The following is a 72,089-nucleotide window of genomic DNA, read 5'->3' as shown; positions in this document are numbered from 1 at the left end:
TGAGTTTGAAGCTCGTCACAGCCATCCCTTCCCAGATCCTACTCGGAATACCACAGACAAGGTTTAGACTTTCCGGATCTCAGGAATGGCCATCCATGGGTTCTAACTTATACCACGAAGACACTAATAACTCGGACTCGGTCCCCTGTATTAGATATCCAAGAGATGTCCATTCAATCTAAGGTAGAACGGAAGTGGTTGTCAGGCACGCATTCATAGGTTGAGAATAATGATGACTGTCACGATCATCACATCCATCATATTGAAGTGCGAATGAATATCTTAGAAGCGGAATAAGTTGAATTGAATAGAAAAACAATAGTACTTTGCATTAATCTTTGAGGAACAGCAGAGCTCCACACCTTAATCTATGGTATGTAGAAACTCTACCGTTGAAAAATACATAAGTGAAAGGTTCAGGCATGGCCGAGAGGCCAGCCCCCAAAACATGATCAAAGGATCAAAAGATAATCCAAAGATGTAAATACAATAGTAAAAAGTCCTATTTATACTAAACTAGTTACTAGGGTTTACAGAAATAAGTAAATGATGCAGAAATCCACTTCTAGGGCCCACTTGGTGTGTGCCGTGTTTTTGGCGTTGAACTCCACTTTGCAACCTGTTTCTGGCGTTTGACTCCAGAATGCAGCATGGAACTGGCGTTGAACGCCAGTTTATGTCATTTAAACTTGGGCAAAGTATGGACTATTATATATTTCTGGAAAGCCCTGGATGTCTACTTTTTAATGCAATTAAAAGCGCGCCATTTGGAGTTCTGTAGCTCCAGAAAATCTACTTTGAGTGTAGGGAGGTCAGAATCCAACAGCATCTGCAGTCCTTCTTCAACCTCTGAATCTAATTTTTGCTCAGGTCCCTCAATTTTAGCCAGAAAATACCTGAAATCACAAAAAAACACACAAACTCATACTAAAGTCCAGAAATGTGAATTTTAATTAAAAACTAATAAAAATATACTAAAAACTAACTAAATCATACTGAAAACTATGTAAAAATAATGCCAAAAAGCGTATAAATTATCCGCTCATCAGCAGGAACAGAAAGCTAAGATGAGAGAGCGCCGTAACAAGCGCCGATTCACATACCTCAAGGAGCTGATCATGGGAAAATTCAAGGACTCAGATACTCCGGACTCCACTTCCTTTACCAGCACAGGGAGCCATGATGGTCCCGACTGTGGAGATACTGCTACCAGCCCACCTTTGTTCTTGACAGATGGCACCAAGGACGGTGCAAAGCCTTAAGTGTGGGGAGGTCGATCAGTACCTGACTTCCGGAGGTAATTTCTCTTCCCTAGCACCAATAAATTAGGATATTTAGTTAGATTTTTTTTTTATAGAATAGGATAAATTGCATAGTAATAGATTAGTTGCATGCATGTTCTGCTTGATTGAAAAGACAATAGGTTTCTTCTAAGACCCTATCTTTGGAACAAAATTTCACTAATTTTAATTAAAACTTTTATGTTAAATTTGCTTGAAGTTGTATTTGGAACATGATTTTTGAGCTAAAGAACACACAACCTGTGAGATTTGAGCCTTTATGAATGGTTACATTATTTAACCATAATTATTTTATTATTGTGTGTTTACTTCTCTATGATTGTAATCTATATTTTGTTTCATCCTATATGTCCAATGTTTATTATATTTATATGTTTGCATATGATTGAGGTCATTATTTGTTTAGCTCACTTATCCAAATAAAGCCTACCCTTTCATTTACCTTTATTAGCCACTTTGAGCCTTTAAATCCCATTTGTTCTATATTTTACCACGTTACTAGCCTTAAGCGGAAAAATAATTATATATCCCAAATTGAATCTTTGGTTAGCTTAAGATAGAAATGTATGTGTTATTTAAGTATGGGAAATTGTGGGAACAAAGGATAATAAGGGAATGAGTCATGATAATATTATGGGAATTTGGATACCTACTCATGTGAAACTATAAGAATTAAAACTCTATGTGCATTGATAAGCTATGTTATTTTTATGTTTCTATGTTTATGAAAAAAAAAAATATATATATATATATATATATATATATATATATATATATATATAAATCCAAAAATACTCAATAAATAAATAAGGGGACAAAATTACCCCAATGCTAAGTCAAGCATTCAAAGATCAATGCATGTATGATAAAATCAAAATAAAAGGTTGATACATGAGTATGGATGTGAAAGAGATTTCTGGGTAGCTAGGTATGAATCTTAAAAGTTATATAGAATATATATAGGTTATGTTAAAGCTTGGGTTAATTAAAGATTTAATTTATAAGCTTACTTAGCCATATATGTATCCTTACCCTCACCTTGGCCCCATTACAACCTTGAAAAGACCTCATGATGTTTGCATTGGTATATTAAATATTGTTGATTGGTTAGGAGAAGAACAAAAATTAGAGAGCATGATTAGAGAAGGATAGAGTGATGATCCTATACACTAGAGAGACTAGAGTGTACATACATCATCAGTGAGGGTTCCATGCTTGAATTTCTATGTTCCCTGCTTTCATGAGCTATCTTCTTGCATTTTTATCTGTTCTTACTGTATAAGAATTGAGTTAGTGGAATTTGATGTGTAATTGTTTTGAAGAGCTTATTTACTTTAGATCAAGTGGACAAAAATCATATAGTTGCATTCATATATATAGGTTGCATTGCATTTCATAGGTTTTACATGTTCTTACTCATTCATTTTATCTCCTTCAACTAACCATGAGGACATGCTAATGTTTAAGTGTGGGGAGGTTGATAAACCACTATTTTATGGTTTATATTGTGTTTATTTATGTGGTTTTATCATGATCTTTACCCACTTATTCATTAAATAAGCATGCATTTATAATTCCTTCCTAAAGTTATTGCATGATTGAAAACTTGCTTACTAGAGACTTTTAATTATGTATTTTATTTCTCCTTTATTCCATTCGATGCCGTGATCTGTGTGTTAAGTGTTTCAGGCTTTATAGAGCATGAATGAGTTGGAGATTTGAGAGGAAGCTTGCAAAAATGGAAGGAACACAAGGAATTGAAGAGATGACCAGCGAGAAGTGATGCGGCCGCATGGATGACGCGACCGCGCGAAAGAAAGGAAATCGCAGTGACACGGCCGCATGGATGACGCGACCGCGTGACATGCGCGATCTGCATAATCTGCAGAATCGCTGGGGGCGATTTCGGGCCTTATTTTGACCCAGTTTTCGGCCCAGAAAAGCAGACTAGAGCCAGAGAACATGCAGAAACCAACAACAACATTCATTCCGCATACTTTTAGTTTTTAGATCTAGTTTTCCTCTCCTCTAGATTTTCTCTCTACACACATTCATAGTTTTTAGGATTTGTTATGTTCATTATTTTTGCGTTGGGATATTGAGAAGAGTTATTGCCTCATCAAGACTTCGACATTCTAGTTCGTTCTCTTTACTTGTCTCTTACTCTTCCATGTTCCTTAATTTACTTAATTTTACCATTGGATTATTTTAGCATTTATTAATATAAGAATTACTTTTATTTTTAATTAATCTTTTGATCATTATTTATCATGTCTTTCTTTAATTCCCTTTCTTATGTTATGAATTCTTCATTTACAATGAGCGAGTAGTTCCTTAACTTGATGGGGAGTTGATTGAAAGAAACCCTTGAGTTGGGATGCTCAAGAGAAAGATTGTAATTGGGTTTATTGTTGGATTGCTCTCTAGTCACTCACACCAATCCTCCCAAGAGCGGATTGGAACTTGTGGATAGAACAGCATTCCAACTTGTTTAACTTTCCCTTACTTAGTAAGGGACAACTAAACAGAATAATCTCTAATTATCAATTAGTCTTGAGAGTACTGCAACAAGAATAGGGCTTCCAGCTAATCAACTCCCAGTCAAGGCTTTTATTTAAATTTATATAAATTCTCTAATTTAATTTTCTACCATTCAACTCAACCCTTTTTGAAAACATCTGATTAATAAAATAGCATACTTTTCTGCAACTCGTTGGGAAACGACCTGGGACTCATACTCCCAGTATTTTTATTTTAATTTCTGTGACACCCTTCTAAATTGATGAGCGGATTTCTGGTTGGTTGAGAACTATACTTGCAACGCATATTTTATAATCATTCTTAACTCGCCAATTTTCGCTCGCATCAATAACCATAGCTTTCTTCAAGCCGACAATCTCCGTGGGATTGACCCTTACTCACGTAAGGTATTACTTGGACGACCCAGTGCACTTGCTGGTTAGTTGTGCGGAGTTTCAAAAGTATGATTGTAATTTCGTGCACCAAGTTTTTGGCGCTGTTGTCGGGGATTGTTCAAGTTTGGACAACTGACAGTTTATCTTGTTGCTTAGATTAGAAATATTTTATTTTTGTTGGTTTAGAGTCTTTTATTTGAGTTTAGTTTCATATGTTAAGTTTGGTGTCAATTGCATGCTTTTATTTTCTTTTAAATTTTCGAATTTGCATGTACTTAGTTCTTTCTTTATCTTTAAAAATTCTAAGTTTGGTGTCTTCTTTGTGTTTTCCTTTAATTTTTCGAAAATTTGTGTTTGATTTTCTAAAAATTTTAAGTTTGGTGTGTTTTTGTGCTTTTATTTACTTAAAAATTTTTCAAAAATTTGTTCTTGGTGTTCATCTTGATCTTCAAAGTGTTCTTGGTGTTCATCTTGACATTCAAAGTTTTCTTGTTTGTTCTCTTTGTTTTGATCTAAAATTTCTAAGTTTAGTGTCGTTTTGTTGTTTTTCTCTTTCCTCATTAGAAATTAAAAATCAAAAAAATATCTTTTCCTTATTCTACTCATAATTTTCGAAATTTAATATTAAAGTAGTCAAAGATTTTCAAAATCATATCTCTTCTTTTTAATCAAGTCAAAATTCTAATTTCAAAAATTGATCTTTTCAAATCTTTTTCAAAAAAATCAAATCTTTTTAATTTCTTCAATCATATCTTTTTTAATAAATTGCAATCATATCTTCTCAATCATATCTTTTTCAAAATAATTTTCAATCATATCTTTTTGATTGCTAATTCCAAAATCTTTCTAATTAATTAATTAATTTAGTTTTCAATTTGCTTTTATTTCATTTTCTTCTTATTTTCGAAAACCATATCCAAAATTTTTCAAATCTTTTTAATTAATTATCCATTTTAGCATTCAAATTATTTATTTATCTTTTCACTTTTTCTTAATTTTTCGAAACTTTTATTTTATTTTTTATTTATTTTGTTTTATTTCATTCGGTTAATTTTAATTAAAATAAAATAAAAACAAAAATATATTTTATTTGCAAATCCACATCATCTCCCTTTCTCCATCATGGACCTAAGTGGAAATGAATAATCCAGAAGGACTCTGGGGTCATATGCTAACCCCATTACAGCTGCATATGGGAGTAGCATCTGTATACCTCCCATCAAAGCAAGCAGTTTTGAGCTAAATCCTCAGCTCATTATCATGGTGCAGCAAAATTGCTAGTATTCCAGTCTTCCACAGGAAGAACCTACGAGTTTCTGGCACAATTCTTACAAATTGCTGACACAGTACGTGATAAAGAAGTGGATCAGGATGTCTACAGATTATTACTGTTTCCATTTGCTGTAAAAGATCAAGCTAAGAGGTGGTTAAATAACCAACCCACAGCAAGCATAAAAATATGGAGACAGTTATCAGACAAATTTCTGAATCAATTTTACCCTCCAAAAAGGATGACACAGCTAAGGCTGGACATCCAAGGCTTTAAACAAGAGGATCATGAATCCCTTTTATAATGCCTGGGAGAGGTATAGAGGGATGCTAAGGAAATGCCCCTCTGAAATGTTTTCTGAGTGGGTACAGTTAGACATCTTCTACTATGGGCTTACAGAAAGAGCTCAAATGTCACTAGACCACTCAGCTGATGGATCTATACACATGAGAAAGACAATTGAAGAGGCTCAAGAACTCATAGATACAGTTGCTAGAAATCAACATCTGTACTCAAGCAATGAGCCCTCCAAAGAAAAAGAAGCTATGGTAGCAACTACTGATCATAATCCTCAAGAACAGATTGTTGAACTAAATCAGCAATTACTTCTAATGATAAAACAATTAGCAGAATTCAAGGAGATGCTCCAAGACACAAAAAATGCTAACAAGAATATAGAAGCACAATTAAATCAGACAAGATAGCAGCTATCTAAACAGATAACAGAAGAATGCCAAGCTGTTCAACTAAGGAGCGGGAAGACATTGAATAATTCAGTTCAAAGTAGCAAAAAGTCAAGAAAGGAACAAATGACAGAGGATGATCAAACCATTGCCCAAAATCCCTCTGAGGACAGCAAGAGCCCAAAGAGGAATGATTATGGCGTGCAAACGCCAGAAAAGGGAGAAAAGTTGGCGTTAAACGCCCATTCCTTGCCCAGTTCTGGCATTCAAACGCCAGAAAAGGGTGGGAAGCTAGCGTTAAACACCCATCCTGCACCCAATCCTGGCGTTCAAACGCCAATGAGGGATCAGACACCTGCAAGTGCTGATAGTAACCCCTCTAAGAAGGCTTCTCCAACCACTTCTATAGGGAATAAACCTGCAGCAACTAAGGTTGAAGAATATAAAGCCAAGATGCCTTATCCTCAGAAACTCCGCCAAGTGGAACAGGATAAACAATTTGCCCGCTTTGTAGACTATCTCAGGACTCTTGAGATAAAGATCCCGTTTACAGAGGCACTTGAGCAAATACCTTCTTATGCTAAGTTCTTGAAAGAGATCTTAAGTCATAAAAAGGATTGGAGAGAAACTGAAAAAGTGTTTCTCACTGAAGAATGCAGTGCAGTCATTCTGAAAAGCTTACCAGAAAAGCTTCAAGATCCAGGAAGCTTTATGATACCATGCACATTAGAGGGTGCTTGTACTAAGACAGCTCTATGTGACCTTGGAGCAAGTATCAACCTAATATCTGCATCTACTATTAGAAAGCTTGGGTTGACTGAAGAAGTCAAACCAACCCGGATATGTCTTCAACTTGCTGATGGCTCCATTAAATATCCATCAGGCATAATTAAGGACATGATTGTCAAGGTTGGGCCATTTGCCTTTCCCACTGACTTTGTAGTACTGGAAATGGAGGAGCACAAGAGTGCAACTCTCATTCTAGGAAGACATTTCCTAGCAACTGGACGAACTCTTATTGATGTACAAAAAGGGGAAGTGACCCTGAGAGTCAATGAGGATGAGTTCAAGTTAAATGCTGTCAAAGCTATGCAGCATCCAGACACATTAAATGACTGCATGAACACTGATATTGTTGACTCTTTGGTGGAAGAGATCAATATGACTGAGAGTCTTGAATCAGAGCTAGAGGACATCTTTAAAGATGTTTAGCCTGATCTGGAGGAACCAAAGGAAATTAAAGAACCTCTAAAAATCCCTTAGAAAGAGGAGAAACCTCCTAAACCCGAGCTCAAACCACTACCACCATCCCTGAAATATGCATTTCTGGGAGAGGATGACACTTTTCCAGTGATCATAAGCTCTGCTTTAAATCCACAAGAAGAGAAAGCACTAATTCAAGTGCTACGGACACATAAGACAGCTCTTGGGTGGTTCATAAGTGATCTTAAGGGCATTAGCCCAACAAAATGCATGCACAAGATCCTATTAGAGGATGATGCTAAGCCAGTGGTTCAACCACAGAGGCGGCTAAATCCAGCCATGAAGGAGGTAGTGCAGAAAGAGGTCACTAAGTTACTAGAGGCTGGGATTATTTATCCTATTTCTGATAGCCCCTGGGTGAGCCCTGTCCAAGTTGTCCCCAAGAAAGGAGGCATAATAGTAGTTCATAATGAAAAGAATGAACTGGTTCCCACAAGAACAGTTACAGGGTGGCGCATGTGTATTGACTACAGAAGGCTCAATACAGCCACCAGAAAGGATCATTTTCCTTTACCATTCATAGACCAGATGCTAGAGAGACTAGCAGGCCATGAATACTACTGCTTTTTGGATGGCTATTCAGGCTACAACCAAATTGCAGTGGATCCTCAAAACCAAGAGAAAACAGCATTCACATGTCCATCTGGAGTATTTGCTTACAGAAGGATGTCTTTTGGTCTGTGCAATGCACCTGCAACCTTTCAGAGGTGCATGCTCTCTATCTTCTCTGATATGGTAGAGAAGTTTCTGGAAGTCTTCATGGATGACTTCTCAGTGTTTGGAGACTCATTCAGCTCCTGTCTTGATCATCTAGCACTTGTCCTGAAAAGGTGTCAAGAGACTAACCTGGTCTTAAACTGGGAAAAATATCACTTTATGGTGACTGAAGGAATTGTCCTTGGGCACAAAATTTCAAGCAAGGGAATAGAGGTGGATCAAGCCAAGGTAGAAGTGATTGAAAAATTACCACCACCTGCCAATGTTAAGGCAATCAGAAGCTTTCTGGGGCATGCAGGATTCTATAGGAGGTTCATAAAGGATTTTTCAAAAATTGCAAAACCTCTAAGAAACCTGCTAGCTGCTGACACGCTATTTGTGTTTGACACAGAGTGTCTGCAAGTGTTTGAAACCCTGAAAGCTAACCTGGTCACAGCACCAGTCATCTCTGCACCAGACTGGACATTACCATTCGAACTAATGTGTGATGCCAGTGACCATACCATTGGTGCAGTGTTGGGACAAAGGCATAACAAGCTTTCGCACGTCATTTACTATGCCAGTCATGTTCTAAATGATGCACAGAAGAATTACACAACCACAGAAAAGGAGCTGCTAGCAGTGGTTTATGCCATTGACAAGTTTAGATCTTATTTAGTCAGATCAAAAGTAATTGTGTACACTGATCATGCTGCTCTTAAATATTTACTCACAAAGCAAGATTCAAAACCCAGGCTCATAAGATGGGTGTTGCTTCTGCAAGATTTTGATATAGAAATAAGAGACAGAAAAGGGACAGAGAACCAAGTAGCTGATCACCTGTCCCAGATAGAACCAGTAGCTAGGGCGTCCCTCCCTTCTACTGAGATCTCTGAGACCTTTCCAGATGAGCAATTCTTTGCCATTCAGGAAGCACCATGGTTTGCAGATATTACAAATTATAAAGCTGTGAGGTTCATACCCCAGGAGTACAGCAGGGTGCAAAAGAAAAAACTAATTTCTGATGCAAAGTACTACTTGTGGGATGAACCATATCTCTTTAAGAGATGTGCAGACGGAATGATCCGCAGATGCATCCCTAGAGAGGAGGCACAGAAGATCCTGTGGCATTGCCATGGATCACAGTATGGAGGATATTTCGGAAGTGAGCACACAGCCACTAAAGTCCTCCAATGTGGCTTCTACTGGCCTACTCTCTATAGAGATGCCTGAGAGTTTGTGCGTAACTGTGATAGTTGCCAAAGAGCTGGCAACTTACCTCATGGTTACGCCATGCTTCAACAAGGGATCCTAGAGATTGAGTTGTTTGATGTATGGGATATTGACTTCATGGGTCCTTTCCCACCATCATACTCAAACACTTACATTCTGGTGGCAGTAGACTACGTATCTAAATGGGTGGAGGCAATTGCCACACCCACTAATGATACCAAGACTGTGCCGAAGTTCCTTCAGAAATATATTTTCAGCAGATTTGGTGTTCCCAGAGTACTAATCAGTGATGGGGCACCCATTTCTGCAATAAACAGCTTTACTCTGCTATGGTCCGATATGGAATTAGCCACAAAGTAGCAACTCCGTATCATCCATAGACAAATGGGTAGGCTGAAGTCTCTAATAGAGAGCTAAAACGAATCCTGGAATGGACTGTAATTGCCCATAGAAAGGATTGGGCAAAGAGGTTGGATGATGCTCTGTGGGCATATAGAACAGCATTCAAGACTCCTATAGGAACCTCTTCATACCAGCTTGTGTATGGCAAGGCCTGTCATCTGCCCGTGGAACTGGAACATAAAGCCTACTAGGCAACCAGATTCCTAAACCTGGATGCTAAGTTAGTTGGTGAGAAAAGATTGCTCCAGCTAAATGAGCTAGAGGAGTTCAGACTCAATGCTTTTGAAAATACAAAAATTTATAAGGAAAAAGCAAAAAAGTGGCATGACAAGAAATTGTCATCCAGAGTCTTTGAGCCAGGACAAAAAGTTCTACTGTTCAACTCTAGGCTCAGATTATTCCCCGGGAAATTAAAATCCCGGTGGAGGGGACCATATGTGATTACAGGAGTGACACCATATGGATATTTGAGCATCAAGATATTGATTCTGACAAAAAGTTCATTGTTAATGGACAGAGAATCAAACATTATCTTGAAAGCAATTTTGAGCAAGAATGCTCAAAACTGAGGCTTGAATGAAGCTCAGTAAAGGTCCAGTTAAAGACAATAAAGAAGTGCTTGCTGGGAGGCAACCCAGCCATTAGCAGGTTATTTGTTTTAAATAATACTTGTAGAAATTTGATATACATTTTCTTCAAAGGTTAATCATCAAAATTGATAGAATTCACAGAGTTACAGAAGGATTCAGTGCAAAAAGCAGAGAAAAGGAGCTTGCTGACAAGAAAATGCTAGTAAAGGGCATTTTGGGCATTAAACGCCAGAATGGTATTCTGGGCGTTCAGCAAAACGCCTAGTGATAAAGGGGTTTCTGGCGTTTAACGCCAGCCAGGGTACCTGGCTGGGCGTTAAACGCCCATAATGGCCAACAATTGGGCGTTAAACGTCAGAATGGATACCATTTTGGGCGTTTAACGCCAGAAAGGCAGGGGGAGGAGATTTTCTTTCCAAATTCAAATTTTTTCAAATTTTCATGTTTTAACTCATAATTTTCTACATAAACATGTTTCAAACTTTCATTATTCACCCTCAATTTTCAAAAATTCAACAATTCTCTAAATCTCTTTTCAATTTTCTTTCAAATCCTTCCCAAATCTTCTTCAAAAACTCAAGTATCTTTTGAATTTCTTTTCAAATCTTTTCAAACCCATCATATCATCTCTTATTTCTTAGATGCATAACCAAATTATCAGATTTAACCTCTTTATATCTTTTTCAATTGAAAATCTCATCTTTTTCATATCATGATTTTATTTTCTTCCACCAATCATATCTCTATGGCATATCTCTTTCAAAATTTTCGAAATTCCTCCCCTCCTCTTATAAATACACATTCGGCCATCCCCTCCTCTCCACCATTCGAATTTGTCTCTTCTCCTCTTTTCTCCCCATTCCTTTCTTTTGCTTAAGGGCAAGCAAACCTCTAAGTTTGGTGTGTTTTTCCGTGATCACTGAGCCATGACTCATCAAGATCATGGCACCTAAGGGAAAGCAAACCAAATCAAGAGGCAAGAAAGAGAATACTCCAAAGAGTCTTTGGAATCAAGAGAGGTTCCTAACAAAAGAACATGCAGACCATTACCACAAAATAATGGGTCTGAGGTCAGTGATCCCGGAAGTTAAATTCAATCTGAAAGAAGATGAATATCCGGAGATCCAAGAGCAAATTCAAAACAGAGGATGAGAAATTCTAGCTAATCCTGAAAAAAAGGTTGGAAGAAACATGGTTCAGGAATTCTACTCAAATTTGTGGCTAACAGATAAGTGATGCGTGAGCATCTTGTCTATCTTTTCTTAGTGAATTTACATCTAAATTGTTGAATTTAATTAAGAATTAATTATATTTTAGCCACTATGGATGCTATTTTGAGTTTTGTACAATACTGTTTATTTTAGGTAGCATTTGGCGGAATTTGATGGAGTATCTGCAGAGAAAGAGAAGAAGCCAAGGAGATGACCAGCGAATACCGACGCGGACGCATGGCTCACGCGACCGCGCGGAATGGAGGAAATCGCAATGATGCGATCGCGTGCCTGACGCGAACGCGTGGACTGGAATCTGCACAAATGACGCGAACGCATGGATGATGCGGACGCGTCACCTGCGCCACGTGCAGAAAATGTAGAAAAACGCTGGGGGCGATTTCTGGGCTGTTTTGACCCAGTTCTTAGCCCATAAATCACATATTAGAAGCTGCAGAATGGACAAATCAAGTGGTCCCACCCATCAGCTGAAGACTTGTTAATTAATTCGAATTTAAATTCAAATCTTATTTTAGGAAAAGATATTATTTTAATTTTAATTTTAGAAATTTGTTTTCTAAATTATTAGGATTAGTTATAAAAGGAATCCCAATAGGGTGGTTCCAGAATGACAGATTCCACAACATTATTCCACACAAATTTACATTTTCATATTCCATGAGCAACTAATCCTCCATTGTTAAGGCTAGGAGCTCTGTCTATTGTATGGATTGATAATATTATTTTTCTATTTTAATTCATATTTTGATTTATATTTCAATAATTGTTTTCGTTCTTTATTTTATGAATTTGGGTGGAACGGAAGTATGACCCATGTTCTATTTGAGTTCTTGTAAAACTTGGAAAAGCTCTTTACTTGAACAATAGCTTGAAAACATATTATCCTGAATTTCTAATTGTTTGTATTTAACGGGATACGTGACATATAATCCATTTATTTTTGGATAATTAGGATTCTTGTGGCATATAAACTAGAATTTGATCATCACCCTCTAATTGGAATTAATTGACCAAGGAATTGGCAGTTGATGAATTTTAGAGGAGACTAGGAAGGTCTAAGGAATTAGGGTCTAGCACAAATAGTTTGCCATGAATTAAATCTTGCATGATTAAAATAGTTAATAAGAAAAGTCAATTCAGAAAATAGATAACTCTGAAACCTTAACTGCCTTCTCCTTATATTATTCCCAACTTAATTACTCACCCTTCTTTAATATTTTTTGATATTGTTTAATGTCTTTTATATTGCATCTCAACACCAATTTCAGTTTGTCTAACTAATCCTATCAAACGCTATTGTTGCTTAATCCATCAATCCTCGTGGGATCGACCCTTACTCATGTAAGGTATTACTTGGTACGACCCGGTGCACTTGCCGGTTAGTAAGTGTGGTTGTAAAATACCGCAACAAGTTTTTGGCGCCGTTGTCGGGGATTGATTGTGATTAACAACTACTCGTTGTTTGATTGCTTAGATTAGATAATTTTTTTTTATTATTATTATTAATTTTTATATTTTTTATTTTGCATTTTTTTCTTACGATTATTTTTTTTCTTTTTTTTCTTCTCTTTACGTTTATTTTTTTTATTTTTTATTTTCCCTTTCGTTTACGTTATCCCCCCTTTCCCGTACCTTTTTCCTTTTATTAAAAAAAATTATATTTAAATAAATAAAATAGCAAAAAAAAAATTTATTTCTGGATTTAAGTTTAGTGTTACCCAGTTAATTTTATTTTTCTGTTTATTTTTTCTTTTAAATTTTCAAATTTATTTATTTATTTATTTAGTATTTTTATTTTATTATTTTACACAGGTTACCTCACAGGGACTTCTCTGCACTCTGACGTAGAGAGTCCCATTTTTTCTTATTTTCTGCTTGTGTATCCGCAGGAACAGAGACAAAGAACATCTTTTAGACTTTGATCCTGAACCTGAAAAAACTTTCAGGCGACGTTTACAACAAGCAAGACTTTGCAAGATTGCAGAATCCACTATGGCAAATAATAATGCTAATGCCAATATGGTAAATCCGAATGGGGATGATCAACAGAGGAGAGTGCTTGGCTCTTATTCTGCCCCTACTGCAGATCTTTATGGAAAAAGTATTGTGGTGCCTCCTATAACTGCAAACAACTTTGAGTTGAAGCCACAATTGGTCACCCTGGTGCAACAAAATTTCCAGTATCATGGTCTTCCTCATGAAGACCCAAATCAATTTATATCTGATTTTCTGCAGATATGTGATACTGTGAAAACAAATGGAGTAAACCCAGAGGTGTACAAACTAATGCTTTTCCCGTTTGCTCTGAGGGATAAAGCAAAGCTATGGCTAGATTCCCAACCAAAGGAGAGTCTGAATACATGGGAAAAGGTTGTCACGGAATTTCTCACTAAATTTTTCCCACCAAAGAAGCTGACTAAGCTTAGGTTGGAGGTTCAGACTTTCAAGCAAAAGGAGGGTGAAACTCTTTATGAAGCTTGGGAAAGGTACAAGCTGCTGACTAGGCAATGCATTCCGGACATGTTCTCCAAGTGGACTCAACTGGATATCTTTTATGAAGGCTTAGGAGAGATGTCAAAGATGAGCCTAGACACTTCTGCAGGCGGTTCATTGCACAAGAAGAAGACACCAGAGGAGACTATTGAGCTGATTGAATTGGTTGCAAGCAACCAATATCTGTACTCATCTAACAGGAATCCTGTGAACTCTGAGACCTCTCAGAAGAGAGGCGTGTTGGAAGTAGAAGCTATTAATGCTCTTCTTGCTCAGAACAAGCTTATGTCTCAGCAGATAAATCTACTTACTCAACAGATGAGTGGCATGCAAGTCTCAGCTATCAACACTCAAAATCCACTCCAAGAGACCTCTTATGACATGACAGGTAACTTTATGCAAAATGATAATTATGATTATGCTCGACCTTCTTATGAACAGGTGAATTACATGGGGAGTGGTCCTAGGAATCCCAACAATGATCCATATTCTAAGACATACAACCCGGGATGGAGAAACCACCCAAACTTTGGGTGGAGGGACCAACCTCAGAGACCTCAGAACTTCAACAATAGTTCTCAAGGTGGTTTCCAGCAGAACAATGATTTGGAAGCAATATTGATAGGTTTTAGACAGGAAACCAGAGCATCCATCAAGAACCTGGAAATTCAAATGGGTCAATTAGCCACAAAGGTCAATGAAATTGATCAGAGGACCACTAATAGCCTTCCTGGTAACACAATTCCAAATCCAAGAGAGGAATGCAAGGCTATCACCATAATAAGTGAACAAGTGGCAAGTGCGGAAGCACAATTTATGCAGGAAACCAAGGCCTCCATTAGAAACTTAGAGGTGCTAGTGGGCCAACTGAGCAAGCAAATACTTGAGAGGTCTGCAAGTACAGTTCAAGGTGATACAGTGGTGAACCCAGGAGAATATTGCAAGGGTATTCAATTAAGAAGTGGTAAAGTAGCTGGCTCTGAGACCAAGGCCAATGAAGAGCTAGTTGAAAAGGAAGCTCCAGAGGAGAAGAAGGAAGAAGTAGAACACGCCCCTCCAAAGCGTGCGGACAACCCATTCCCAGACTCTCTTGACACTTATCCTACTTTGCCAAAGGCTCCTGAATACAAGCCTAAAATGCCATATCCTCAGAGACTTCAAAAGGAGACCAAGGATAAACAGTTCTCTAAGTTCTTGGAAATCTTTAGAAAGTTACAAATCAATATTCCTTTTGCTGAGGTTTTGGAGCAAATGCCTATCTATGTCAATTTCATGAAGGAGTTGTTGTCAAAGAAAAAGCGTTTAAAGGGAGATGAAACAGTAGTCCTGACTAAGGAATGTAGTGCTGTAATTCAGAATAACTTGCCAAGAAAGATGCCAGATCCAGGGAGCTTTCAAATTCCATGCACTATTGGGAGCACAACCTTTGAGAAAGCTTTATGTGATCTGGGAGCAAGCATCAATTTAATGCCCTTGTCTGTGATGAAGAAGCTGCAGATCTAAGAGGCACAACCCACAAAGATAGCATTACAGATGGCGGACAAATCTATGAAGCCGGCATACGGATTAGTGGAGAATATCTTGGTCAAAGTGGGCAAGTTCTTCCACCCAGCAAATTTTGTGATTCTTGATACAGGGGAGGATGAGAATGCCTCTATAATTCTAGGAAGACCATTCTTAGCCACTGGAAGAGCTCTGATTGATGTAGAAGTGGGTGAATTAGTGCTTAGAGTGCATAATGAGCAACTGGTCTTTCATGTCTTCAAAGATGTACATTAAATAGGTGAAGAAGAGAGGTGCATGCAGGCTGAGCTTATTGATCCAAACCTTCAAGAACCCCCTGATGATGCACAGCAGAATTTGCAACTCAAACCTCCTGTGGTGACAACCGATAAAATTCCGCCTGACATCAAATCTAAGTTTGGTGTTGAAACTGCATCATCCACCAAAGAGGAGGTCCCCAAAAAGAAAAAAATACCCAGAGGATGGAGAAACAAAAAGATCCCCACTGAAGGTTTCTCCCCAGGAATGAAGGTGGTGTTGACCAGCAATCCAGCATGGGTTTATACAGTAATCAGAATCCTCTCTCTGGAGCATATTGAGCTACATTATGGAGACACAGGAAAGAAGTTCAAAGTAAGGGGTGAAGAGCTGAGCCCCTATGATCCTCCTCCTTAGAGGAGCTGACCGTCAAGCTAGTGACGATAAAGAAGCGCTTGTCGGGAGGTAACCCGATAAATTCGTATCCTTAGCTATTTTTCGTAGTAGTAGTTTTCTTAGTTTTTTTTTTTTTTTTTGAGTTCTTACTAATTTTATGATCATGCAGCTTTGTTTTTCCAGGAACCGAATTCCTCAAGCTATAATTTAAAAAAAAAAAAAAGCACCCGACGCGCCAGCGTCGCTGACGCGAACGCGTCATCTAGGGGTGCAAGAAAAAATAAAAAGTTACAGAGAGTTGCATGGGAGTGGCGCCAGAATGGAGCCTTTCGCACAAACGATCCCACGCGATCGCGTACCTCAAGCGTTCACGTCGTTTGTGATTTTCGTCATTCACACAATCGCGTCACCGACGCGATCGCGTGACTTGCAAATTCGACGTAAAAGAGCGTTTGGGCAGAGAGTTGTGCCAGCTTGGGGCAAGAAGTGTGCTAAAAGCACAAATTTGGTCACGTGGACGCGTGACTGACGCGTTCGCGTCAGTTGCATATATGGCCATCCACGCGAACGCGTGCCTGACGCTATCGCGTCATTATGAAGAATGCGCGACGTAGCACGCGATCGCGTCACTTGCGCCACCCAGTTTTCTTTCTCTCTCTCTCCCAATCCTAATTCTCTCTTATTTTCTTATCATTTTATTTTTTCTTTCATTTTAATATTTGTCTCTTCTATTTTCAGTTCTTATTTGCTTGAGGACAAGCAAACCTTTATGTTTGGTGTTGACGCTGTGCTTATAGGTTTTCTAGTACAAAAGGGAGGTGAATCATCTTCGCAAAGGAGCACAACCTGAAGAATAAAGCGACCGCTAGGATAATTAAGGTGGTTGAGTTCCTTTCTTTTTTTATTCCTCCCCTCTTTTTCTATGTTATGTTCCGGTTTCCTGTTATTTTGCTTTGTTTGTTGCATGATCCTTTATTAGTTAGAATCCTAGGACTAGTTTAGTTTTTCTCTTGCTTTAATTCTGAAAAGATGTCTCATGTATTACTCACTGAGCTTAAATAAAAAAAATATAGGAGTGATATATTGCATGAGAAAGTGGGTCTATATTGAATAATAGTCTTATTTACTTAAATGTGGTGGTATTTTCTGTGATTCTGAATGCATGACATGAACAGTGCATATTTGTTGATAGTGAAGTTTATGAATGTTAAAATTGTTGGCTCTTGAAAGAATAATGACAAAGAGAAATGTTATTGATAATCTGAAAAATCATAAAATTTATTCTCGAAGCAAGAAAAAGCAGTGAAAAACACAAAGCTTGCGAAAAAAAAAAACTTTGGCAAAAATATTACAAAAATGAGAAAAAGAAAAAGCAAGCAGAAAAAGCCAATAGCCCTTTAAACTAAAAGGCAAAGGGTAAAAAGGATCCAAGACTTTGAGCATTAATGGATAGGAGGGCCCTAAGGAATAAAATCTTGGCCTAAGCGGCTAAATCAAGCTGTCCCTAACCATGTGCTTGTGGCGTGAAGGTGTCAAGTGAAAAGCTTGAGACTGAGCGGTTAAAGTCGTGGTCCAAAGCAAAAAGAGTGTGCTTAAGAACTCTGGGCACCTCTAACTGGGGACTCTAGCAAAGCTGAGTCACAATCTGAAAAGGTTCACTCAGTTATGTGTCTGTGGCATTTATGTATCCGGTGGTAATACTGGAAAACAAAATGCTTAGGGTCACAGCCAAGACTCATAAAGTAGCTATGTTCAAGAATCAACATACTGAACTAGGAGAATCAATAACACTATCTGAATTCTGAGTTCCTATGGATGCCAATCATTCTGAACTTCAAAGGATAAAGTGAGATGCCAAAACTGTTCAGGATTGCAGTTATAAACCCCACTACAAGAGAAGACATGGGCTTAATCAAACTCTCATTCTCATGCAAATTCACATCCTAAGCTTATATTAGTTTTGGTTGCTTGAGGACAAGCAACAGTTTATGTTTGGTGTTGTGATGCGTGAGCATCTTGTCTATCTTTTCTTAGTGAATTTACATCTAAATTGTTGAATTTAATTAAGAATTAATTATATTTTAGCCACTATGGATGCTATTTTGAGTTTTGTACAATACTGTTTATTTTAGGTAGCATTTGGCGGAATTTGATGGAGTTTCTGCAGAGAAAGAGAAGAAGCCAAGGAGATGACCAGCGAATACCGACGCGGACGCATGGCTCACGCGACCGCGTGGAATGGAGGAAATCGCAATGATGCGATCGCGTGCCTGACGCGAACGCGTGGACTGGAATCTGCACAAATGACGCGAACGCGTGGACGACGCGGACGCGTCACCTGCGCCACGTGCAGAAAATGTAGAAAAATGCTGGGGGCGATTTCTGGGCTGTTTTGACCCAGTTCTTAGCCCATAAATCACAGATTAGAAGCTGCAGAATGGACAAATCAAGTGGTCCCACCCATCAGCTGAAGACTTGTTAATTAATTCGAATTTAAATTCAAATCTTATTTTAGGAAAAGATATTATTTTAATTTTAATTTTAGAAATTTGATTTTTAAATTATTAGGATTAGTTATAAAAGGAATCCCAATAGGGTGGTTCCAGAACGACAGATTCCCCAACATTATTCCACACAAATTTACATTTTCATATTCCATGAGCAACTAATCCTCCATTGTTAAGGTTAGGAGCTCTGTCTATTGTATGGATTGATAATATTATTTTTTTATTTTAATTCATGTTTTGATTTATATTTCAATAATTGTTTTCGTTCTTTATTTTATGAATTTGGGTGGAACGGAAGTATGACCCATGTTCTATTTGAGTTCTTGTAAAACTTGAAAAAGCACTTTACTTGAACAATAGCTTGAAAACATATTATCCTGAATTTCTAATTGTTTGTATTTAACGGGATACGTGACATATAATCCATTTATTTTTGGATAATTAGGATTCTTGTGGCATATAAACTAGAATTTGATCATCACCCTCTAATTGGAATTAATTGACCAAGGAATTGGAAATTGATGAATTTTAGAGGAGACTAGGAAGGTCTAAGGAATTAGGGTCTAGCACAAATAGTTTGCCATGAATTAAATCTTGCATGATTAAAATAGTTAATAAGAAAAGTCAATTCAGAAAATAGATAACTCTGAAACCTTAACTGCCTTCTCCATATATTATTCCCAACTTAATTACTCACCCTTCTTTAATATTTTTGATATTGTTTAATGTCTTTTATATTGCATCTCAACACCAATTTCAGTTTGTCTAACTAATCCTATCAAACGCTATTGTTGCTTAATCCATCAATCCTCGTGGGATCGACCCTTACTCACGTAAGGTATTACTTGGTACGACCCGGTGCACTTGCCGGTTAGTAAGTGTGGTTGTAAAATACCGCACCAATAAGCAGAGAATAACTAGAACTGCCTTTCATACCTACCGAACCATGGTCAGAGGGAGGCTTATTTACTTCCATATGGACAAAATAAGAGAGGTCTTCAAACTGACTCAACTACAAGATGATCCAGATTCCTTTAATAGGAGAATAGTGAGAGTAGATAAAGGGTTGGATCAAGTTCTAGAGGACATATGCCTCCCTGGAACTAAGTGGACAACCAATTCAAAAGGCATCCCAAACCAACTCAAGAGGGGAGATCTCAAACCAGTTGCAAGAGGCTGGTTGGACTTCATTGGGCGTTCTATATTGCCCACTAGCAACCGCTCTGAGGTCACTGTCAAAAGAGCGGTGATGATTCATTGTATTATGCTTAGAAAGGAAGTGGAGATTCATCATCTGATTTCTTGTGAGATTTACACAATTGCAAATAAGAACTCCACTGAAGCCAAACTGGCCTACCCAAGCTTAATTTCTCTGCTATGTAAAGATGCTGGGGTGAGGATGAGAGTAGATGAATTCATCCCAATCGAACACCCAATCACCAAGAAGTCAATGGAAGGACAAGTGCAAGACAACTCCATAAAAAGGAGGGCGCAGGAGTTCCTCCCAGAAATTCCTAAAATTGACTACTGGACCCGCCTAGAAGCATTTGTTACCAAGCTGTAAGAAGCTATGGAACAACTTAAGGAAGAACAACAGAATCAAAACTGCATGCTCTGCAAACTGCTGAAGGAACAGGAGAAGCAGGGGCGTGAGCTACAGGAGCTGAAGCGCCAGAAGCTCTCCCTTGAAGGACCAAGCACCCCACAGATTGAAGGAGCATCCACTTCTCAAGATCAAGGTTGTTGAGTGCTAACTCTGTGATAACCTTTATTATTAAGAGTCTATTTTAAGAGTCATTTACTTTTCTGTTTTTTTACTTTTCTGTCTTCTATTATTATTAGTTTGCTCTTATATTTATTTTTGAGTCTTATTGTCATTCCATGATTAATAAAATTTAAAGTTTATGTCTTAAAGCTATGAATGTCCTATGACTCCATCACCTTTCTTAAATAAAAAGTGTTTTTAATTGAAAAAGAAAAAGAAGTACATGAATTTCAAATTTTAAAACAGTTTAATTATTTTGATGTGGTGGTAATACTCTTGTTTTCTGAATGAATGCTTGAACAGTGCATATGTTTGAATTTGTTGTTTAAGAATGTTAAAATTGTTGGCTCTTAAAAGAATGATGGAAAAAGAGAAGTGTTATTGATAATCTGAAAAATCAAAAAATTGATTCTTAAAGCAAGAAAAAGCAGTGAATAGAAAAAAAAAGAGAGAGGATGATATGCGAAAAACAAAAAAACAAAAAAAAAAGAGAAAAAGAAAGAAAAAGCAAGCAGAATAAGCCAATAACCCTTTAAACCAAAAGGTAAGGGTAATAAAAAGGATCCAAGGCTTTGAACATCAGTGGATAGGAGGGCCCTCAGGAATAAAATCTTGGCCTAAGCGGCTAAACCAAGCTGTCCCTAACCATGTGCTTGTGGCATGAAGGTGTCAAGTGAAAACTTGAGACTGAGCGGTTAAAGTCATGGTCCAAAGCAAAAAGAGTGTGCTTAAGAGCTCTGGACACCTCTAATTGGGGACTCTAGTAAAGCTGAGTCACAATCTGAAAAGGTTCACCCAATTATGTGTCTGTGGCATTTATGTATCCGGTGGTAATACTGGAAAACAAAATGCTTAGGGTCACGGCCAAGACTCATAAAGTAGTTGTGTTCAAGAATCGACATACTTAACTAGGAGAATCAATAACACTATCAGGATTCTGAGCTCCTATAGAAGCCAATCATTCTGAACTTCAAGGAATAAAGTGAGATGCCAAAACTGTTCAGAGGCAAAAAGCTAAAAGCCCCGCTCATCAAATTAATACTGATCTTCATAGATGTTTTTGGAATTCATTGTATATTCTCTTCTTTTTATCCTATTTGATTTTTAGTTGCTTGGGGACAAGCAACAATTTAAGTTTGGTGTTGTGATGAGCGGATAATTTATACGCTTTTTGGCATTGTTTTGAGTATGGTTTTAGTATATTTTAGTTAGTTTTTATTATATTTTTATTAGTTTTTATTTAAAATTCACTTTTCTGGACTTTACTATGAGTTTGCATATTTTTCTGTGATTTCAGGTATTTTCTGGCTCAAATTGAGGGACCTGAGCAAAAATCTGATTCAGAGGCTGAAAAAGGACTGCAGATGTTGTTGGATTCTGACCTCCCTGCACTCGAAGTGGATTTTCTGGAGCTACAGAAGCCCAATTGGTGCGCTCTCAATTGCGTTCGAAATTAGACATCCTGGGCTTTCCAGCAATATATAATACTTTATATTTTGCCCAAGATTTGATGGCCCAAACCGGAATTCCAAGTTAGCTTAAGAATTCTAGCGTTTAACGCCAGAACTGGCATAAAAGCTGGAGTTAAATGCCCAAACTGGCACAAAAGCTGGTGTTTAACTCCAAGAAAAGTCTCTACACATGAAAGCTTCAATGCTCAGCCCAAGCACACACCAAGTGGGCCCCGAAATTGGATTTTTACACTAAACACCCTAGCTTACTCATTTTCTGTAACCCTAGGTCACTAGTTTACTATAAAAACTACTTTTAGTAATTCATCTTGTACCTCATGACACTCTACACATTTTATATTGTATCTTCTATGGCATGAGTCTCTAAACCCCATTGTTGGGGGTGAGGAGCTCTGCTGTTCTTCATGAATTAATGCAATTACTACTGTTTTCCATTCTATCACGCTTGCTTCTATTCTAAGATATTCATTCGCACTTCAACCTGATGAATGTGATGATCCGTGACAATCATCATCATTCTCACCTATGAACGCGTACCTGACAACCACCTCCGTTCTACATGCAATCAAGCTTGAATGTGTATCTCTTGGGTTTCTAATCTAAGATTGGAACCTTCGTGGTATAGGCTAGAATTACTAGCGGCCATTCCTGAGATCCGAAAAGTCTAAACCTTGTCTGTGGTATTCTGAGTAGGATATGGGAAGGGATGACCGTGACGAGCTTCAAACTCGCGAGTGTTGGGCGTGTGACAGACGCAAAAATATCAATGGATCCTATTCCAACATGATCGAGAACCAACAGCTGATTAGCCGTGCGGTGACAGCGCATTTGGAACATTTTCACTGAGAGGACGGGAAGTAGCCATTGACAATGATGATGCCCAACATAAAGCTTGCCACAGAAGGAGCCTTGCGTGTATGAAGAAGAAGATAGTAGGAAAGCAGAGATTCAGAAGACAAAGCATCTCCAAAACCCCAACATGTTCTTCATCACTGCATAACAAGTATTTATTTCATGTTCTTTTACTTTTTACAATTAAATCTGAGAATTATTGATATCCTGACTAAGAGTTACAAGATAACCATAGCTTGCTTCAAGCCGACAATCTCCGTGGGATCGACCCTTACTCACGTAAGGTATTACTTGGACGACCCAGTGCACTTGCTGGTTAGTTGTGCGGAGTTGCAAAAGTGTGATTGTAATTTTGTGCACCAGCTCACACTGAGACCATAGAGATTCCATTGAATTTACTTTTGCCATTCATGAGCTCTGATGAGTATTCTTCCTCTGAAGAGGATGAAGATGGTACTGAAGAACAAGTTGCTAAGTACCTTGGAGCAATCATGAAGCAAAATGCCAAGCTATTTAGTAATGAGACTTGGGAGGATGAACCCCCCTTGCTCCCCAAAGAACTGGATGACTTGACTAGGCAGAAATTACCTCTAAAGAGACAAGATCCTGGAAAGTTCTCAATACCTTGTACCATAGGCACCATGACCTTTAAGAAGGCTCTGTGTGACCTAGGGTCAAGCATAAACCTCATGCCTCTCTCTGTAATGGAGAAGCTAGGAATCCTTGAGGTACAAGCTGCAAGAATCTCACTAGAGATGGCAGACAATTCAAGAAAATAGGCTTATGGACTTGTAGAGGATGTCTTGGTAAAGGTTGAAAACCACTACATCCCTGCTGATTTCATAATCCTAGACACTGGGAAGTGTATGGATGGATCCATCATCCTTGGCAGACCCTTCCTAGCCACAGCAAAGGCTGTGATTGATGTTGACAGAGGAGAATTGGTCCTTCAAGTGAATGAGGACTCCCTTGTGTTTAAAGCTCAAGGATCTCCCTCTGTAACCATAGAGAGGAAGCATGAAATGCTTCTCTCAATGCAGAGTCAAACAAAATCCCCACATTCAAACTCTAAGTTTGGTGTTGGGAGGTCACAACCAAACTCTAAGTTTGGTGTTGAGAGGCCATCATCATGCTCTGAGTATCTGTGAGGCTCCATGAGAGCCCACTGTCAAGCTATTGACATTAAAGAAGCGCTTGTTGGGAGGCAACCCAATTTTACTTATCTATGTTAAATTTCTATTTTCCATTGTTATTTTATATTTTCTGTAGGTTGATGATCATGTGAAGACACAAAAACAATTGAAAAAGCAAAAACAAATTGAAAAACATAATGAAAAATAGAACACCCTGGAGGAGAAGCCTACTGGCGTTTAAACGCCAGTAAGGGCAGCAGAATGGGTGTTAAACGCCCAGTCTGGCACCATTCTGGGCGTTTAACGTTAGAAATGGGCACCAGACTAGCGTTTAACGCCAAAAAAGGGCAAGAAGCTGGCGTTAATCGCCAAAAATGGGCAGTAACCTGGCATTTAACGCCAGGATTGGCAGCAAAGGGCGTTTTGCAAGCCTAATTAGTGCAGGGATGAGAAATCCTTGACACCTCAGGATCTGTGGACCCCACAGGATCCCCACCAACCTCAACTCACTCTCTCTCTTCTTCACACCTTTTCATAATACTCTTCACCAATCACCTCAATACCTCTTCCCCAAAAACCCCTCACCTATCAAATCCTACCCTCTTCTCCATAAACCCTTCACCAATCCACATCTATCCATCATAAAACCCTACCTACCTCACCATTCAAATTCTAACCACTTTCCCACCCAATCCCACCCATACATGGCAGAACCTTACCCTCTCCCCACTCCTATATAAACCACTCTTCACCCCTTCATTTTCACACATCTTAAACATTACTTCTCCCCCTTGGCCGAAATATTAACCCCCCTCCATCTCCTCTATTTCTTCTTTACTCTCTCTCTTCTTTCTTCTTTTGCTCGAGGGCGAGCAAAACTTTTAAGTTTGGTATGGTAAAAGTGCTACTTTTTATTTTTTCATAACCATTTATGGCACCAAAGGCCGGAAAAACCGCAACAAAGAGGAAAGGGAAGGCAAAAGCTTCCACCTTCGAGTCATGGGAGATGGAGAAATTCATCTCAAAGGTCCATCAAGACTACTTCTTTGAAGTTGTGGCCAAGAAGAAGGTGATCCCCGAGGTCCCTTTCAAGCTCAAAAAGAGTGAATATCCAGAGATCCGACATGAGATTCGAAGAAGAGGTTGGGAAGTTCTCACCAACCCCATTCAACAAGTCGGGATCTTAATGGTTCAAGAGTTCTATGCCAATGCATGAATCACCAAGAACCATGATCAAAAGGTGAACCTGGACCCAAAGAATTGGCTTACAATGGTTCGGGGGAAATGCTTAGATTTCAGTCTGGAAAATGTAAGGTTGGCATTCAACTTGCCCATTATGCAAGAAGATCCACACCCATACACTAGAAGGGTCAACTTTGATCAAAGGTTGGACCAAGCCCTCATAGACAATTGTGAAGAGGGCGCTCAATGGAAGAAAGATTCAAGAGGGAAGCCGGTTCAACTAAGAAGGCATGACCTCAAGCCTGTGGCTAGGGAACGGTTGGAATTCATCCAACGTTCAATTATTCCCACTAGCAACCGGTCTGAAGTTACTATAGACCGGACTATCATGATCTATAGCATCATGATTGGAGAGGAAGTAGAAGTTCATGAGGTTATATCCCTAGAACTCTACAAGGTGGCGGACAAGTCCTCTACTTTGTCAAGGTTAGCCTTCCCTCATCTTATTTGTCACCTTTACAATTCAGCTGGAATTGACATAGAGAAAGACATCCTCATTGATGAGGACAAGCCCATCACTAAGAAAATGATGGAGCAAACAAGAGATCCTACTCATGGACAAGAGCATGAGGAAATTCCTCATCATGAAATCCCTGAGATGCCTCAAGGGATGCATTTTCCTCCACAAAATTATTGGGAGCAAATCAACACCTCCCTAGGAGAATTAAGTTCCAATATGGGACAACTAAGGGTGGAGCACCAAGAGCATTCCATCCTCCTCCATGAAATTAGAGAAGACCAAAGAGTCATGAGGGAGGAGCAACAAAGGCAAGGAAGAGACATTGAGGAGCTCAAGCACTCCATAAGATCTTCAAGAGGAAGAACAAGCCGCCATCACTAAGGTGGACCCGTTCTTTAATTCCCTTGTTCTTTATTTTCTATTTTCCGAATTTTTATGCTTTATGTTTATTTATGTTTGTGTCTTATTACATGATCACTAGTGTCTAAGTGTCTATCCCTTAAAGCTATGAAAATGAATCCATCACCTTTCTTAAATAAAAAATTTTTTTAATTGAAAAAGAAAAAGAAGTGTATGAATTTCGAATTTTAAAACAGTTTAATTATTTTGATGTGGTGGCAATACTTTTGTTTTTCTGAATGAATGCTTGAACAGTGCATATTTTTGAAATTGTTGTTTATGAATGTTAAAATTGTTGTTTCTTAAAAGAATGATGGAAAAGGAGAAATGTTATTAATAATCTGAAAAATTATAGAAATGATTCTTGAAGCAAGAAAAAGCAGTGAAAAGCTTGTAGGAAAAAATATAAAAAAAAAGAAAAAAAAAGACAAAAGAGAAAAAGAAAAAGCAAGCAGAAAAAGCCAATAGCCCTTTAAACCAAAAGGCAAGGGTAAAATAAAAAGGATCCAAGGCTTTGAGCATCAGTGGATAGGAGGGCCCACAGGAATAAAATCCTTGCCTAAGCGGCTAAACCAAGCTGTCCCTAACCATGTGCTTGTGGCGTGAAGGTGTCAAGTGAAAACTTGAGACTGAGCGATTAAAGTCGTGGTCCAAAGCAAAAAGAGTGTGCTTAAGAGCTTTGGACACCTCTAATTGGGGACTCTAGCAAAGCTGAGTCACAATCTGAAAAGGTTCACCCAGTTATGTGTCTGTGGCATTTATGTATCCGGTGGTAATACTGGAAAACAAAATGTTTAGGGTCACGGCCAAGACTCATAAAGTAACTGTGTTCAAGAATCAACATACTGAACTAGGAGAATCAATAACACTATCTGAATTCTGAGTTCCTATAGAAGCCAATCATTCTGAACTTTAAGGGATAAAGTGAGATGCCAAAACTGTTCAGAAGCAAAAAGCAAATAGCCCCGCTCATCTATTTAAGACTGATCTTCATAGATATTTTTGGAATTCATTATATGTTCTCTTCTTTTTATCCTATTTGATTTTCAGTTGTTTTGGGACAAGCAACAATTTAAGTTTGGTGTTGTGATGAGCGGATAATTTATACGCTTTTTGGCATTATTTTTAGTATGTTTTTAGTATGTTTTAGTTAGTTTTTATTATATTTTTATTAGTTTTTCAATAAAAATCACATTTTTGGACTTTACTATGAGTTTGTGTGTTTTTCTGTGGTTTCAGGTATTTTCTGGCTGAAATTGAGGGACCTGAGCAAAAATCTGATTCAGAGGCTGAAAAAGGACTGCAAATGCTGTTGGATTCTGACCTCCCTGCACTCGAAGTGGATTTTCTGGAGCTACAAAAGTCTAATTGGCGCGCTCTCAATTGCATTGGAAAGTAGACATCCTGGGCTTTCCAGAAATATATAATAGTCTATACTTTGCCCAATATTTGATGGCCCAAACCGGCATTCCAAGTCAGCAAAGAAATTCTGGCGTCAAAACGCCAGAACTGGCACAAAAGCTGGAGTTAAACGCCCAAACTGGCACAAAAGCTGGCGTTTAACTCCAAGAAAAGCCTCTATACGTGAAAGATTCAATGCTCAGCCCAAGCACACACCAAGTGGGCCCGGAAGTGGATTTTGCATCATTTACTCATTTCTGTAAACCCTAGGTTACTAGTTTTCTATAAATAGGACCTTTTGCTATTGTATTTCATGGACTTTCATATACTTTTTACACACTTGATCATACTTTCATATACCTTTTCATCTTTGGGAGGCTGGCCATTCGGCCATGCCTAGACCCTTTTGTTCTTATGTATTTTCAACAGTGGAGTTTCTACACACCATAGATTAAGGTGTGGAGTTCTGCTGTTCCTCATGAATTAATGCAAAGTACTATTATTTTTCTATTCAATTCATGCTTACTTCTTCTCCAAGATATCCATTCGTTCTTCAACATGATGAATGTGATGATCCGTGACACTCATCACCATTCTCACCTATGAACGCGTGCCTGACAACCACTTTCGTTCTACATGCAATCAAGCTTGAATGTGTATCTCTTGGGTTTCTAATCTAAGATTAGAACCTTCATGGTATAGGCTAGAATTATTGGTGGCCATTCCTGAAATCCGAAAAGTCTAAACCTTGTCTGTGGTATTCCAAGTAGGATCTGGGAAGGGATGACTGTGACGAGCTTCAAACTCGTGAGTGTTGGGCGTAGTGACAGACGCAAAAGGATCAATGGATCCTATTCCAACATGATCGAGAACCGACAGATGATTAGCCGTGCGGTGACAGCGCATTTGGACCATTTTCACTGAGAGGACGGGAAGTAGCCATTGACAACGGTGATGCCCAACATAAAGCTTGCCATGGAAAGGAGTATGAATGATTGGAAGAAGGCAATAGGAAAGCAGAAGTTCAGGAGGAACAAAGCATCTTCATACGCTTATCTGAAATTCTCACTAATGAATTACATAAGTATCTCTATCCTATTTTATGTTTTATTCATATTTTAGTTATCAATTCTCCATAACCATTTGAATCCGCCTGACTGAGATTTACAAGGTGACCATAGCTTGCTTCAAGCCGACAATCTCCGTGGGATCGACCCTTACTCACGTAAGGTTTATTACTTGGACGACCCAGTGCACTTGCTGGTTAGTTGTGCGAAGTTGTGATAACGAGTTGAGATTACAATTGTGCATACCAAGTTTTTGGCGCCATTGATGATCACAATTTCGTGCACCACATCTCTAGTGAGATTCTTGCAGCTTGTACCTTAAAGATTCCCAATTTCTCCATTACAGAGAGGGGCATGAGGTTTATCCCTGACCCCAGGTCACATAGAGCCTTCTCAAAGGTCATGGTGCCTATGGTACAAGGTATGAATAATTTTCCGGGATCCGTTTTCTTCTGAGGTAATGTCTGCCTCATTAATGCATGCAGTTCATTGGTTAACAAGGGGGGTTCATCCTCCCAAGTCTCAGTACCAAATAACTTGGCATTCAGCTCCATGATTGCTCCTAGATATTTAGCAACTTTCTCTTCAGTGATGTTTTCATCCTCTTCGGAGGAAGAATATTCATCAGAGCTCATGAATGGAAGAAGAAAGTTTAATGGAATCTCTATGGTCTCTGTATGAGCCTCAGATTCCTTTGGTTCCTCAAAGGGAAACTCCTTTCTATCCAGAGGACGTCCCATGAGGCTTTTCTCACTGGGACTCACGTCCTCGTCACTCTATCCAGGTTCGGCCATGTTGGTCATGGTTATGGCCTTGCACTCTCTTTTGGGATTTTCTTCTGTATTGCTTGGGAGAGTACTGGGAAGAGTTTCAGTAATCTTCTTACTCAGCTGACCCACCTGTGCCTCCAAATTTCTAATGGAGGACCTTATTTCATTCATGAAACTTAGTGTGGTCTTGGATAGATCAGAGACTATGGTTGCCAGGCCAGAATGGCTCTATTTAGAATTCTCTGTCTGTTGCTGAGAAGATGAAGGAAAAGGCTTGCTATTGCTAAACCTATTCCTTCCACCATTATTATTGAAGCCTTGTTGAGGCTTCTGTTGGTCCTTCCATGAGAAAATTGGATGATTTCTCCATGAAGGATTGTAGGTGTTTCCATAGGGTTCTCCCATGTAATTCACCTCTGCCTTTGCAGGGTTCTCAGGATCATAAGCTTCTTCTTCAGAAGATGCTTCTTTAGTACTATTGGATGCAGCTTGCAATCCATTTAGACTCTGAGAAATCATATTGACTTACTGAGTCAATATTTTGTTCTGAGCTAATATGGCATTCAGAGTATCAATTTCAAGAACTCTCTTCTTCTGAGGCGTCCCATTGTTCACAGGATTCCTCTCAGAGGTGTACATGAACTGGTTATTTGCAACCATTTCAATGAGTTCCTGAGCTTCTGCAGGGGTTTTCACGTGAAGAGATCCTCCTGCAGAATGGTCCAATGAAATTTTTGACAACTCAGACAGACCATCATAGAATATACTTATGATGCTCCATTCTGGAAGCATGTCAGTAGGACACCTTTTGATCAGTTGCTTGTATCTTTCCCAAGCTTCATAGAGGGATTCTCTTTCCTTCTGTCTGAAGGTTTGGATTTCCACTCTAAGCTTGCTCATCTTTTGAGGTGGAAAGAATTTGGCCAGGAAGGCACTGACCAGTTTATCACAAGAGTTCAGGCTATCCTTAGGTTGTGAACCCAACCATGTTCTAGCTCTGTCTCTTACAGCAAAAGGGAAAAGCATAAGCCTGTAGACCTCGGGATCAACTCCATTGGTCTTGACAGTGTTACAGATTTGCAAGAATTCAGCTAAAAACTGATGAGAATCTTTCGTTGGAAGTCCATGAAACTTGCAGTTCTGTTGCATTAGAGAAACTAATTGAGGCTTAAGCTCAAAGTTGTTTGCTCCAATTGCAGGAAGTGAGATGCTTCTTCCATAGAAGTTAGAAGAGGGTGCAATAAAGTCACCAAGCATCTTCTTTGCATCTCCACCATTGTTATTAGGTTCGGCCATGTCTCCTCCTTTTTCAAAAATTTATGTCAGGTCCTCTCCAGAGAGTTGTGCCTTAGCTTCCCTTAGCTTTCTCTTCAGAGTCCTTTCAGGTTCAGGGTCAGCTTCAACAAGAATGTTCTTATCCTTGTTCCTGCTCATATGAAAAAGAAGAGAACAGAAAAAAATATGGAATCCTCTATGTCACAGTATAGAGATTCCTTATGTAAGTATAAGGAGAGAAGAATAGAAGAAGGAGAAGAGAAAAAATTTGAACACAGAAGAGAAGAGTGGGTTCGAATTATGAGTAGAAGAGGAATGTTAGTAAATAATTAAATAGAAGGAGGTGAGAGAGGGGGGAGAAAATTCGAATTTAATTTAAACTAAAAGGAAAAATATTTTTATTTTTATTTTAAAAAATGTAGTTAGAATTCGAAAATTAAGAGGAGTAAAATTAAAATTAAAAATTAAAACAATTAGTTAATGAAAAGAAATTTTGAAAAAGAGGTTAGTGATTTTCGAAAATTAGTGAGAGAAAAGTAGTTAGATGGTTTTGAAAAAGATAGGAATTTTAAAAAAAATCAATCAAAAAGTTAAGTGGTTAATTGAAAAAAATTTTTGAAAATCAATTTTAAAAAGATAAGAAGTTAGAAAAGATTTTGAAATTAAGTTTTGAAAAAGATATGATTGAAAGATATGATTGAAAATTTAATTTGAAAAAGATTTGAAAAGGAAATTAAAAAGATTTGATTTTGAACATTAAAGTTGATTACTTGACTAACAAGAAACAAAAAGATATGATTCTAAAATTTAAAGATTGAACCTTTCTTAATAGGTAAGTAACAATCTTTAAAATTTTTGAATCAATCACATTAATTGTTAGTAAAGATTTTGAAATTATGAAACAAAATAAGAAAAAGATTTTTGAAAATCAATTTGAACTTTTCGAAAATATGAAAGAAAAAATGAAAAAGATAGAATTTTTAAATTGAAAATTTGACTTGACTCATAAGAAACAATTAAATTTTAAAAACTTTTTTACTAAGTCAAACCAAATTTTCGAAAATTTACGAGAGAAAAAGGGAAAGATATTTTTTTTATTTTTGAATTTTTAATGAAGAAAGAGAAAAACAACAAAAATACTCAAAACATGAAAATTATGAATCAAAATACACAATGCGTGCAAGAACACTTTGAATGTCAAGATGAACACCAAGAACTTTATTTTTGAAAATTTTTAAGAAAAGAGAAACATGCAAGACACCAAACTTAGAAATTTTTAATGTTGAGACACTAACAAATTGAAAATGCATATGAGAAACAAGAAAAGATGCACAACAAGAAAATGCAAAGATCAAACAAGAAAAATCATCAAGAACAACTTGAAGATTATGATGAACACATGCGTGAATTTTCAAAAATTTAAAGAAAAATTAAAACACATGCAATTGACACCAAACTTAAAAACTGACACAAGACTCAAACAAGAAACATCAAATTTTTTATTTTTTTATGATTTTATTAATTTTTTTAGATTTTTTGAAAATTATTTTGAAAAAGAAAATAAGGATTTCAAAATTTTTAATAAGAATTCCAGGAATCGTGTAATGTTAGTCTAAAGCTCCGGTCCAGGAATTAGACATGGCTTACTAGCCAGCCAAGCTTTCAATAAAAGCTCCGGTCCAAAACACTAGACATGCCCAATGGCCAGCCAAGCTTCAGCATACAAATCAGGCATACAACAGCTGATCAGATGGGAGTCCAAGGACTCTTGTAATGATAAGTTGAAACCTCGGTCCAAAAGATTTAGACATGGCTTCACAGCCAGCCAGACTTCAACAAATCATCATGAAACTCTAGAATTCATTCTTAAAAATTCTGAAGAACAAAATAAAAAAAAATTTTGAAAATTTTTCGAAAATAAAAAGCTTTAAAAATAAAAACTTAAAATTAAAATAAAATTACCTAATCTGAGCAACAAGATGAACCGTCAGTTGTCCAAACTCGAACAATCCTCGGCAACGGCGCCAAAAACTTGGTGCACGAAATTGTGATCTCTAGCAACAGTGCCAAAAACTTGGTAAGAACGTTTATAATCTCAAATTCTTTTCACAACTCCACACAACTAACCAACAAGTGCATTGGGTCGTCCAAGTAATAAACCTTACGTGAGTAAGGGTCGATCCCACGGAGATTGTCGGCTTGAAGCAAGCTATGGTCACCTTGTAAATCTCAGTCAGGCGGATTCAAATGGTTATGGAGATTTGATAATTAAAATATAATTAAAATATAAAATAGGATAGAAATACTTATGTAATTCATTGGTGAGAGTTTCAGATAAGCCTATGGAGATGCTTTTGTTCCTTCTGACCCTCTGCTTTCCTACTGCTTTCATCCAATCATTCATACTCCTTTCCATGGCAAGCTGTATGTTGGGCATCACCGTTGTCAATGGCTACTTCCTGTCCTCTCAGTGAAAATGGTCCAAATGCGCTGTCACCGCATGGCTAATCATCTGTCGGTTCTCGATCATGTTGGAATAGGATCCATTGATCCTTTTGCGTCTGTCACACGCCCAACACTCGCGAGTTTGAAGCTCGTCACAGTCATCCCTTCCCAGATCCTACTCAGAATACCACAGACAAGGTTTAGACTTTCCGGATCTCAGGAATGGCCACCAATAATTCTAGTTTATACCACGAAGACTCCGATCTTTCGGAATGGAGGCTAAGAGATACACGCTCGATCTAAGGTAGAACGGAAATGGTTGTCAGGCACGCGTTCATAGGTTGAGAATAGTGATGAGTGTCACGGATCATCATATTCATCATATTGAAGTACAAGCGGATATCTTAGAATAGAAATAAGCTTGAATTGAATAAGAAAACAATAGTACTTTGCATTAATTCATGAGAAACAGCAGAGCTCCACACCTTGATCTATGGTGTGTAGAAACTCTACCGTTGAAAAATACATAAGTGATGAAGGTTCAAGCATGGCCGAACGGCCAGCCCCCTAAACGTGATCTTAGAACAGAAAATTAGTCAAAGACTAACCGGAGATGTGAAATAAATCACTAAAAGTAGTTTTTATACTAAACTAGTAGCTAGGGTTACATAAGATAAGTAAATGATGTAGAAATCCACTTCCGGGCCCACTTGGTGTGTGCTTGGGCTGAGTATTGAGCTTTCATGTGTAGAGACTCTTTTTGGAGTTAAACGCCAGGTTGTAGCCTGTTTCTGGCGTTTAACTCTGATTTGCAACCTGTTTCTGGTGTTTAACTCCAGAATAGGGCAGGGAGTTGGCGTTTAAACGCCAGTTTGCATCATCAAAACTCGTGCAAAGTATGAACTATTATATATTTCTGGAAAGCCCTGGATGTCCACTTTCCAACGCAATTGAGAGCGCGCCAATTAGATTTCTGTAGCTCCAGAAAATCTACTTCGAGTGCAGGGAGGTCAGAATCCAACAGCATCTGCAGTCCTTCTTCAGCCTCTGAATCAGATTTTTGCTCAAGTCCCTCAATTTCAGCCAAAAATTACCTGAAATCATAGAAAAACACACAAGCTCATAGTAAAGTCCAGAAATATAATTTTTATTTAAAAACAAATAAAAATATACTAAAAACTAACTAAATCATACTAAAAACTATGTAAAAATAATGCCAAAAAGCGTATAAATTATTCGCTCATCACCCACCGTCCGTCATTATCGTCTATTGGGTTGTCCCTAGAGCTTGTCTCGAAGCCTGAAACTTCTCGCCATTCGTGTCATCGTTGTGGAACCCTCAAGCCTCCCTGGATTCGCGAATCGCCAGCTTCGACGCGCCTGGTGTGCATTAGATTCGTCGAAATTAGAGAGAGAGGGAGGGAGAGAAATGGAAAACGAACCAGGTAGTGAAGAACTTGATGGATTGAGCAAAGGCAAAAGCAACGAATGCCGTAAGTTTCTTTTCTTGGTGTCGTACCCTCCATTGAGTATTCCAAGTAAGTTTCTTTTCTTGCTTTTTCTTTTGTTTTCTCACGCATCCACAACTTGTTTGATAATTTGACATATAAATATAAATCAAACCCACATCTCTCATCAACTGCTTTAATATCAAACCATTTCCCACATATAGATATAAATCAGATCATCCTGAACGCTCAACAATTCTCAATACAAACTGCACCAAAAAGAAACCAAAGGATGGCGCAGTAGCGGCTGCTCCGGTGACGACTTCCAAAGAGCAGAATCGTGACAGAGCTCTGACAGGGTGCTCATACCAGAAATAGAGGCAACCACCAGTAGCAGTGCTAGTAAGGAATGGCTCTGCTGGCGGCACACAACTCAGCGACGGCGGTCGCATGTAGTTCGACGACGGTGATAAAGCGTAAATGGCCACCCTCTAGTGTCAGCGACGGGATGCGAATGGCCTCCCTCTCTCTGTGAACTCTCTCCTCTCAACGACATAGTGGCGGCTATAAGGAGCACGGTTGCGCGAGCTCCCTCTCTCTCTCCCTCTTGCATTGCAACAGCAACTTCAACGATGGCTCCTAGCCCCGTCAGCATCATCCTTTTCCTCTCCTCCCTTTCTTCGCCTTCTTCTTTCCTTTCAGTTTCTCCCTCTCTTCTCTTCTCTTTTCTTTTTCTTTTGCGTGTGTGGGTACTGAGGGGTGAGGGGTGATAGCGATAAGGGAGTGTGTGTGAAATGAGAGTGTGTTGTGTTAGAGTTAGGGTTAGTGAGTGTAAATTAGGGTTTGTTTTGGGAATTTTGGGATTTAGTAGAGTAAGAATTTTAATAAAAATAAAAAGGTAGAATAATAATAATCTTAAACTAAATTTAACCCATCAATAATTATTTTTAAAAATATCATTTAATTATCAACTTGTAAAATATTTTCAAATAAATACTGATTCAATAGAATTTAGAGATAATCAAAATATTTTTTTTCTTTATTCATAAAATAAGGTTCAAAATCTCAATATTTAAATTAAACCATATAAAATTATCATTATTTTTAATTACTAAAGTTTCAAATTATAAATAAAAAATATCTAATTACTATAAAAATCATATAAGTTCTAATTAATTTTAAACTCAAAACCTTATATCTTTGCTTTAATTACCTTTCTATAAGATAATTTTCTAAAAATAAAGTCATAAATAAACATCATAAATCTCAAATAACTCCTAATTTAATTTTCCAAAAATCCGAGACTTTACAAGAACTAGAATAATAAGAAGTGAAATCAGAGATAATTGTAGAGATAAATGAATACTACTTCCTAATTTGTGATTTATAGGAGGTGCTCTCTGTTTAGGGTGGGGAGAAGTTCGCTTGGGCGAAGGGCGAACTTTAGTGATGTGGAAAAAAGTTTGCCTATATGTTGGATGAATTTCGGAAAAGTGGCACAAGATCGCCGATCCAATGGGCGAATTTGTTACAACCTAAAGAAAAAGATGGATCCCGAAAAGTAAAGCTCGAATCATATGTTATGGGAAATAATAATTTTTATTTTATTTAAAAAAAATTCGTAATTTTTATTTATGTTTTCTTATTCTAGTATTCTACTTTATTTAAAATCTTTTGCTATTTTCTTTATTTTGTTATTTTAATTTATAAACCTATGTTGAATTCTTGATTTCTAGTGATAAATATGATGTTTTATGTTATATTGTTGCTTATTTGAATTGTTATTGTTGAATTCTTATAGTAGATAATTCTAATTTTTACTAATTGTTACAATTTATAATGTTCTATATTCATGCCTTCAATGTGTTTGATAAAATATCTCAATTAAATATAGAATAGATTTTCATTCTTAGTTTAGGTTAAGAATTTGGCTAATCTCGAGTCACTAATGTTCCAATTGAATTGATAATTTAGAGTTGTTGATTAACCTTATTTTTACTAACGCTAATTTTTTATTAAATTTAATTAGTAAGTTAGTTATTATTTGTAAATTAGGGTTAATTATGTCAAATTGATTTTCTTCAATTTTAACTAATTAGGTTGACTCTTTATAATTATTATGTTTGTGATTAATGACAAGGATGATAATTCTTAATCCCTAACTCTTGTCAAGAATTTTTAGAGTTTAAATTCATTCTTTTTTTTTCTTTAGTTAATTATCTTAATTACTCTTAGTTCAATTTGGTTGTTTTTTAGTGTAGTTGTTATTTTTACTATTGCAATTTAATATTTGCTTGATATTCAGTTAGTTCCTTTGATTGCCCTTTACTCTACTTTCTTGTTATCTAGTCTTTAATTGTGCTTTTAATTTTCTATCATTTTAATTTCCGTTAATTACAATAATAACCAATGATTATGCATCATATTGTAATTTCAGAGAGTACGATGTGGGATTAAACTTCCAGTATTGTTTTTAATTGTGGTAATCTTTTGATCAAACTTTAATTTGATAGTATTAAATTTCAATTTAAAATTATCTACAACAAGATTTGAGCCTTTTAATCTCAAAATTTTTTAAATCGGTCTCTAAAATACTCATTAGTTGTTAGCAAGGTTGTCGATAAAAAAGTTACTTTTTTAGGGTGATATTCATCAATGGCCTAACTCTTGGTAAGCTTTAGCGTCAAATAGTGTTAGTGTTAATTGCATTTGCGATAGATATACGACAACTCCACGTCGTTAAATTTATAATTAAGTAAGAATAAATTACTATTTGTATCCATAAAAAATATAAACGCTGACAAATGTATTCATATAAAAATAAAACGATAATTATATTCACGGAAGATAGTTTTTGTATGCCAAGAATATTCTAACGGATCAATTGTGTAACCAACGTCTGGGTACTCTTGGCACACGAAAGCCATCTTCTGTAATTATAATTGTCGTTTTATTTTTATATGAGTATATTTATCAGTATCTATATCTTTTATGGGTACAAATGATAATTTATTATAAGAATCAAGACGAAAGTAAGATAAGATTGGAGTTTAAGGAGAACCTTATTCTACTTACTCGAACCTTGATTTATTAGTGTATATGTTATTAAAAATTATTATTAGCAAGTACTTGATGATGAATTAATAACTATATTATTTGTAATTTTAACATGTATTAATTATAATTTTATTGTTTTTAATTTTAACATAAATTTAATTTTGTATTTTTAATTTTATTAGTATGTTTATAAAATATTAAATAATTAAATATTATACTTGATTGAAAATAATTAATTTTCTACGAGTATAATAAATTTGAATTTTAAAAAATTTTAAACTTACAAATAAAATTAATGTAAAGTTAAATCTTATCCTAATTTATCTATTGTGAGCTCTACTTACAAAATTTACACTAGGTTATAGAATAAAAAAGTGTATAACAATATAACATACAGAGTATATACAAAAAGGAAAGAAAAAGAAAAAGAGGGACATACAAAAGCATAATTTACTCTCTTTTTTATATCTCTACACATTTTAAATATGCATGAGAGACTGAGAGTAAACACTTACTTACAAACCATTTTGAAAGCGAAACATACCTGTTGTCTTCTTTAAAATTTGTCTAATAATGTCTTGTTATTTGAAATTAGATTTATCATCATTAGTATGAGTACAATGCATTTGGCTTTATTACATAAATAAACGATAATGTATCTAGACAATAATTATAATTGCTAATTATAGATATAATTCATAGTTGATATCATCAACGATATTAAAATATGAATAATACTACACATTTAAGTGATTTTGTTAACCAAGTTAAATTAAATTAGTGTAACATAATAAAAATAATTTATAAGTAGCATTATTCTAAATCTTATTATTTAACTTGATTAAACTTAATTTATAAAAAGATTTAGATGTACAATATTACTCATTAAACATTATTTCATAACAAAACATATCAAGATTAACTATGACTACGATAATTATGAATTTACAATGGCTATAAAACTTTAAAAGTATTATTAAAATTAAAATCACATATTATTATCTTGCTAATTATGATTTTATTGAGATTATTTTATATATATATATATAATCAAATTTTGAATATTTTTAAATACAGAATATTTTTTATAATTGAATTTAATATAAGAGATTTTTGCAAGTTGAAAAGAAATACACTAGATTTGACCAAAATCTCCTCTCAGAATATTTTGCTAGTATGAATCTTTTCTATCTTTGTTCAACAAGGGAGATAATCGTTGTGAGAACGATTTGCGATTGTTGTTGCGCATATTAGTGACAGACTGTATGTGCTTTAGTGAAACTAGTTCATAGTGGCAATACATTTACACTTACCAACAAAATAACAACATTACTTGCTTCCAGAAAGATATATAACAAAGAAAAGTACTAAGTAAACAAGTTACTTTTGTAATCAAGTTCAACTAAATTGTTTTCCTTCTTCTTATGCTTCTTCTCTTTCTCCTCATTTTGCTTCGACAAAAAATTTTCGGTTATCAATTATTAAGCCACTAGACTAATTTAACTGAACGAAAAATATTAGAGATTTATCAGAATTTATTATTTTTAGTCATCACTTAATTATTAATTCAATTTTTTTAATCTAATTCTTTTAATATAGTAATCTAACAACATACTTGATCTTATACTTTTAAATATTGATCATTTACAAATGACCAAAAACAAAAAATTTTGATAGTCCTATAGTATTTTTCGTTTTTTCTTTTTAGAGTTATGTTATATAATTTGTTTAAGGCATAACAATATATTGGTTTATGACATATTTTACCTGAATGTTGGTACAACCCTTAGACCAAGCATAACATACAAAACAATATCCTACTAATTATTACTCATCTTGCCCCTAAATTGTTGCTACTTGCGGTTGCAAATGGACGGTGGAATATCACAGACCAAAAATCTAAACATACCATTAATAGACTACACTATTTGGCATCATTTCTTGAAATGATCTTCCTTGATTGCTTAATCAATTTCGATTCCAAACACCATACGCGGTGGCGCATGCAAGGCAGGGAGGGGTGTGCAGGCCCTTTGCTGCCTTAGCCACCATTACTGCTGCTGTCGTTGCCACCAAACACCTTATAATATATTGTTGAACCATATTTGTGGTTCAAGCACATTTTCTTTTCTTGACCTTCAAGAAAGGTAATAATTAAGGTCTTTTGTTCCTTGTGCATGGCTACTAACAACCAAGGGCAGGGACAACATGGCACGGTGTCATCATCGTCCTCATCTACATCATCGCCGTTGGATTCAGAGGACGAGTTGCAAAACATGTTGTTGGCACCAATGGCTTGGAAGAACCGAAAGTGCCTTTCCAAGCAGCTATCAATGGTTGAGACGCCCAGGGACATCGCCTGGGAAAGAAAGCGTCGGCTCGAGCGTATGAGGAGTTCTGTTCAAGATTCTGGCGATGATCTCATGGATGAAGACCTTTATGAGCTCAAAGGGTGCATAGAATTGGGGTTTGGATTCAATGAGGAAGATGGTCAAAGGCTTTGCAATACCTTGCCTGCACTTGACCTCTATTTCGCCGTGAATCGGAGGTTGTCGCCTAGTCCTGCTTCCACCCCGAGTAATGTTTCCACCCCTAGTACTAGCCGTTCTTCCCTCGGCGCTCGTTCTTCGTCATTCGATAGCCCAAAAAGTGATGACTCATGGAAGATTTGTAGCCCAGGTGAGAGAGAGAAATTTTAAAAGCATTGTTAATGGCAAGAGAAGAGAAAAGTTATTAGTATACATAATTATATGTACACCTTAATCAGCCTTTAGGAACATACATCATTATTTCCTTGCTTACGTACGTTTTCAATGCTACAAATTTGTTGCCAAGTTATTGAATATCCTATGCTACACAACTTTTTTTTAATGAGAGTATTTGTTTGTTGAATGCAGGGGATGACCCTGAATTGGTCAAGACTAAGTTAAGGCATTGGGCTCAAGCTGTTGCTTGTGCTGTAATGCAATCAGATGCTATGCATTAAGGGATATTACTAGAGATGCACCTACAAAGAAGAAGAAAGAGAGAAAAGTAAAGAAAGAAGATGAGGTTATCCACCCTATTTGGGTTTTTTATTGGAGCCTACCCATGTTTTATTGTTGGCTCCATTTCTAACTATGATTAGAACATATATTGATCTAATCATCACCACACTCCTCTCTCCCCTTTCAAATTTTTTCTTCCCTTAAATTACCTTTATCTCTTCATTTACTTTTGTTCTCAAAACTTCCTCTCACAGGTGTCAATTGAATTCGTATATAGAAAAATTCGGAGTCTTGCATTAAAATGCAAGTTATTTCAAGGCCACAAGACATCACCGATTACGAGTAGATAAGTTTCATCCATCTTTAGCTTAGGACTTGACTTTTACTTTCAATTACTTATGGTTGTAAAAGGTACAGAGAAGTATAAATCGCAAATTGTAATTGTTTATCGTCTCATTTAATTCTCTAAATACCCAAACCACTTACAGTAGCTGCTTTCTTTTTTTTTTTTTCCCTTGTGATTCTTATACGGTTGTTTTGGTAATTATAATAGAAAACGTTATTGAAATTATTTAGTAGCAAAAAAAAAAAAAAATTAGTCAAAAACTGTCCAAACGTTCTATTTTTTATTTTATTAATTTGATTCTGTGTCATTTATTTTTTTTCTCTCGTGCACATACCTTACCTATTCTTCGTAATTGTTCTTGATAATAACATTTAATATGAAAAACGTTCATAAGCTTTTAATATGTTGTTTTATTTATAAGATATATTATAATTTTAATAAAGACATATCTTATGATTTTTGCAATTTAACTGACTTCCTGTAAATACAAAAACTTATTAGTCATACCTTTAATGTAAGTTTTAGTACCCAGGAAGAAAACAACATATATTGTTAAATTGAAAAAAAAATTATCATCCATTTCAATTTCTATAAGTGTTAAATTTTTATTCTGGTATAATAATTTTTTTTATAAGCATTGTTTTTATTTTTTCATTTAATTGGTTATTATTTTTTTCAATCTTTGTTCTTTTATTATTTATTCATTTACAGTCATCCCTTTCAAGTATCAATTATTCTATTATTTTCTTTCATATTTCAATTTTCATTTTTTATTTTTTATTTTATAACGATTTGTATGTTAAACTATAAGTTGTATAGTGAAATTTATGAAAATATCTTTAACTTATTAACATTTATAATCTCACACAAATAACATTCATAATTTTATATTTAAATCTATAATTTTATATCCATAACATTCATAATTTGATAATTGTATACATATAATATCTATAATTAACTATTTTATGATAGATATTGCCTAATTTAATATTTTTTATTTGATATTTCTACGTATATTTATTTATTGATTTTAATATGATTGGTTAATAATTGCATTTAATTTTTTTTCATATTTCATTTTATATTTTTTATTTTATAATATTTTTTATAAAAAAAATATGAGTTGTATAATAGAAGTTGTTAAAATATTTATAATTTAACATGCATAATTTCATACATATAACCAAGGACGAAGCTAGACAATATTTAGTAAGGGGCCAATATTTTTTTTAGTTTTTTATTTTAATTAAAAATAACAACTTAGGCTTAGAATTAATTTTTTATAAGATCATTGAACATATCGTATATTAAAATAATTAAACATAAATATCTCAAAACTAATTTTAAATATTGTAAATATAGTTATATACTTGCTTTTAGAATCTTCAAATACTATTCTACTTCTTTTTAGACGTTTTCTACAAAATTATTAAAAAAATGTATTATGCTTCAGGTAAATAATTTAAATCACAACCATAACTTATGCAATGAAAAAATTAATAATAATAATATTATTAGAGCTGAAATAAGTTAAAATTTGTAATTTACATACACAATTGAGCTCGACATTTTTTCCTTGATTCAAAATCATTTATTATTGAGAATTTACATAGATAATAAGAAAAACTTTATGCAACTTAACTAAACTCAATTTATTTAATTTTTGTAAATCAATAATATCAATGTCACAAACAATTAATAATGAGAAATTAAAAATAATACAAAGATAGCATTATAATTACATGATCATCATCTTTAATTTTTTTAAAACCTAAATTAATATTATAAGATTATAAACTAGATAAATAAATAAATATATAAATTATTCAAAAAAAATAAATAAAAAATAACTTATAAAAAAAAGAAAAATGAGAGATGATAATGGAAGACCAAAGGCTATTTATTATTTTCTAAGTTGTAATAATAATAAAAATATCGAATGATGTTTTGTTTTCTAATTGAAAAAAGAGGAAAGAATGGAAGAAGTAATTTGTTGGCTTGTTGTTACTTCCCTTTCAAATTCTTTATTTCTAATATAAATTAAGATTTTTTTTAACTAAGTATATGACCCATAGCCTAAATAACACAACTTTTTAATTATTCTTTGCTGCATTGAATGAGAATTACGGATAACCATACATTTTTTAAAAGAGGAAAAGACTAGACATTATTTTAAGGGGTAAGAGGCATTCTTTTATTTTTTATTATATTTGTAAATAAATTTTTTTCTTTTGGGGGGCCACTGCCTCCCCTATTTTATACGTAGTTTCGTCCTTGCATATAACATCCAAATATCAAACATATAACATGTATAATCAACAAATTGAGACTGATTTATTATTTATTATTTTATTTTGTAAGTCATAAATTAACATTTTTTTTATCTTTTTTATTTTCAATAAATAAATATAGACCAATCGAATTTAAGATATTTGAATTTTTTTATAAAATGTGTTGTGGTGATTTGAGATAATTTTAGAGTTAATGATATAAGATTTTTTTATTTTCATTTGGAAGAGAAATCGTATAGTTGTAGATATAATAATTAAGAATACAGAGGGAGAGCTTTTTGGGATTTGATTTACATAAAATTTGAGATTGATTTTTTTTTTTGAAAGTAGAAAGGTAGTTATCATTCACATGGTTCTAAAAATTGGACTAAACTGATCGGTTCGATTGGATTAATTGAGAACCTTCTTTTGGCTAGTTTGGTTGATATATAAAACTGTTCTGTAAAAATTAGTAAAAAATTGGCCAAACCGATAGTTAACCAGTAAATTGATAGAATCAGCCTAATTTTTGCAGTTCCCGATTCGCTAGCCTAAACATCCAAACGGTGCCATTTGGATCTCAAAATAATAATAAAAAAAAGACAGAAACGCAATAGAACCCCTTACCCTTCTTTCTGTCACAAATCTAACCCTAAACATTATCAGAGAATTCAGAGCAGTATCACCCAAAACGCGTTTCATCAGCCCCATCCTTGCCTCTCACTCTTGTCTCCTCAATTGTCGAGCTACTCTTCGTCAACCAGAGGGTTTCTTCGCCGCTGGACTAGCCTCAACCAAGCCTCCCACTTCTCCCGTCGGCGTCACTCACGTGCACAGGACCTCTCTCTCTCTCTCTCTCTCTCTCTCTCTCTCTCTCTCTCTCTCTCTCTCTCTCTCTCTCTCTCTCTCTCTCTCTCTCTCTCTCTCTCTCTCTCTCTCTCTCTCTCTCTCTCTCTCTCTCTCTCTAAAGTCGCATACATTAAGGAATCAAAATCAGAGTTCATAGCTTTACCAAGTACCCACACTCACCCTCACCGCCTTTTTCGATGCTGAAAACTCACGTTGGCTTGGGCATTCACACAGTAGCGGTTCTCTTTTCGCGTCACTAACGTTTTCTTCCTTGATTAATGATTCTTGTTTACAGGGGAGGTGGTTTTTTTGAGTTAATTATTGACGATAATTGATAAATTTTTGAGTTAATTTTGTACAACCTCCAACTGTAGCTTTAACAACCTTAATTTTTGCAATAATACAAGATTTTTTAAAATAATATTTTTAAAGCGATTAGTTTATTTTGACGAGTCGTTTTTAAACTCAAAAATAAAATAAATAGTAATATATTTTTATTATTATGTTATTTATTGATTTTACTTGCTCTAATTATAATAGAGCTTGGATAATATTATTATCATTATTATCAAATTCGATATTTACTGATAAAGTAATTTATCGGTATTTTTTGATAAACTTAAATTTGCTAATACTCCATCAAAATAAAATTACTAATATTATTTATATTAGTAACTCATATATATATCCAGTTATCATAATTATCTAATTAAAATAATTATAACTTGAACTACTGACTCAATAGCACACGAGCGTGACACCCAACCCCTTAATTTAACAAAATTAAACTCCTTCTCTAATCACCATTCATTATAATCAGCTGAACCATTCCTTGGAAAAAGAAAAGAATTGAAACATGGAATCACATTAAAGAATGACATCTTATTAAACATAGCATCACCACTAATTATTATTATTCCTTTGATTTCATTCATTTTTGGCCGAAGCCAAGAGAGAACCGTAGATCATATTAAAACCCTGACACCTCATTTGGTTTCATTAAATAAGTGTCATGCAATTAGCATTCTTCCCCTTTAATTCAATGTGACTGAACCCTTTTGGAGAAAGAAAGAAAAGAGATATTTTGTCACATAACCATCTTATAACATCCTAACTTTTAGCACCTCATGATCATACTAAAATTTCAGGCGTTATTTATTTCTAAATTTTTTTATTTTATACTATCTTTATTTAATATTGAGTCTTCGCGAATACAAACCGAAATTTTAATCAAGAAAACGAAGAGTATGTACTTTCAATTATTTAATCACAAAGATATATCTATTCACATAGCATTATATACATAGTCTTATTCAAAGAATTTCAAATACAAGTGCTACTCCTCTAAAAACCAAAACAAAAAACGACGAGGAAAAAAATAAAACCTAAGACTGAACCAAATATAAAAAATATGAATACATATATACATAAAACTCTATAGTTCGGTCGCGACTCTGCGCCTAGGATTCTTGAACCTGCCGCTGAAAAAGATAACCTATAAGAGGTGAGAACATCGTCCTCGCAGGTTCTCAGTATGGACAATGAGTGTCGTGAGAGTAAAGAAATAAATTACAAATAATTACTTTATAAGTTTAAAATAATTACCTGTAGAATTCTTTAAAACTCACTTTAAAGACTTTAGTTAGTTCTCTGTAAATTAAATCATTTTAAGCAAATTCCAGTCACCTCATTCGGTTTTGAGTTCCAATGATCAGTTCTCAGTTATCTTAATGCCTGACATATACAGAAACCAACAAGCATAAGCACACACACAATACAAGTACACAACAAATTTACGCATAAATCAAATATAAGAAAATTCACAAATAATACAGCACAGCACATAGGAACTCATGCAATTCACACAATGCATATGATGAATGCCTTTCCTATGCAAGCCATGAGCTCGTGCATCGATTGTCTACCCACAACCCGACGTTACCCAGGACGAACCCCGAATATGGTTTTTCCACTATGTCAGTCAAGCACATTGGTATCATCATGGGCGAACCCATGTCAGTCAGGATACCTCGGCATCACGGGTTTACCCCTGTTTGTTAGGCCAAATCATAATCGTAATAATTTTTGCTAGCATCTCTAATGTGCATCACAGTGAGAAACAGGCTATCAGTCAAGCAGACATTTCCGCATTAGCAACCTTAATCAGTTAGAAGGGCGCTCCCGTATTAGCATTTAGCAGAAAGCCTAATCAAACAACCAATTCTCAATTATCTTTTTCATTCATAGTTTCTCATTCCTTTTCTTTTTGTCATGCCTCTGCATCACGAAATAATTAATCACACCTCCGCATTACCATATAATTATTCACACCTCTGTATCACCAGAAAGATTCACTTTTAGTCATTCATCAATCGTAACCTCAAAATGTTAGTTTATATGTATCCAAGCTTCTTTAACGTTTAGTCAAGAATAAAAAATTTCTTTTCTTAATAAACCGAATTCAAATCATAACTTAAAACAAAATCTTTTCTCAATAAACTAAACTTAAAACATAATACTTTTCTTAATAAATTAAAATCAAATAATATGATTCTTAAGTCAAATTTTCTTTTAAATAACGCATTACACAAAGCCTCGGAGTTCTATAAAAAATTTTGCAGCATTTTCTCTAAAATTTGGGCTTTGCCATCCTTCAAGGATCCTAACCAAACTGTTTTCAATTTTCAAAATCATTTTTAACTCTTAATTCATTACCAATAAATCAAACCCAAATTTTCACAAACTCTTTCCAACGGTTACAAATCCAAGTAACTCCTTAATATAAATGTATTTCTCAAACTTTCAATACAAAACCTTTTTCTGAATATGAGTAAATGTGCAAACCAGATCTTTTCCAACATAGAATCATTTTTCAAAATAAGCCTATAAATTTGATTTCTAATACAAAGATCGTTTCTTAATATATATATATATATATATATATATATCAGATTTCCAAAATAAAATCACTTTTTCGTATATTTTTACAAGAACTCGGACAGAACCTCCCTTACAATTTGACTTCACCACCCTTACGGGCTCCCTCACTTTCATAAATTTTCAATAGTTTACCAGCCTTTTATAAGCACTTATCAAACAAAAGGTTCTCAATAATCAACATATTTTATGACCATATGATTCAAATCATTGTAAAATCATTTATAGACCCTCAAAACTACTACTTTTAGTTAAGGAATCAATTTTAGGAACTCAATTTAGACATCCAAACTCAATCTATTTAATATTCATCGAACCTCCATTTCATAAAGTACTCATTATAATTTGATTCAGCAACCAATCACAATGCTATTAAGTAGAAATAAGAATTCCGACAAGCATTCAATCCCAAACAATCTTGCAAGAGGCACATAAGCACGAATTTCAATTCACATGTACTTAATCATCATCATACTAACACCAAAATCAATTACCATTTACTTCCACAACCAAAAATTCAATCACAATCATAGCCAATCATTCACAGCCAAAATTCTAAACTCAATAACATTATAATCATTAACATATTTACAATTATCTACTATACTTTTGGGCATTCTTAAATTGAAAACGGTTAATTTTAAATTAAAACCCCTACCTCGATGTTACAATCCAAGGAAATCAAATGCGCCGAACCCATTTTTATTTTTAACTCGCATCAGCAACAGTAGCTTCAACATCTTTGACAGCAGCAGCAGTGATGAGCAGATAATTTATACCTTTTTTGGCATTATTTTTACATAGTTTTTAGTATGTTTTTATTACTTTTTATTATATTTTTATTAGTTTTTATTCAAAAATCACATTTCTGGAATTTACTATGAGTTTGTGTATTTTTCTGTGACTTCAGGTATTTTCTGGTTGAAATTGAGGGACCTGAGCAAAAATCTGATTCAGAGTCTGAAAAAGGACTGCAGATGCTATTGGATTCTGATCTCCCTGCATTTGAAGTGGATTTTATGGAGCTACAGAAGCCCAATTGGCGCGCTCTCAATTGCGTTAGAAAGTAGAAATCCTGGGCTTTCCAGAAATATATAATAATCCATACTTTGCTCGAGATTTGATGGCCCAAACTGACGTTCAAAGTCAGCCTAAAATATCTTGGTGTAAAACGCCCGAACTGGCACCAGAATTGGAGTTAAACGCCCAAACTGGCACTAAAGCTGGCGTTTAACTCCAGGAACAGCCTATGCACGAAAAAGATTCAATGCTCAGCCCAAGCACACACCAAGTGGGCCCCGGAAGTGGATTTCTGCACTATCTGCACTTAGTTACTCATTTTTTGTAAACCCTAGGCTACTAGTTTAGTATAAAAAAATACTTTTAGAGATTTATTTTATCGTCTTTGGTCTTTTGACCACCTTTAGGTCTTTTGACCATCTTTGATCTTTGGGGGATCTTTGATAAGTTTTATGCTATCATACACCTTTGTACACGTTTGGGGGCTGGCCTCACGGCCATGCCTAGACCTTTCACTTATGTATTTTCAACGGTGGAGTTTTTACACCCCATAGATTAAGGTGTGGAGCTCTACTATTCTTCATGAATTAATGCAATTACTACTGTTTTTCTATCCAATTCAAGCCTACTTATTCTCCAAGATATACTCTCGTACTTAATTCAGTTAAGTCAGAATGAAGGGGTGACCCGTGACAATCACCCAATCTTCGTTACTCGCTTAGCCAAGGTCGCGTGCCTGACAACCACAAAGCGATCTACATGATATTCAATGTAGTCATTGGACGACAGCTGGAGTACGTTCTCTTGGGTTTCTAATCTAAGATTAGAACCTTCGTGGTATAGGCTAGAATTATTGGCAGCCATTCCTGGGATCTGAAAAGTCTAAATCTTGTCTGTGGTATTTCGAGTAGGATCTGGGAAGGGATGACTGTGACGAGCTTCAAACCTGCGAATGTGGGGCAAAAGTGACAGTGTGCAAAAGGACAATGGTCCTATTCCGACGCTAGCGGAAACTGACAGATGATTAGCCCTGCGGTGACAGTGCAGATGGATTTGTTTTCATCCGAGAGGATCATATAGCTTGCCATGGAAGGAGGTAACGCATGGTTGGAAGAAGGCAATAGGAAAGCAGAGGTTCTGAAGCAACAAAGCATCTCCAGACGCTTATCTGAAATTCCTACCTATGAATTACATAAGTATTTCTATTCTATTTTATATTTTATTTATATTTTAATTATCAAAACCTCATAACTATTTGAATCTTCCTGACTGAGATTTACAAGGATGACCATAGCTTGCTTCAAGCCTACAATCTCCGTGGGATCGACCCTTACTCACGTAAGGTTTATTACTTGGATGACTGATGAGCGGATAATTTATATGCTTTTTGGCACTGTTTTTAGTATATTTTTAGTATAATCTGGTTACTTTTAGGGATGTTTTCATTAGTTTTTATGTTAAATTCACATTTCTGGACTTTACTATGAGTTTGTGTGTTTTTCTGTGATTTCAGGTATTTTCTGGCTGAAATTGAGGGACTTGAGCAAAAATCAAATTCAGAGGTTGAAGAAGGACTGCTGATGCTGTTGGATTCTGACCTCCCTGCACTCAAAGTGAATTTTCTGGAGCTACAGAATTCAAAATGGCGCGCTTCCAATTGCGTTGGAAAGTAGACATCCAGGGCTTTCCATCAATATATAATAGTCCATACTTTGGCCGAGTTTAGACGACGTAAAAGGGCGTTGAACGCCAGTTCTATGCTGCTGTCTGGAGTTAAACGCCAGAAACACGTCACAAGCCAGAGTTGAACGCCAGAAATACGTTACAAACTGGCGTTCAACTCCAAGATTGACCTCTACACGTGTAACATTCAAGCTCAGCCCAAGCACACACCAAGTGGGCCCTGGAAGTGGATTTATGCATCAATTACTTACTTCTGTAAACCCTAGTAACTAGTTTATTATAAATAGAACTTTTTACTATTGTATTAGACATCTTTGATCAGTTTTATGCTATCTTAGACTTTCATGGGGGCTGGCCATTCGGCCATGCCTGAACCATTATCACTTATGTATTTTCATACAGTAGAGTTTCTGCACTCCATAGATTAAGGTGTGGAGCTCTGCTGTTCCTCAAAGATTAATGCAAAGTACTACTGTTTTTCTATTCAATTCAACTTATTCCACTTCTAAGATATTCATTCGCACTTCAACCTGAATGTGATGAACGTGACAATCATCATCATTCCCACACGAACGCGTGCCTGACAACCACTTCCGTTCCACCTTAGATTGAATGAGTATCTCTTGGATCTCTTAATCAGAATCTTCGTGGTATAAGCTAGATTGATGGCGGCATTCATGAGAGTCCGGAAAGTCTAAACCTTGTCTGTGGTATTCCGAGTAGGACTCTGGGATTGAATGACTGTGACGAACTTCAAACTCGCGAGTGCTGGGCATAGTGACAGACGCAAAAGGAGGGTGAATCCTATTCCAGTATGATCGAGAACCTCAGATGATTAGCCGTGCTGTGACAGAGCATTTGGACCATTTTCACAAGAGGATGGGATGTAGCCATTGACAAGGGTGATGCCTCCAGACGATTAGCCATGCAGTGACAGCGCATCGGACCATTTTCCAGAGAGGATAAAAAGTAGCCATTGACAACGGTGGTGTCCTTACATAAAGCCAGCCATGGAAAGGAGTAAGACTGATTGGATGAAGACAGCAGGAAAGCAGAGGTTCAGAGGAACGAAAGCATCTCTATACACTTATCTGAAATTCTCACCAATGATATACATAAGTGTTTCTATCCTTATTTTCTATCTATTTATTATTTATGTCGAAAACTCCATAACTATTTTATATCTGCCTGACTGAGATTTACAAGGTTACCATAGCTTGCTTCATACCAACGATCTCCATGGGATCGACCCTTACTCACATAAGATTTATTACTTGGACGACCCAGTGCACTTGCTGGTTAGTTGTGTCGAAGTTGTGAATGAAAAACGATTTATTAAGACGTGCGTACATAGTTTCTGGCGCTGTTGCCTGAGATCACAATTTCGTGCACCAAGTTTTTGGCGCCGTTGCTGGGGATTGTTTGAGTTTGAACAACTGACGGTTCATCTTGTTGCTCAGATTAGGTAATTTTTATTTTTGTTTTATTTTCAAAAATTTTTCAAAAACCTTTCAAAAATTTCTCATCTGTTTTCGAAAAAAAAAAAATAAATCTTTTCAAAAATATATTTTTCTTCAGAATTTTTAAGAATGAATTCTAGAGTTTCATGAAACATGTTGAAGCCTGGCTGGCTGTAAAGCCATGTCTAATTCTTTTGGATAGGGGCCTCCAACCATCAGCATGGAGGCAAGTTAATTGGAATGTCAGCCGTGGCATGTCTGAGTTACATACTAAAGCTTGGCTGGCTATTAAGCCATGCCTAACCCTCGGATTGGAGCTTTAGACTAAGAATACAAGATTCCTAGAATTCATATTAAAAAATTTTGAAATCCTTATTTTCTTTTTCCTATATGTTTTTTCGAAAAAAAATATACAAAAATCCAAAAAAAAAAATCATAAAAATAAAAAATATTTCATGTTTCTTGTTTGAGTCTTGAGTCAAGTTGAAAGTTTGGTGTCAATTGCATACTCATCTTGCATTTTTCGAAAAATTCATGCATTCATAGTGTTCTTCATGATCTTCAAGTTGTTCTTGGTAAGTCTTCTTGTTTGATCTTGATGTTTTCATGTTTTGTGTCTTTTCTTGTTTTTCATATGCATTCTTGCATTCATAGTGTCTATACATGAAAAATTTTTTAAGTATGGTGTCTTGCATGTTTTCTTTGCATTAAAACTTTTTCAAAAATAAGTTCTTGATGTTCATCTTGACATTCAAAGTGTTCTTGGTGTTCATCTTGACATTCATAGCATTCTTGCATGCATTCATTGTTTTGATCCAAAATTTTCATGCATTGAGTCTTTTTCATGTTTTTCCCTCTCATCATAAAAAATTCAAAAATCAAAAAAATATCTTTCCCTTTTTCACTCATAAATTTCGAAAATTTGAGTTGACTTTTTCAAAACTTTTTAAAATCTAGTTATTTTTATGAGTCAAATCAAATTTTCAATTTAAAAATCTTATCTTTTTCAAAATCTTTTTCAAAAATCAAATCTTTTTCACTTTTCTTATTTATTTTCGAAAATTTTTAAAATATTTTTCAAAAATCTTTTTCTTATCTTTATCTCCTAATTTTCGAAAATAACATCATCAATTAATGTTTTGATTCAAAAATTTCAAGTTTGTTACTTACTTGTTAAGAAAGATTCAAACTTTAAGTTCTAGAATCATATTTTGTGATTTCTTGTGAATCAAGGCATTAATTGTGATTTTAAAAAATCAAATCTTTTTCAAAACTAATTTCAATCATATCTTTTCAAAAATATCTTTCTATCTTATCTTTTTCAAAATCATATCTTTTTCAAAAATTTGATTTTAAAATATCTTTCCTAACTTCTTATCTTCTTATCTTTTCAAAATTGATTTCAAATTTGTTTCAACTAACTAACTAACTTTTTGTTTGTTTCTTATCTTTTTCAAAACTACCTAACTAACTCCCTCTCTCTCTAATTTTCGAAAATATCTTCCCTCTTTTTCAAAATTTCTTTTTAATTAACTAATTATTTTAATTTTTGATTTTAATTCTCAAAAATTACTAACCTTTTTCAAAAACTATTTTCGAAAATCACTAACTCTTTTTCAAAAATTATTTTCGAAAATTCTCTCTCTCTCTCTTATCTCCTTCTATTTATTTATTCATCTACTAACACTTCATCTCACCCAAATTCGAACCCCTCTTCCATCTGTGTTCGAATTTTTCGTCTTCTTTTCTTCTACTCACACAGGGACCTCTATACTATGGTAAAAAGGACCCCTATTATTATTATTATTATTATTATTATTATTATTATTATTATTATTATTATTATTATTATTATTATTATTATTATTTTGTCCTTCTTTTTCATATGAGCAGGAGCAAGGACAAGAACATTCTTGTTGAAGCAGATCCAGAACCTGAAAGGACTCTGAAGAGGAAACTAAGAGAAGCTAAATTACAACAATCCAGCAAGCACCTTTCAGAAAATTTCGAACAAGAAGAGGAGATGACAGCCAAAAATAATAATAATGCAAGGAGGATGCTTGGTGACTTTACTGCACCTAATTCCAATTTACATGGAAGAAGCATCTCCATTCCTGCCATTGGAGCAAACAATTTTGAGCTTAAACCTCAATTAGTTTCTCTGATGCAGCAGAACTGCAAGTTTCATGGACTTTCATCTGAAGATCCTTTTCAGTTCTTAACTGAATTCTTGCAGATATGTGATACTGTTAAGACTAATGGAGTAGATCCTGAAGTCTACAGGCTCATGCTTTTCCCTTTTGCTGTAAGAGACAAAGCTAGAGTATGGTTGGACTCTCAACCTAAGGATAGCCTGAACTCTTGGGATAAACTGGTCAAGGCTTTCTTAGCCAAGTTCTTTCCTCCTCAAAAGCTGAGTAAGCTTAAAGTGGATGTACATACCTTCAGACAGAAAGAAGGTGAATCCCTCTATGAAGCTTGGGAGAGATACAAAGGACTGACCAAAAAATGTCCTTCTGACATGCTTTCAGAATGGACCATCCTGGATATATTCTATGATGGTCTATCTGAATTGGCTAAAATGTCATTGGATACCTCTGCAGGTGGATCCATTCACCTAAAGAAAACGCCTGCAGAAGCTCAAGAACTCATTGACATGGTTGCTAATAACCAGTTCATGTACACTTCTGAGAGGAATCCTATGAGTAATGGGACGCCTATGAAGAAGGGAGTTCTTGAAATTGATACTTTGAATGTCATATTGGCTTAGAATAAAATATTGACTCAGCAAGTCAATATGATTTCTCAGAGTCTGAATGGAATGCAAGCTGCATCCAACAGTACTCAAGAGGCATCTTCTGAAGAAGAAGCTTATGATCCTGAAAACCCTGCAATAGCAGAGGTGAATTACATGGGTGAACCTTATGGAAACACCTATAACCCCTCATAGAGAAATCACCCAAATCTCTCATGGAAGGGTCAACAAAAGCCTCAACAAGGCTTTATTAATGGTGGAAGAAATAGGTTTAACAATAGTAAACCTTCTCCATCATCCACTCAGCAACAGATAGAGAACTCTGAACAAAATACCTCTAATTTAGCAAACTTAGTCTCTGATCTATCTAAGGCCACTGTAAGTTTCATGAATGAAACAAGGTCCTCCATTAGAAATTTGGAAGCACAAGTAGGCCAGCTGAGTAAAAGGATCACTGAAATCCCTCCCAGTACTCTCCCAAGCAATACAGAAGAAAATCCAAAAGGAGAGTGCAAGGCCATTGATATAGCAATCATGGCCGAACTCACAAGAGAGGAGGAGGACGTGAATCCCAAGAAGGAAGACCTCCTGGGACGTCCAGTGATCAATAAGGAGTTTCCCTTTGAGGAACCAAAGGAATCTGAGACTCATCTAGAGACCATAGAGATTCCATTGAACCTCCTTATGCCCTTCATGAGCTCTGACGAGTATTCATCTTCTGAAGAGAATGAGGATGTTACTGAAGAGCAAGTTACCAAGTACCTTGGTGCAATCATGAAGCTGAATGCCAAATTATTTGGTATTGAGACTTGGGAAGATGAACCTCCCTTGTTCACCAATGAACTAAGTGATCTGGATCAAGTGACATTGCCTCAGAAGAAACAGGATCCTGGAAAGTTCGTAATACCTTGTACCATAGGCAACATGATCTTTGAAAAGGCTCTGTGTGACCTTGGTTCAGGGATAAACCTCATGCCCCTCTCTGTAATAGAGAAACTGGGAATCTTTGGGGTGCAAGCTACTAAAATCTCATTAGAGATGGCAGACAATTCAAGAAAACAGGCTTATGGACAAGTAGAGGACGTGTTAGTAAAGGTTGAAGGCCTTTACATCCCTGCTGATTTCATAATCCTTGATACTGGGAAGGATGAGGATAAATCCATCATCCTTGGAAGACCTTTCCTAGCCACACAAGAGCTGTGATTGATGTTGACAGAGGTGAATTAGTCCATCAATTGAATGAGGACTCCCTTGTGTTTACAACTCAAGGTTACTGGTACGTGGAATCGTGATTACACTTTAATTATTTAAAATTCATTGCTCTTTCTTTCCCTGGAAATGGCGCCAAAAACATGATGCCAAGACCATGGTTCACAACTCCGTGTAACTAACCAGCAAGTGCACTGGGTCGTCCAAGTAATACTTTACGTGAGTAAGGGTCGAATCCCACGGAGAATGTTGGTATGAAGCAAGCTATGGTCACCTTGCAAATCTCAGTTAGGCGGATATAAATTGATAATGGTGTTTTCGAATTTAATATAATAAAATAGGGATAGAAATACTTATGTAATTCATTGGTAGGAATTTCAGATAAGCAAATGGAGATGCTTTCGTTCCTCTGAACCTCTGCTTTCCTGCTATCTTCATCCAATCAGTCTTACTCCTTTTCATGGCTGGCTTTATGTGATACATCACCACTGTCAATGGCTACTTTCGGTCATCTCTCGGGAAAATGATCCAATGCCCTATCACGGCACGGCTAATCGTCTGGAGGCATCACCCTTGTCAATGGCTTCATCTTATCCTCTCAGTGAAAATGGTCAACGCACCCTGTCACGGCACGGCTATTCATCTGTCGGTTCTCGATCATGCTGGAATAGGATTTACTATCCTTTTGCGTCTGTCACTAACGCCCTGCAATCGCGAGTTTGGAGCTCGTCACAGTCATTCATTCATTGAATCCTACTCGGAATACCACAGACAAGGTTTAGACTTTCCCGATTCTCTTGAATGCCGCCATCATTCTAGCTTACGCCACGAAGATTCTGGTTAGGAGATCTAAGAGATACTTATTCAGTCGAAGGTAGAACGGAAGTGGTTGTCAGGCACGCGTTCATAGGGAATGATGATGATTGTCACGTTCATCACATTCAGATTGAAGTACGAATGAATATCTTAGAAGCGAAACAAGATGAATTGAATAGAAAACAGTAGTACTTTGCATTAATCTTTGAGGAACAGCAGAGCTCCACACCTTAATCTATGGAGTATAGAAACTCTACCGTTGAAAATACATAAGTGAGAGTCCAGGCATGGCCGAGATGGCCAGCCCCTCTGATCTAAGAACTAGGCATCCAAAGATGTCTAATACAATAGTAAAAGGTCCTATTTATAATAAACTAGCTACTAGGGTTTACAGAAGTAAGTAATTGATGCATAAATCCACTTCCGGGGCCCACTTGGTGTGTGCTTGGGCTGAGCTTGAGTGTTGCACATGTAGAGGGCATTTGTGGAGTTGAACGCCAGGTTTTGATCCATTTCTGGTGTTCAACTCTGGTTTTGGATCCTTTTCTGGCGCTGGACGCCAGATTTGGTCAGAGTGCTGGCGTTGAACGCCAGTTTACGTCCTCTATTCTTGGTCAAAGTATAGAATATTATATATTGCTGGAAAGCCCTGGATGTCTAATTTCCAACGCAATTGGAAGCGCACCATTTCGAGTTCTGTAGCTCCAGAAAATCCACTTTGAGTGCAGGGAGGTCAGAATCCAACAGCATCAGCAGTCCTTCTTCAACCTCTGAATCTGATTTCTGCTCAAGTCCCTCAATTTCAGCCAGAAAATACCTGAAATCACAGAAAAACACACAAACTCATAGTAAAGTCCAGAAATGTGAATTTAACATAAAATCTATTAAAAACATCCCTAAAAGTAACTAGATTCTACTAAAAATATACTAAAAACAATGCCAAAAAGCGTATAAATTATCCGCTCATCACAACACCAAACTTAAATTGTTGCTTGTCCCCAAGCAACTGAAAATCAAATAGGATAAAAAGAAGAGAATATGCTATAAATTCCAAACTATCAATGAAACATAGCTTCAATCATATGAGCGGGACTTATAGCTTTTTGCCTCTTGAATAGTTTTGGCATCTCACTTTATCCATTGAAGTTCAGAATGATTGGCATCTATAGGAACTCAGAGTTCAGATAGTGTTATTGACTCTCCTAGTTCAGTATGATGATTCTTGAACACAGCTTCTTTATGAGTCTTGGCCGTGGCCCTAAGCACTTTGTTTTCCAGTATTACCACCGGATACATAAATGCCACAGACACATAATTGGGTGAACCTTTTCAGATTGTGACTCAGCTTTGTTAAAGTCCCCAATTAGAGGTGTCGAGGGTTCTTAAGCACACTCTTTTTTTGCTTTGGACCTTGACTTTAACCGCTCAGTCTCAAGTTTTCACTTGACACCTACACGCCACAAGCACATGGTTAGGGACAGCTTGGTTTAGCCGCTTAGACCAGGATTTTATTCCTTTTAGGCCCTCCTATCCACTGATGCTCAAAGCCTTGGGATCCTCTTTATTTACCCTTGCCTTTTGGTTTTAAGGGTTATTGGCTTTTTGCTCTTGCCTCTTGGTTTTAAGAGCCTTGGCTTTTTCTGCTTGCTTTTTCTTTTTTTTTTTTCGCCTATTTTTTTTTCTGCAAGCTTTGTTCTTTGCTGCTTTTTCTTGCTTCAAGAATCATTTTTATGATGTTTCAGATTATCAAATAACATGTCTCCTAGTCATCATTCTTTCAAGAGCCAACATATTTAACATTCTTAAACAACGACTTCAAAAGACATATGCACTGTTCAAGCATACATTCAGAAAACAAGAAGCATTGTCACCACATCAATATAATTAAGCTAAGTTCAAGGATAAATTCGAAACTCATGTACTTCTTATTCTTTTGAATTAAAACATTTTTCATTTAAGAGAGGTGATGGATTCATAGGACATTTATAACTTTAAGACAAAGTTACTATCTACTAATGATCATGTAATGAAGACACAAACACAGATAAGCACATAACATAGAAACGAAAAACAGAAGAAATAAGAACAAGGAATGAATCCACCTTAGTGATGGTTGTGTTTCCTTCTTGAGGAACCAATGATGTCCTTGAGCTCTTCTATGTCTCTTCCTTGTCTTTGTTGCTCCTCCTTCATTGCTTTTAGATCTTCTCTGATTTCATGGAGCATGATGGGGTGCTCTTGATGTTCCACCCTTAATTGTCCCATGTTGGAACTCAATTCTCCTAGGGAGGTGTTGATTTGCTCCCAATAGTTTTGTGGAGGAAAGTGCATTTGAGGCATCTCCGGTATCTCTTGGTGATGAGCTTCATACGCCTCTTGAGCTCCATGAATGGGCTCTCTTGCTTGCTCCATCTTCTTCTTAGTGATGGGCTTGTCCTCTTTAATGAGGATATCTCCCTCTATGTCAATCCCAGCCGAATTGCATAGGTGGCAGATGAGGTGAGGAAAGGCTAACCTTGCCATAGTGGAGGACTTGTCAACCACCTTGTAGAGTTCTTGAGGTATAATCTCATGAACTTCCACCTCTTCTCCAATCATGATGCTATGGATCATGATGGCCCGGTCTATAGTAACTTCAGACCGGTTGCTAGTGGGAATGATTGAGCATTGAATGAACTCCAACCATCCTCTAGCTACAAGCTTGAGGTCCAATCTTCTTAGTTGAACCGGCTTGCCTTTGGAGTCAATCTTCCATTGAGCTCCTTCTACACATATGGACTTGGTCCAACCTTTGATTAAAGTTGACCCTTCTAGTGTAGGGGCGTTCATCTCCTTGCATCATGGGCAAGTTAAACGCCAACCTCACATTCTTCGGACTAAAATCTAAGTATTTCCCCCGAACCATTGTAACATAGTTCTTTGGATCCGGGTTCTTACTTTGATCATGGTTCTTGGTGATCCATGCATTAGCATAGAACTCTTGAACCATTAGGATACCGACTTGTTGGATGGGATTTGTTAGAACTTCCCAACCTCTTCTTTGAATTTCATGTCGGATCTCCGGATACTCATTTCTTTTGAGTTTGAAAGGGACCTCAGGGATCACTTCTTCTTGGCCACAACATCATAGAAGTGGTCTTGATGGACTTTGGAGATGAACCTTTCCATCTCCCATGACTCGGATGTGGAAGCTTTTGTCTTCCCTTTCCCCTTTCTAGAGGATTCTCTGGTCTTAGGTGCCATCAATGGTAATGGAAAAACAAAAAGCGTATGCTTTTGCCACACCAAACTTAGAATATTGCTCGCCCTCGAGCAATAGAAGTAAGAATAGATGAAGAAGAAGAAGAAATGGAGGAGAGGGAGGAGGTGATGTGTTTCGGCCAAGAAGTGTGTAGAGGGGTGTGTTGTGTGAATTTGATGAAGAATGGAGGGCTTTATATAGGGAAGGGAGGGGGGGTTAAGGTTCGGCCATATGGGTGGGTTTGGGTGGGAAATTGGTTTTGAATTTTGAAGGTAGGTGGAGTTTATGAGGTAGGTTTATGGGGAAGAGTGGATGGATGTGAGTGGTGAAGAGGTGATGGGGAAGAGAGTTTGAGGTGATTGGTGAAGGGTTGTGTGAAAGAGAGTGGTGAGAAGAAGTATGTGGAGGTAGGTGGGGATCCTGTGGGGTCCACAGATCCTGAGGTGTTCAAGGATTTACATCCCTGCACCCATTAGGCATGTAAAAATGCCTTTGCACATAACTCTGGGCGTTCAGCGCCAGGTTGGTGGCCATTTTGGGCGTTCAACGCCCATTTGTGTGCCATTTCTGGCGTTGAATGCCAGAACCATGCCTGTTCTGGCGTTCAGTGCCCAGAAGCTGCCCATTTTGGGCGTTCAGCGCCAGAACCATGCTTTGTTCTGGCGCTGAACGCCAGACAGATGCTCCTCCAGGGTGTGATTTTTTCTTCTGCTATTTTTGATTCCGTTTTCAATTTTTATATTTATTTTGTGACTCCACATGATCATGAACCTACAAGGACATATAACTAAGAAAAATATAGTTAGATAAATAAAAATTGGGTTGCCTCCTAACAAGCGCTTCTTTAATGTCAATAGCTTGACAGTGGGCTCTCATGGAGCCTCACAGATGTGCAGAGCTTTGTTGAGACTCTCCAACACCAAACTTAGAGTTTGGATATGGGAGTTCAACACCAAACTTAGAGTTTGGTTGTGGCCTCCCAACACCAAACTTAAAGTTTGACTGTGGGGGCTTGGGTTGACTCTGCTTTGAGAGAAGCTTTTCATGCTTCCTCTCCATGGTTGCAGAGGAAGATCCTTGAGTTTTAAACACAAGGGCGTCCTCATTCCATTGAAGGACTATTTCACCTCTGTCAACATCAATCACAGCTCTTGCTGTGGCCAGGAAAGGTCTTCCTAGGATGATGGATTCATCCTCTTCCTTTCCAGTATCCAGGACTATGAAATCAGCAGGGATGTAAAGGCCTTCAACCTTTACTAACATGTCCTCTACTTGTCCATATGCCTGTTTTCTTGAATTGTCTGCCATCTCTAATGAGATTTTAGCAGCTTGCACCCCATAGATTCCCAGTTTCTCTATTACAGAGAGGGGCATGAGGTTTATTCCTGAACCAAGGTCACACAGGGCCTTGAAGATCATGGTGCCTATGGTACAGGGTATTATGAACTTTCCAGGATCCTGTCTCTTCTGAGGCAATGTCAGTTGATCCAGATCACTTAGTTCATTGATGAACAAGGGAGGTTCAACTTCCCAAGTATCAATGCCAAATAATTTGGTATTCAGCTTCATGATTGCACCAAGAAACTTGGCAGTTTGCTCTTCAGTAACATCCTCATTCTCTTCAGAAGAGAAATACTCATCAGAGCTCATGAAGGGCATAAGGAGGTTCAATGGAATCTCTATGGTCTCTAGATGAGCCTCAGAGTCCTTTGGTTCCTCAGAGGAAAGCTCCTTATTGATCACTGGACGTCCCAGGAGGTCTTCCTCCTTGGGATTCACGTCCTCCACTCCCCTTGTAGGTTCGGCCATGGTGCTTATGTCAATGGCCTTGCACTCTCCTTTTGGGTTCTCTTCTGTATTGCTTGGGAGAGTACTGGGAGTGATTTCAGTGATCCTTTTACTCAGCTGGCCCACTTGTGCTTCCAAATTTCTAATGGAAGATCTTGTTTCATTCATGAAACTTACAGTAGCCTTAGACAGATCAGAGACTAGATTTGTTAAATTAGAAGCATTTTGTTCAGAGTTTTCTGTCTGTTGCTGAGTGGATGATGGAAAAGGTTTATTATTGCTAAACCTGTTTCTTCCACCATTATTAAAGCCTTGTTGAGGCTTTTGATCCTTCCATGAGAAATTTGGATGATTTCTCCATGATGAGTTATAGGTGTTTCCATAAGGTTCACCTAAGTAATTTACCTCTGCTATTGTAGGGTTCTCAGGATCATAAGCTTCTTCTGCATAAGAAGCCTCTTGAGTACTGTTGGATGTAGCTTGCATTCCATGCAGACTCTGAGAGATCATATTGACTTGCTGAGTCAATATTTTGTTCTGAGCCAATATGGCATTCAGAGTATCAACTTCAAGAACTCCCTTCTTCATAGGCGTCCCATTACTCACAGGATTCCTTTCAGAAGTGTACATGAACTGGTTATTAGCAACCATGTCAATGAGTTCTTGAGCTTCTGCAGGCGTTTTCTTTAGGTGAATGGATCCACCTGCAGAAGTGTCCAGTGACATTTTTGATAGCTCAGATAAACCATCATAGAATATATCCAGGATGGTCCATTTTGAAAGCATGTCAGACGGACACTTTTTGGTCAACTGTTTGTATCTTTCCCAAGCTTTATAGAGGGATTCACCTTCTTTCTGTCTGAAGGTTTGAACATCAGCTCTAAGCTTGCTCAGCTTTTGAGGAGGAAAGTACTTGGCTAAGAAAGCCGTGACCAGCTTATCCCAAGAGTTCAGGCTGTCTTTGGGTTGAGAATCCAACCATAATCTAGCTCTGTCTCTTACAGCAAAAGGGAAAAGCATGAGCCTGTAGACTTCAGGATCTACTCCATTAGTCTTAACAGTATCACATATCTGCAAGAATTCAGTTAAGAACTGAAAAGGATCTTCAGATGGAAGTCCATGAAACTTGCAGTTCTGCTGCATCAGAGAAACTAATTGAGGTTTCAGCTCAAAGTTGTTTGCTCCAATGGCAGGAATGGAGATGCTTCTTCCATGTAAATTGGAATTAGGTGCAGTAAAGTCACCAAGCATCTTCCTTACATTATTATTGTTTTCGGCTGCCATCTCCTCTTCCTGTTCGAAAATTTCTGAAAGGTTATCTCTGGATTGTTGTAATTTAGCTTCTCTTAATTTTCTCTTCAGAGTCCTTTCAGGTTCTGGATTTGCTTCCACAAGAATGTTCTTATCCTTGCTCCTGCTCATATGACAAAGAAGAGGGCACAGAAAAAAAAAATAATAATAATATGGATCCTTTATACCACAGTATAGGGATTCCTGTGTGAGTAGAAGAAGAGGAGGAGACAAAGAATGTAATATAATGGAAGAAACACAAATGTGAGGAGGGTTGAGATGTGAGATGAGATGTTAGTAGATGAATAAATAAATAGAATAAGATGAGAGAGGGAGAATTTTCGAAAAATATTTTTGAAAAAGAGTTAGTGATTTTCGAAAATGGTTTTTGAAAAATGTTAGTATTTTTCGAAAATTTTTAAAATCAAAAATAAAAATAAGAATAATTAGTTAATTAAAAAGAAATTTTTGAAAAAGAGGGAAGATATTTTCGAAAATTAGAGAGAGAAAGTTAGTTAGGTAGTTTTGAAAAAGTTAAGAAATAAACAAAAAGTTAGTTAGTTAGTTGAAACAAATTTTGAAAAGATAAGAAGTTAGGAGGTTAGAAAAGATATTTTGAAACCAACTTTTTGAAAAAGGTAAGATAATAAGATATTTTAGAAATTAGTTTTGAAAAAGATTTGATTTTTAAAATCTCAATTAATGACTTGATTCATAAGAAATCACAAGATATGATTCTAGAACTTAAAGTTTGAATCTTTCTTAACAAGCAAGTAACAAACTTCAAATTTTTGAATCAAAACATTAATTGATTATGTTATTTTCGAAAATTTGATATAAAAATAAGAAAAAGATTTTTGAAAAATATTTTTGGAATTTTCGAAAATAACTAATAATTTTGAAAAAGATTTGATTTTTGAAAAAGATTTTGAAAAAGATTAGATTTTCAAATTGAAAATTTGATTTGACTCATGAGAAACAATTTGATTTTAAAAATTTTGAAAAAGTCAATCCAAATTTTCGAATTTGATGAGAGAAAATGGGAAAGATATTTTTTTGATTTTTTTTGAAATTTTTATGATGAGGGAGAAAAACACTAAAGAGATGCAATGCATGAAATTTTTAGATCAAAACATGTGATGCATGCAAGAATGCTATGAATGTCAAGATGAACACCAAGAACACTATGAATGTCAAGATGAACATCATAGACACAATTTTGAAAAATTTTTAATGCAAAGAAAACATGCAAGACACCAAACTTAGAGTTCTTTAATGCTTAGACACTAAGAATTCAAGAATGCATATGAAAAACAAGAAAAGACACAAAACATGCAAATGCAAAGATCAAACAAGAAGACTTACCAAGAACAACTTGAAGATCATGAAGAACACTATGAATGCATGAATTTTCGAAAAAAAAATGCAAGATGCACATGCAATTGACACCAAACTTATAACATGACTCATGACTCAAACAAGAAACAGAAAAATATTTTTGATTTTTATGATTTTCTAATTTTTTTGGATTTTTTCAAAAATTATATGAAAAAGAAAAAAATAAGGATTCCAAAATTTTTAACATGAATTCCAGGAATCTTGCATTCTTAGTCTAAAGCTTCAGTCCAGGAATTAGACATGGCTCATGAGCCAGCCAAGCTTTCAATGAAAGCTCCGGTCCAAAACACTAGACATGGCCAATGGCCAGCCAAGCTTCAGCATGTAATTCAGACATGACACGCCTGACATACTCATTCCCAAAGGAATTAGACATGGCTTTACAGCCAGCCAGGCTTCAACATGCTTCATGAAACACTAGAATTCATTCTTAAAAATTCTGAAGAAAAATATATTTTTTTTGAAAACATTTTTTTTTTCGAAAACAGATGAGAAATTTTTGAAAGATTTTTGAAAAATTTTTGAAAACAAAACAAAAAGAAACTTACCTAATCTGAGCAACAAGATGAGCCGTCAGTTGTCCAAACTCAAACAATCCCCGGCAACGGCGCCAAAAACTTGGTACGCGGAACCGTGATTACACTTTAATTATGTAAAATTCATTGCTCTTTCTTTCCCTGGAAATGGCGCCAAAAACATGATGCCAAGACCATGGTTCACAACTCCGTGTAACTAACCAGCAAGTGCACTGGGTCGTCCAAGTAATACCTTACGTGAGTAAGGGTCGAATCCCACGGAGATTGTTGGTATGAAGCAAGCTATGGTCACCTTGCAAATCTCAGTTAGGCGGATATAAATTGATAATGGTGTTTTCAAATTTAATATAATAAAATAGGGATAGAAATACTTATGTAATTCATTGGTAGGAATTTCAGATAAGCGAATGGAGATGCTTTCGTTCCTCTGAACCTCTGCTTTCCTGCTATCTTCATCCAATCAGTCTTACTCCTTTCCATGGCTGGCTTTATGTGATACATCACCACTGTCAATGGCTACTTTCGGTCATCTCTCGGGAAAATGATCCAATGCCCTATCACGGCACGACTAATCATCTGGAAGCATCACCCTTGTCAATGGCTTCATCTTATCCTCTCAGTGAAAATTGTCAACGCACCCTGTCACGGCACGGCTATTCATCTGTCGGTTCTCGATCATGCTGGAATAGGATTTACTATCCTTTTGCGTCTGTCACTAACGCCCTGCAATCGCGAGTTTAGAGCTTGTCACAGTCATTCATTCATTGAATCCTACTCGGAATACCACAGACAAGGTTTAGACTTTCCGGATTCTCTTGAATGCCGCCATCATTCTAGCTTACGCCACGAAGATTCTGGTTAGGAGATCTAAGAGATACTCATTCAGTCGAAGGTAGAACGGAAGTGGTTGTCAGGCACGCGTTCATAGGGAATGATGATGATTATCACGTTCATCACATTCAGATTGAAGTACGAATGAATATCTTAGAAGCGAAACAAGATGAATTGAATAGAAAACAGTAGTACTTTGCATTAATCTTTGAGGAACAGCAGAGCTCCACACCTTAATCTATGGAGTGTAGAAACTCTACCGTTGAAAATACATAAGTGAGAGTCCAGGCATGGCCGAGATGGCCAGCCCCTCTGATCTGAGAACTAGGCGTCCAAAGATGTCTAATACAACAGTAAAAGGTCCTATTTATAATAAACTAGCTACTAGGGTTTACAGAAGTAAGTAATTGATGCATAAATCCACTTCCGGGGCCCACTTGGTGTGTGCTTGGGCTGAGCTTGAGTGTTGCACGTGTAGAGGCCATTTGTGGAGTTGAACGCCAGGTTTTGATTCATTTTTGGCGTTCAACTCTGGTTTTGGATCCTTTTCTGGCGCTGGACACCAGATTTGGGCAGAGTGCTGGCGTTGAACGCCAGTTTACGTCGTCTATTCTTGGCCAAAGTATGGACTATTATATATTTCTGGAAAGTCCTGGATGTCTACTTTCCAACGCAATTAGAAGCGCGCCATTTCGAGTTCTGTAGCTCCAGAAAATCCACTTTGAGTGCAGGGAGGTCAGAATCCAACAGCATCAGCAGTCCTTCTTCAACCTCTGAATCTGATTTCTGCTCAAGTCCCTCAATTTCAGCCTGAAAATACCTGAAATCACAGAAAAACACACAAACTCATAGTAAAGTCCAGAAATATGAATTTAACATAAAATCTATTAAAAAAATCCCTAAAAGTAACTAGATTCTTATAAAAATATACTAAAAACAATGCCAAAAAGCATATAAATTATCCGCTCATCAGTTACCCTTCTGTAAACATGGAAAAGAGGCACATTAAGCTTCTATCAAAATAGAGTCAACCAGAGCCCCCACAGTCAAACTCTAAGTTTGGTGTTGGGAGGCCACAACCAAACTCTAAGTTTGGTGTTGAACTTCTATATCCAAACTCTAAGTTTGGTGTTGGGAAGTCTCAACAATGCTCTGAACATCTGTGAGGCTCCATGAGAGCCCACTGTCAAGCTATTGACATTAAAGAAGTGCTTGTTGGGAGGCAACCCAATTTTTATTTATCTAATTTTATTTTTCTTGTTCTTTCATGTTTTATTAGGTTCATGATCATGTGGAGTCACAAAATAAATATAAAAATTGAAAACGGAATCAAAAACAGCAGAAGAAAAATCACACCCTGGAGGAAGACCTTACTGGCGTTTAAACGCCAGTAAGAAGCATCTGGCTGGCTGGTGCACGAAATTGTGATGTCCAGGCTCGAACAATCCCTGGTAATGGCTCCAAAGCTTGGTGCTTTGATCTTAATTAACAATGGTCACAACTTCGATACAACTAACCAGCAAGTGCACTGGGTCGTCCAAGTAATACCTTACGTGAGTAAGGGTCGAATCCCACGGAGATTGTTGGTATGAAGCAAGCTATGGTCACCTTGCAAATCTCAGTTAGGCAGATATAAATTGATAATGGTGTTTTCGAATATTATATAATAAAAGAGGGATAGAGATACTTATGTAATTCATTGGTAGGAATTTCAGATAAGCGAATGGAGATGCTTTTCGTTCCTCTGAACCTCTGCTTTCCTGCTATCTTCATCCAATCCGTCTTACTCCTTTCCATGGCTGGCTTTATGTGATACATCACCACTGTCAATGGCTACTTTCGGTCATCTCTCGGGAAAATGATCCAATGCCCTGTCACGGCACGGCTAATCGTCTGGAGGCATCACCCTTGTCAATGGCTTCATCTTATCCTCTCAGTGAATAATATGCTCACGTACCCTGTCACGGCACGGCTATTCATCTGTCGGTTCTCGATCATGCCAGAATAGGATTTACTATCCTTTTGCGTCTGTCACTAACGCCCTGCAATCGCGAGTTAGGAGCTCGTCACAGTCATTCAATCATTGAATCCTACTCAGAATACCACAGACAAGGTTTAGACCTTCCGGATTCTCTTGAATGCCGCCATCATTCTAGCTTACGCCACGAAGATTCTGGTTAGGAGATCTAAGAGATACTCATTCTAGCTTAATTCATGTAGAACAGAAGTGTTTGTCAGGCACGCGTTCATAGGGGAGAAGGATGATGAGCGTCACACATAATCATCACCTTCATCACGTTCTTGGGTGCGAATGGATATCTTAGAAGAGAAATAAGAAGAATTGAATAGAAAACAGTAGTACTTTGCATTAATCTTTGAGGAACAGCAGAGCTCCACACCTTAATCTATGGAGTGTAGAAACTCTACCGTTGAAAATACATAAGTGAAAGGTCCAGGCATGGCCGAGATGGCCAGCCCCCTAAAACGTGATCAAAGGATCATAAGGTAATCCAAAGATGCCTAATACAATAGTAAGAGGTCCTATTTATAATAAACTAGTCACTAGGGTTTACATGAGTAAGTAATTGATGCATAAATCCACTTCCTGGGCCCACTTGGTGTGTGTTTGGGCTGAGCCTGAGTGTAGCACGTGCAGAGGCCATTTGTGGAGTTGAACGCCAGTTTCTGTGCCAGTTTGGGTGTTCAACTCTGGTTCTGGATCCTTTTCTGGCGCTGGACTCCAGATTTGGGCAGAAGGCTGGCGTTGAACGCCAGTTTACGTCGTCAATTCTTGGCCAAAGTATGGACTATTATATATTGCTGGAAAGCCCTGAATGTCTACGTTCCAACGCAATTGGAAGCGCGCCATTTCAAGTTCTGTAGCTCCAGAAAATCCACTTTGAGTGCAGGGAGGTCAGAATCCAACAGCATCAGCAGTCCTTTTTCAACCTCTGAATCTGATTTTTGCTCAAGTCCCTCAATTTCAGCCAGAAAATACCTGAAATCACAGAAAAACACACAAACTCATAGTAAAGTCCAGAAATGTGAATTTAACATAAAAACTAAGGAAAACATCCCTAAAAGTAACTAGATCTTACTAAAAACATACTAAAAACAATGCCAAAAAGCGTATAAATTATCCGCTCATCACAACACCAAACTTAAATTGTTGCTTGTCCCCAAGCAACTGAAAATCAAATAGGATAAAAAGAAGAGAATATACTATAAATTCCAAACTATCAATGAAACATAGCTCCAATCATATGAGCGGGACTTATAGCTTTTTGCCTCTTGAATAGTTTTGGCCTCTCACTTTATCCATTGAGGTTTAGAATGATTGGCATCTATAGGAACTCAGAGTTCAGATAGTGTTATTGATTCTCCTAGTTCAGTATGATGATTCTTGAACACAGCTTCTTTATGAGTCTTGGCCGTGGCCCTAAGCACTTTGTTTTCCAGTATTACCACCGGATACATAAATGCCACAGACACATAATTGGGTGAACCTTCTCAGATTGTGACTCAGCTTTGCTAAAGTCCCCAATTAGAGGTGTCCAGGGTTCTTAAGCACACTCTTATTTTGCTTTGGACCTTGACTTTAACCGCTCAGTCTCAAGTTTTCACTTGACACCTACACGCCACAAGCACATGGTTAGGGACAGCTTGGTTTAGCCGCTTAGACCAGGATTTTATTCCTTTAGGCCCTCCTATCCACTGATGCTCAAAGCCTTGGGATCCTTTTTATTTGCCCTTGCCTTTTGGTTTTAAGGGTTATTGGCTTTTTCTGCTTGCTTTTTCTTTTTTCTTCTAATTTTTTTTTTTGCCTATTTTTTTCTTCTTCTTTTTTTTTTCTGCAAGCTTTGTTCTTTGCTGCTTTTTCTTGCTTCAAGAATCATTTTTATGATTTTTGAGATTATCAAATAACATGTCTCCTAGTCATCATTCTTTCAAGAGCCAACATATTTAACATTCTTAAACAACAACTTCAAAAGACATATGCACTGTTCAAGCATACACTCAGAAAACAAGAAGCATTGTCACCACATCAATATAATTAGACTAGGTTCAAAGATAAATTCGAAACTCATGTACTTCTTGTTCTTTTGAATTAAAACATTTTTCATTTAAGAGAGGTGATGGATTCATAGGACATTCATATCTTTAAGACAAAGTTACTACTACTAATGATCATGTAATGAAGACACAAACACAGATAAGCACATAACATAGAAAACGAAAAACAGAGAAAGTAAGAACAAGGAATGAGTCCACCTTAGTGATGTCCTTGAGCTCTTCTATGTCTCTTCCTTGTCTTTGCTGCTCCTCCTTCATTGCTTTTAGATCTTCTTTGATTTCATGAAGGATGATGGAGTGCTCTTGATGTTCCACCCTTTAGTTGCTTCCAATAATTGTGTGGAAGAAAATGTATCCCCTAAGGTATCTCAGGAATCTCTTGATTTGTAGTCAAATGTTCTACCACTGAGCTATAGACCCTTGATGGAAGCTTTTGTCTTCCCTTTCCTCTTTCTAGAGGTTTCTCTAGCCTTCGGTGCCATCAATGGTTATGGAAAAAACAAAAAAAGCTATGCTTTTACCACACCAAACTTAGAATGTTGCTCGCCCTCGAGCAAAAGAAGAAAGAATGAAGAAGATATAGAGGAGATGGATGGGAGTGTGTATTCGGCCATATGGGTGGGATTGGGTGGGGGAGAGATGTTGAATTTTGAAGGTAGTGGGTGTATGGATGTGAGTGGTAAATGGATAACAGAAGGGATGATCATGAATGGAAAGAGAGATGATGTGGTAGGTGGGGATCCTGTGGGGTCCACAGATCCTGAGGTGTCAAGGCATTTACATCCCTGCACCAATTTAGGCATGTAAAATGCCCTTGCACACAACTCTGGGCGTTCAGCGCCAGGTTGGTGCCCATTTTGGGCGTTCAACGCCCCTTTGCTGCCATTTCTGGCGTTGAACGCCAGAACCATGCTTGTTCTGGGCGTTCAGCGCCAGGATGCTCCCATTCTGGGCGTTCAGCGCCAGAACTATGCTCTGTTCTGGCGTTTGAACGCCAGACAGATGCTCCTCCAGGGTGTGATTTTTCTTCTGCTGTTTTTTTGATTCCGTTTTTGATTTTTTTTTATTCTGTGACTCCACATGATCATGAACCTAAGAAAACATGAAAAATAATAAAAATAAGAATTAGATAAACATTGGGTTGCCTCCCAACAAGCGCTTCTTTAATGTCAATAGCTTGACAGTGGGCTCTCATGGAGCCTCACAGATGTGCAGAGCTTTGTTGAAACTCTCCAACACAAACTTAGAGTTTGGATATGGGAGTTCAACACCAAACTTAGAGTTTGGTTGTGGCCTCCCAACACCAAACTTAGAGTTTGACTGTGGGGGCTCTGGTTGACTCTGCTTGGAGAGAAGCTTTTGCTGCTTCCTCTCCATGGTTGCAGAGGGAGATCCTTGAGTTTTGAATATAAGGGAGTTCTCATTCCATTGAAGGACTATTTTACCTCTGTCAACATCAATCACAGCTCTTGCTGTGGCCAGGAAAGGTCTTCCTAGGATGATGGATTCATCCTCTTTCTTTCCAGTATCCAGGACTATGAAATCAGTAGGTATGTAAAGGCCCTCAACCTTTACTAATACATCTTCTACTTGTCCATAAGCCTGTTTTCTTGAGCTGTCTGCCATCTCTAGTGAGATTTTAGCAGCTTGCACCCCATAGATTTCCAGTTTCTCTATTACAGAGAGGGGCATGAGGTTTATTCCTGAACCAAGGTCACACAGAGCCTTAAAGATCATGGTGCCTATGGTACAGGATATTATGAACTTTCCAGGATCCTGTCTCTTCTGAGGCAATGTCAGTTGATCCAGATCACTTAGTTCATTGATGAACAAGGGAGGTTCAACTTCCCAAGCATCAATGCCAAACAATTTGGCATTCAGCTTCATGATTGCACCAAGAAACTTGGCAAATTGCTCTTCAGTAACATCCTCATTCTCTTCAGAAGAGGAATACTCATCAGAGCTCATGAAGGGCATAAGGAGGTTCAATGGGATCTCTATAGCCTCTAGATGAGCCTCAGAGTCCTTTGGTTCCCCAGAGGGAAGCTCCTTATTGATCACTGGACGTCCCAGGGGGTCTTCCTCCTTGGGATTCACGTCCTCTCCTCTCCTCAGAGGTTCGGCCATGGCGCTTATGTCAATGGCCTTGCACTCTCCTTTTGGATTCTCTTCTGTATTGCTTGGGAGAGTACTAGGAGGGATTTCAGTGATTCTTTTACTCAGCTGGCCCACTTGTGCTTCCAGATTTCTAATGGAAGACCTTGTTTCATTCATGAAACTTACAGTGGCCTTAGATAGATCAGAGACTAGATTTGCTAAATTAGAAGCATTTTGTTCAGAGTTCTCTGTCTGTTGCTGAGTTGATGATGGAAAAGGCTTGCTATTGCTAAACCTATTTCTTCCACCATTATTAAAGCCTTGTTGAGGCTTTTGATCCTTCCATGAGAAATTTGGATGATTTCTCCATGTTGAGTTATAGGTGTTTCCATAAGGTTCACCTAAGTAATTTACCTCTGCTATTGCAGGGTTCTCAGGATCATAAGCTTCTTCTTCAGAAGAAGCCTCTGGAGTACTGTTGGATGCAGCTTGCATTCCATGCAGACTCTGAGAGATCATATTGACTTGCTGAGTCAATATTTTATTCTGAGCCAATATGGCATTCAGAGTATCGACCTCAACAACTCCCTTCTTCATAGGCGTCCCATTGCTCACAGGATTCCTTTCAGAAGTGTACATGAACTGGTTATTAGCAACCATGTCAATGAGTTCTTGAGCTTCTGCAGGCGTTTTCTTTAGGTGAATGGATCCACCTGCAGAAGTATCCAATGACATCTTAGATAACTCAGACAGACCATCATAGAATATATCCAGGATGGTCCATTCTGAAAGCATGTCAGAAGGACACTTTTTGGTCAACTGTTTGTATCTTTCCCAAGCTTCATAGAGAGATTCACCTTCTTTCTGCCTGAAGGTTTGAACATCAGCTCTAAGCTTGCTCAGCTTTTGAGGAGGAAAGTACTTGGCTAAGAAAGCCGTGACCAGCTTATCCCAAGAGTTCAGGCTGTCTT

The 72,089-nt window shown here is 36.8% G+C and overlaps 1 protein-coding gene, 1 non-coding gene and 1 pseudogene across 3 annotated transcripts; 2 read left to right on the top strand and 1 right to left on the bottom strand.

Annotated features, from left to right (window-relative positions):
- The first annotated feature begins 14,750 nt into the window (after positions 1 to 14,750).
- LOC148545259 (uncharacterized) lies at positions 14,751 to 16,256 on the top strand (annotated as a pseudogene).
- Positions 16,257 to 39,491: 23,235 nt separating this feature from the next.
- LOC107617086 (1-phosphatidylinositol-4,5-bisphosphate phosphodiesterase epsilon-1, putative (DUF1685)) lies at positions 39,492 to 41,015 on the top strand. Of its 2 annotated transcripts, XR_002354396.2 has the most exons (3): positions 39,492 to 40,207; positions 40,426 to 40,579; positions 40,770 to 41,015. XR_002354396.2 is itself a non-coding variant. In XM_016318896.3 (2 exons), the coding sequence occupies exons 1-2, from the start codon at positions 39,706 to 39,708 to the stop codon at positions 40,512 to 40,514; spliced, it is 591 nt and encodes a 196-aa protein (XP_016174382.1). In that variant the 5' UTR covers positions 39,492 to 39,705; the 3' UTR covers positions 40,515 to 41,015. The 2 variants fall into 2 exon arrangements, 1 of the variants encoding a protein (XP_016174382.1); XM_016318896.3 differs by having other exon boundaries at positions 40,426 to 41,015.
- A 12,487-nt stretch (positions 41,016 to 53,502) lies between these two features.
- On the bottom strand, positions 53,503 to 53,610 carry LOC148545258 (small nucleolar RNA R71). The gene has a single exon (XR_015901936.1). It is a non-coding gene; the product is annotated as a small nucleolar RNA R71 (small nucleolar RNA).
- Positions 53,611 to 72,089: the final 18,479 nt, after the last annotated feature.

This window comes from Arachis ipaensis, chromosome B9 (assembly GCF_059453495.1).
Source record: "Arachis ipaensis isolate K30076 ecotype BB chromosome B9, ASM5945349v1, whole genome shotgun sequence".
NCBI lineage: Eukaryota > Viridiplantae > Streptophyta > Magnoliopsida > Fabales > Fabaceae > Arachis > Arachis ipaensis.
This window is presented reverse-complemented; position numbering and strand designations above follow the sequence as displayed.

Excerpts from the sequence above, each read along its gene's own strand:
- LOC107617086 (XM_016318896.3), top strand. The coding sequence starts at position 39,706 with ATGGCTACTAACAACCAAGGGCAGGGACAACATGGCACGGTGTCATCA. Across the intron at positions 40,208-40,425 it reads ATGGAAGATTTGTAGCCCAG|GGGATGACCCTGAATTGGTC; the intron begins GTGAGAGAGAGA and ends TGTTGAATGCAG.